The 72089-nt window shown below is 37.9% G+C and overlaps 1 protein-coding gene across 1 annotated transcript; it reads left to right on the top strand.

The window, feature by feature from the left end:
• Positions 1–12615: 12615 nt before the first annotated feature.
• Positions 12616–60016, top strand: tfap2d (transcription factor AP-2 delta (activating enhancer binding protein 2 delta)). Its single transcript, XM_052024972.1, has 8 exons — positions 12616–12654; positions 13051–13548; positions 16305–16365; positions 35274–35439; positions 42355–42473; positions 47513–47654; positions 58817–58930; positions 59797–60016. The coding sequence occupies exons 1-8, from the start codon at positions 12616–12618 to the stop codon at positions 60014–60016; spliced, it is 1359 nt and encodes a 452-aa protein (XP_051880932.1).
• Positions 60017–72089: the final 12073 nt, after the last annotated feature.

The following is a 72089-nucleotide window of genomic DNA, read 5'->3' as shown; positions in this document are numbered from 1 at the left end:
TATGGGGAAAGGTTTCAATGTACACCACATAATTTTATATAATTCAATCATGTCCCCTCTTAACCTTCTCCACTCTAGTGAAAGCAGACCTACTACCAGGCTCTACTACCAGTCCAGCCTCTACTCATAACTGAAGCACTCCATCTCAGGCAACATCCTGGTGAATCTTCTTTGTACACTGTCCAGCACTAACACATCTTTTCTAGGTGACCACAACTACATGCGGTATTCCCGCTGATGTCTGACTTATGTTTTATAAAGTTGGAGCATAACCTCCTTGCTTTTGTATTCAGTACCTCAACTGATGAAGGCCAGTATCCCATATGCCTTCTTAACCATGTTATCTACCTGCACTGCCACCTTCAAAGATCTTTGGATGTGTAAACTAAGTTCTCTCTGTTCTTCAATAGACCATAGGACCCCACTGTTCACGGTATATGTCCTAGCTTCGTTAATACTTCCACAATGCATCACCTCACATTTATCTGGGTTAAAATCCATCTGCCATTTCTCAGCCCATTTCACCTACACATCAATATCATAGAGCAAATAATTAGCATTCTCTTGCTTTTTGAACAGAGAAGACTGTTTTTATTAGTGAAATGCTTGAATATAACATGGTGTTATTTCAATGTATTATTTATATTATCTTTAACAGATCAATGCATTTAATCTAAAAAGACCATGGAGGTTCAAAAGTGGTATTGGAACTTCTTCATGATTTCTAAGCATTGTATTGTTTGTTGTGGACATGCCAAAAGTGTGTTGTGTTAACAGTACCTTTGAAAATGACACTGTTAGATATTTTGCTACAATATTAATTTATAACAAGCTGAACACAATGCCAGATCAGAGTGATGTACAGTAAAATGACATATTACTCAGTTAAATACATAAGTATAATTAGGGTCTTAATGTTGGAGATCTTAGCCTGGGAGAGGGCAATGACATTTGTCCCTTTACCGTTCCAGTGAATTTGGAGGATTTTGCAGAATTAGCATTGATGATGATATTTTTCAAATGTTGAAATTCACTCAGTTGGCTCTGTTGGGCAGGCCATGTATTTTACAGAGTAGCACACAAGAAGTGCTGGAGGAACTCAGAAGGTCAGGCAGCATCTGTGGAGGGAAATGGACAGTGGATGTTTTGGGTTGAGATGCTTCATCTGGACTGGTCAGATGAAGGGTCTCAACCCAAAATATCGACTGTCCATTTTCCTCCATAGATGCTGCCTGACCTGCTGAGTTCCTCCAGTACTTTTTGTGTGTTGCTTCAGATTCCAGTGTCTGCAGTCTCTTCTGTCTCCTTATTTTTCGTATGTCTGATGCCAGACTCCCAAAACAGACACTCTGCTCCAGGTTCTTCATGAGAAGAGATTACAAGGAAGTCAGAGGGAAAAAAAATTCAAGGATGTGCTCACAGTCTCCTTGATAAAATGCAACATCCCCACTGCCTCTTGGGAATCCCTGCTCAAAGTGGATAGGGAGCATTCGTGACGGTATTGAGAACCTCAAGTCTACACATTTGGAGCACACAAAAGCCCTACATAAATAGCAGAAGGAGTGCACCATCTCAAAATGTACCCACCCACTTGCCCTGTCAGGCACTTCCTGCCTGTCTGTGGAAAAGTCCACATTGGCCGCATCAGTCCCCTCAGATCCCATAAATCCAGAGTGAAATCAAGTCATCCTCCATCCTGAATGATTGCCTAAGAACAATAAGAATAAGAAGGAGACATTATCAAACTACCAAACTGAAAAAGAATAGCATGCTTTTAAGGTGATGCCATCAAATTTAATCAGATCCTACTTTGCTGGGAATGCCTATGGTTTGAAGTACAAGGAACACTTAGCCTCATGCACTGGAAACCTTTGGAATAATTGCAGTTCAGCTTGTCTCATTAAATCCGTCCTAATTTAGATCATCATTTCTTCCTTGATTTGAATCAACATAAGTAAACAGTAATGTACTGTCATTTCTGTGATCACCCTTCAGGAAGGCCAATGAACCAATTACCAACTCAGCGCTCCATCCGAATGTCTTAATGAAACATTTCCCTTTCTAACTCTTTGGATTACTGCCTCATCTTACACATATTATGGGCGTGTTTTGAATAATTCAGAAATTAATTTTACTGCCTGCTCACTTCTGTGCTCACTGTTCAAAAATAAATTACTGCAGCACAGAATCAATTTATAGCCTGATTTAATAAGAGCTCTGCTTGCCAGAACAAAAGCCACGATAACAGAAGAGACAAAAGAGTTCACAAAACTGAAAGAAACAGAATGGAAAAAGGCAAAATTTAGTATAAATTCTGGTGACTGGGAGAGATACCAAGAATCTACAAAAGGAAACAAAAGTTGGCAAAGCAAATAGTAAGAACATTAAAACTATAACAGAAAAACATAAAAAGAAGCACTTTATTTTACATTTTATTTATCTTAGAAAAAGATGGATGAGGCAATGCAGATCCCACAACAACGAATGATGCCAATAATTGGAAAATAGAAAAATATGTTGAATGTCAGTGTTTATAGCAAGAGAATAGCATCTCTGATATCCCAGGAAAACTAATATCAAACAGGGAAGGGGACTAAAAACTGCAAGCAAAATAACAGTAATTAAGAGGAATTAAAGGTGATAAGCCTCCAGGCCCAGATAATTTCCAATCCAAGGTTTTAAAGGAAAAGTTTTTAAAAACTTTCTTGGAACAGAAACTACTCACTTAAATTGGAATATTTTGCTTATAATTATTTCATATAAAAGATGAGAGGGATGAGAAAGTAGTCCAGTCAGCCTAATATCTGTTGTTGGAAAATTGCTGGAATCAGTAGTTCATCATAGAGTAACTTAACACTTTGAACATCTTCAGTTGATCAGAGTGAATTAGCAAGGATTTTTAAAGAGTAGCTCACACTTGACAGACCTGATTGAATTTATTGAAGAGGTTTTGAAATTGGACAGGAAAATATCCATGCATTATATTTATATGCAGAAGGTATTCGATAACCTTTATCATGAGAGAGGGTTAATTACATTGAAATCCATGAAATGTATTAATTTATTGATCTGGTTAGGAAAGTAGCTGAGCACCAAGCGTAGAGTTAACTGTTGGGATATCACTCTTCATTGTCCCATTAAATACTCCTATGGCAGGGACTGCAAATGGAGTCATATATAAAACAGATATAAACAAAATTAAATAAAAACTGTAAATACTGGGAATCTGAAATAATAACAGAAAATGGTGGAAAAAATATAGCAGTCCAGGCAGTATCTCTTTCCATGGATGCTACCTGACCTTTTCCAGAATTTTCCGATATAAAATAAAATAGTTACGTAACAGATTGAAAGGCACTGAGTAGACAATAGATAGATTGATAGATGATAAGAAGATGTGGACAGCTTCTTATTGGGAAGAAATCTTATAGCTTCAAACCATACCGTCAGGCTTGATTCTTAGGTTAAACTAATGCTTTTAAATATCTATCATGAAAAAAACAAAAAGAATGTGTGGACCATGTCCTCAATTATAGTGGTGAAAAACATTGACATAACAGAGAGTAAGTAGGTTAAAATGAAGTTAAAATGAATTAATGTTTCAGTAAAGGATCATATATACCGTGAATAGTTGATTTTAAAACAATGCTATTTCTTACCAAGTAGACCTAGTGGAAGGCTGACAGTTATTGAATTTGACAAAATGGAAACTAACGTTGGCAGGTCTAGACCAGTTTGAAAGGAAAGTATGTTTGGACCACTACCTAATAAAAGTGGTTTGCATTAAATAGGTTAATCTGAATAGAGCATCACCAGAAGCACTTTTATTCAGCGGTGTAGCCGTGGTATTATTGGACCTACAATCCCAAAATTAATTAACGCCTTGAGTGTAAATTCAAATCCCACCATGGCAGCTTGCGAATGTGAAAATACTTTTTAAAAAAGTACTGATAGTACATAGAATGCTGAAACTCTTCGATTACTTAAGAACGCAATTGTACCACTGATATGGGGAAAGATACTCACCGTTTTCACCTGGTCGCCTATTGCTATATGTACATGCATTTATTTTCTTCCGTTTTTTTAATGCGTGAATGACTTTTTTTTTCCCTTTTGCAAACCAGCGTGACTCTGTCCAGTGGTTTGGTCATTCTGATATATATATATGAACTCACGGAATCTACATTTCAGATCTATCTATGCCCTTAGTGTCCTAAACGGATTAAATCCACGTTACATCTCTTCGAATCAGTTTTCCTGTCAATTTCTCAAATTAAAATAATATTACTTTAAAACATGAGCAAGCATTTTCAACCGAAGAAATATCATAGCAGCTTGAAAAGATGCTCTCAATCATGCCCACGCATACTTGCCTTAAAGCAATGCGGCTATACACAATTAATGTTCCATGGTGATGGTGAATAAATAATGCACCAGAACCTGCTCGTGGTAACAATGTCCCTGGCGTAAATTACTTACTATTAATTTAACTTGCCCTCATAAAGGCGAATGTTAATTCAACAAAGACGATGCCAAAATCAGAAGGTACGCATTGTCCGAACCGTTCCTTCTTTTGAACAACAGTACAATATTATCATAACTAACAAGGCTAAAATTAAGAAGCATTTTTAAGCAACCTATTCTTCTCATATTCGCAGGTACGTTGAATGAACATCATTATCTCGATTATAACCCAATAGTTGATTTTTAGTTGACCATCGTGATAAATTATCCATATCCAGAGCTTACAGTAAGACCTGGAGTATCACTGAAATACCATTGGCTGTAATATAACATCAAAACTATGAAAAGTGCTTCCAAAGAACTCGTCCCCGTGTTATAAAACTGAAGCAAATTTCTGTGCTAAATTTGCAGCAGTCTTTGGTAAGAGGCGATGGGTGGATCTGTGATTCCGGGCATGAGAAGAAAAAGCAACGTCTAAGATTTAACCACGTCTGTGATTTTTTTGTCATCTTCGTTATTTCATTTCATGCAGTCTAGATTTCGTGATATTAAGCAACAGGAAGAACATGATTTATTTTTGGTCCTGTTGCAACTTTGTCGCAGGACGAATATCAGTCCCACAATACCTCGCTGCTTATATTCACATAAAAGCCGTACTAGCTTTAACTCAAATTAATATTCACAAAGATACAACCCCTTTACAACTGAGCTGTCAAAAATAAGGTCCTGTAACATGTGGAGATCCTACCAGTTTGTTCTTATCCGAGCGAATTTATTGGCAAAAAGCAGTAAGAACAAGTTGATTATATAACATTTGCAATATCAATCTCTGGAGATTTTAGTGGTAAGAAAAGTTTATTGTTTATGTGAAAAGTCTTGCAGTTTACCGGCTCTGACCTTGCACACATTGGGATGCCACACGACGTGTTAGGGCGGCTCATGTCAATTGTACGCACAAAGCTCACAAAAGAGGCATCATAACTAACCTGGGATCATACAGACTGTTCAAAACATTTTCTAATGCTTTAAAAGCCTTTCATGTGAACAAAAGTCACCATTGCGAAGATTCTCAATGATCGGAGGCTATTCATAGCACAACTTTTCTATTTATTTCTTAAAATGCGTTCGGTAATCCGGAGACCCGAGAGTGGCACCAGTGAGAACGCTGTTTTAACTGTATACATCCGAAAAAAACTTTAATATGAAGGATGTTGTTACAGGGTTAAAACTCTCTGGTTCGGCATTCCGCAGTCCGGCAGCTCCCGTGGTCCGGAATGTTTTTGAATCTGCAGTACACCTCTTTACTAATTAACTAGTTCTAAAATCTAAAATTAACTAAGATTTTACTAATCTGTAGCTAATTAATCTACCAGTGTAACTTTTGCGATCTCAGCCGTCAGTGTTTCCGATTTACGGAAACTTCGGGTTACAGACAGTTCTCGGAACCTCCGGCTTCCATTCCACACAACTGTCCCACCACACTTAACAAGAACTGTTCTCTTGCTCAGGGGAAGATCTTCGGGGGTGGGGGGCTGCAATTTCTGTGGTTCGGTGTTTTCTGTGGTCCTGCACCAGTCATGTCCCCGGGGTGTCAGGCTAGAGAGTTTCAAACCGTATTTAATTTCTTGTTTGGAGTATTTGAAAAGGATCTTGCGTTTAATAGTATCTTTCATCGCCACAAAATGTTTCAAGGAGCCACGGAGCTCTTTTGAATGGAAAATATCCGGCATGGTAATCACTGCTGAAATTGTGAAAGCTAAACGATCGGTTAATCGGTTTAATGAAGTTCGACGGATGATTCGTATGGCAACAAACAATCTGCTGGAGAAACTCAATGGGTCAAGCACCATCTGTAGGAGGAAAGGGATTGTCGATGTTTCGGGTCCAAACCATGCATCAGAACCCTCACAAATGTCCTGATCTCCTGAGGTCCTCAGTCCTGATGCAGATTGTCGACCCGAAACGTCGACGATTCCTTTCCTCCCACAGATGCTGCTCGACCCGCTGAGTTCCTCCAGCAGTTTGTTTGTTGCTCCGGGTTCCGGCATCTGCAGTCCCTTGTGTCTCGAATGATTTGTATTAACCTGAGCACGTGGGTAACTTTCTGAGGTTGTCTTTCGAATTGTTCCCCAAAAGACTGCAGAGCTGTAATTTTAAGGCCTCGCCCTAATGTACCCAGGATATAGTAAGGCTACCTCAGTTAAGCAGAAAAAGTGCTTATTGTTAGAAAGCTTTTTGTGTGTGTGTTAGACATCTATGTAAGTGGTCAGATTCTACGTTTCAAAATTCTGTTATTCTGTTAGTGTATTGAAGCTTGACGAGGAATATTAGTGACCAGCCAAACCATGACAGCACCAAAGTAATGGTGCGGGTTTAATGTGAAGACGGTTTTTTTTAATGTGGAGTATGGAATTAGTTCAACAGATTGAGGTGTACTTTATGTATGTCCTGCGACTAAATGATCGCAATAACAAATGAATTGGCTGCAGGTGTGAACCGAAGCGGCAGTTATATTGCCATGGAGCAATAAACTTGGTACCACTGTAAGGGAAAAAAAACACTTCAACGAATCCTTTAAAGCTATTGGGGATTTTTAAAAATTGTAATAGCATAATTAAATCTCAGACCAAGTCATATCCTATCGGCTATTCCTCAGATATCTAGAGTAGCTTCATTATTGCTATAATTTCTGAAGTTAGTGAGTGATCCAGATATAAAGCTCGAACTACAGTGACGTATGCACATACTCAGTTTATGCAACAGTTTATCTTCAACACTACACTTAAGATTTACACCACGGGGGGCGGGGGGAGGTGGGGGGAGGATTCTGATCCGTCCCCTGCTTTTCCTGTCTGAAAAAAGCTCATTCGGGCACTATTAATTCTGAGACTTAATTAACATACTGCTAACTTTTATTCTAAAGCAAGATGTGGAGTTGATACTACACTCCCGAGGACAGTGATAAAAGCCCAGGAGAAAATTTTAATTCCTCATCTGAGCTCTAGAGCAGGGACTGCAAATTCGAATATAGGAATCCAACGAGCAGAATCTATTTTTCTTATAAAATGTACATTTTCATTTATATTTGTGCACATTGAGGAATAAGTTGATGGATAAAATCGAACTTTTTAAAACAAAACTAATTGCGTGATTTCTTTCAGCACATTTGACTCCTGGCGTTTCACGCCTGTTCTTTATATTAATATTTTATTTATTCTCATTCTTGTTTTAGCATGGTTTATTGCATAGAGAGAGAGAGTTTTCTAATGTATGTCGTACACTGTGGTGTAATGTGTAGTTAAAACGTGCTATATATTTCTTCAGCTTGCAAAGGCTTTTTGTAAGAAAAATAATGAAAGTTACACTTACTTATTACATAATATTTGCTTTGCGTGCATAACGATTAGTTTCTCTGAATTCTAAATGCTGAATGTCTGCGAAATATTGTCTACCATTAAACAAAATTCCCATAGTTGTAGCCCTGGTAACTGTCATTTGCGTTAACTTCAGCTTTATATGGCGTGAGGATTTTCTTGTGAATAATTTTGCAATGCGGCGATCAACAAATGGCACATAGTATATATAATTATCCGAGGTTATAATTTTACACAACATTCATCTTCCGCGCTAATTTTAATCCCCATACATACACAAAAGCTACATAACTAAGTCTATTCACACATTAATTGCTACACGTCTGGAGTCATTCATTTTACACAAAGAACTGTATATTTCAGTTTATCTATTAGTGCAAGTGGTGGGGGAATGGGCAGCAATAGCAGATGGAACATAACATTTGACTAGCACTGTGCATATGGCATAACTGATATGTCTGATTTGTTGTGCAGTTTCCTTCCGTTTAAATACGCAATGTGCGCGCCAAATTTAAAACGTCTCGGACACAGCAGATTGTAATGCTTGCGGAAGGATGTGCCCATCTCTTCCCATAATTTGCTGTTTGTTTACATGACAATTATTAACACATGAAATTAACACTTCAGCTTGAAACATCTTTCTTCTCGATCTGCTGGCAGCCTTTAGCACGGTCGATCACACGATCCTCTTCAACGCTTCACTACCGCGGCACAGCTTGCCCGGTTCCCTTGTTTTTCTAGTCAAAGGCATGGAGTTTACTGCATTGACATCGTCTTGCGTCAGGTCTTTTACTTTTGATGCCCTCCAAGGATCATTGCTTGAATCCATTTCATGTCTCATTCACATGCTAATACGTCATCCAGAAACACAGTATTACTCTTCGCTTCTACACATTATTCGAAACTCTTGCTTCAAAACAACCCCACTCAGATCTCCATTCTCTCTCATTGTCAGATGGCTTGTCCTCTAATTACATATGTGGAAAGCCAATGCCAGTTTCAGGAGTTCCCACAAACGCCATTCACTTGCCACCATCTCCATCCCTCTTTTTTGGCAACTATCCAAAGTGAATCCAGACTGATCACAATCCCGGTGCTATAATTGACTACAATATGAACTCTGCTCATTAACTCTGCCGGCACCATGATCATCTCCACCACATAACCCATCTCATACCCCACCTCCCCAACCCCTACCCCGCCTCTGCTCATCTGCCACTGAAATCTACACCTATCCCTTTGTTTCCCTTGGGCATGATTGTTCTAATATAACTAGCCAGTCTTCCTCGATGCACTCTTCATAAGCATCTTCATCCAAAAATTGGCTGCTCATGTCCTAACCCGGTGAGTTCCATTCACCCACACATAGATCTTCATTAGACTCGACTCTTCTAACTCTTACTTTCAAATCAATTCACGGTCGCACCTTTCTCTTTCTCTGCAGTATCCTCCAGTCCAAGAGCCTTCCTAGATATTCTTGCTCCTTCAAGTCTTGACTCCTTCCCATCCCTTTCTTTTATTCTGAATTGGTGGTCATTCCTTCAGCAATGTGGCCAGAACTCTGAATTCCTGCTTAAGTGTCTCCACTATCCAAATCTTTTTTCCCCTTCTCACACTTTCCTTCAAGCTTACCTCTTTGACCTGGCGTTTGGTCATCTGGTCTAAAACCCTCTTATGCGGTTTAGTGCCATACTTCGTTTGATAACACTCGTGTGAAATGCCTTTGGATATTATTCTGCATTATAGATGGCATGTAGCTAATTTTTATCATTACCGTTGAATCAGATGAAGGAGTAATTAAGAACTCTAAAAATAAATTTGCAAATAAGCTCACTGGGGAAAAATACATCCAATACACTATGGTAGCCTCTGATTTATCTCAACCGTTCTCGAAGACGTCATCAGACTTGAGTGTTATACCTGTATTAAACGCCAATTTGATGAAGTTGTTTTAAACCTTTAATAAAGTAGGATGCATCACTCCGCAACGGCTAAGAATGACCAATGTACTTCAGCATTCATTTTAATCGACACAGAAATATAACCCCTGGCTAATTTTCAACAAAAATTAGAATGCTACCGTGACAAAGACTTAAAATTTTTTAAAAAAACACTCAAATCTACCACGAGTTGGTATATTTGAGTTTATTACAAACTTAGACCTTTGGCACGGTAGAGAAACTTCATCTTTAAAACTTATAAAAACCTAGAAGATAAACATACTAAAACATTTCTTATTTCAGAATCCCATTGAAATTTTAGTGTCATTTCTTTGCAGAGTCAACTCACCCAAGGTAATGAGTTTTTTTAAAACAATTATTTTCAAAAATTATGAATTTGCTTCTAAGAAACAGTGGGAATCTTACTGAAGCTGAAATAGGTCTACATTAACATACATCATTAAACGCTATTTTTGGATAATTAATTTAAACAAATGTCGGTAAAATTGATTGCATCAGTAAGACCCCTCGTCTGCTTCCAGGGCAAGATGACTGTGGCATACTGGGCAGATATTGTGAGGCGGATAGAGAAGCAAAAGAGCCGTAAGGAGTATATAAAGTGTGGACAATAAGATTGTTTCATTGTAACGTTGGTATACGTCAATAAATTATAACGAAGAAGTTCAGTGACGCAGAATGCAAGGAGATAGTCTGAAATTGAAAACTGTTGAATTCTATGTGTAGTAGTTAGAATGCACCCTGGTAAAAGTAAAAGAATGTTCACCAAGCAATGAAGTACATACCGCAGGCTCATTATGATATAATAAACTACTCCGTTCAATTTCAAAGTCATTTTGTTGTTTGCTTCTTGTCTAAGTGGAGATCTTTAAAAACATATTCAACAGAGCTAATGAAATGCTGAAGGAGAAGAAACTGACCTTTTTCCGTGCCTGGTAGTCACACTTGGACATCACACAAAAGAGGCAAATAGTAGTCGTGTGCCTTTGTCGATTTATACAAAGGGAAGGGGGCCTGGGTGACAGCTCTGGTTAGTATGCATGAGCAAAGGCCAATAGTATGACAGACTTCCACACCAAAAACTTGTTTTTTTAGATATAATTCCATGGAGTTTTATGTTAGATGGCCTGCTGCTCGTAGAAAAAAAGACACCGTCCTTTTTGTGAAGCTTGCCCGGGCTCAATTTAACAACTATAAGAAAAGAGGATACAGATTGCCCAGCTGAACCCATCTCAGCTTTAAAGCAAAGTGTTTATTATTTCCAGTTAATGTGTATCAAAGAAAATAAGACAGTACAAAATAATTTGTATGTATACCTCTAGTGAAATACATAAAAGATTCAAATCTGGTACGTGGTTGGTCAGTAGAATTTTAGAAGAAAATACGTGATTTTGGAATGTAATGACCTGTCTAAATAAATGATGCAACTTTTAAGTTCGTGAATATCTTGAGCATAAGGGGCAAATTTCAATCATCAGTGCATCAAAACATTCAAATATGAAGAATGTAAAATGCATCTCCCTCGTGCGGTAGTTACTGAAACAGGAGGAAGAATGGGTTGTTTAATAACCGCGCCATCATTGGTGGGAGTCTGTTCAATTACACTGTTCATACACAGTAATAAGAAAGGACATGTTTTCATTTGACTGTAATATAATATGATATATTCAAATCAAAGAAGACCCTGCAAGTTGGCCAGAACCTTCTTAATTGTGCTTAATACAGCTCTTAATAACGCACTGTTGTTCTAATCACCACTAGTAATAAATTATTGGTATCATTCTGAGTATCAAAATACAGCTAACAGTGGAAAATATCCTTACATCTATGTGATATCTTAAAGATTTGTTTAAAAGTACAGATAAATATGCTCTGAAATAATCCATGTTAGTCGGAATAAGAAAAAGATTGACAAACCGACTATAAGTTATTAGCAATAATATATTTCTCTTTAACTTTCATGTTGGAAAATCAATTAAAGTCTTCAAAGTTAACTATATGCAATAATTCGGTGTCTTGTTCTTGTATAAATGTTTCCTTTAATGCCAGCGTTTATTGCATGTTTTAAAACTAATAAATAGGGTGGACTATTTTTCTTTGACTGGACAAATCCTACCAAATTGTTTTTTTTTTAATAATTAAAAAAATATCAAGAACATTATATACAAAAATTATAGGCAGCCTGGATAATCTGTTACGTTTCTCACTATCTTTAATAAAACTGGGCATTTTTCCTAAAATCATTATTTCAAAAAATATTTCAAGCCATCGAATAGCGTAATAAAGATTTTAATATTACCTTTGTTTTATCTTGCCTGTAATCTCTACTTACTTTAAGCAGGTATGCCATAGATTGGGCAAATATATCACTCCTTCCCTGAAGTCCTCGAAAATTGTAATAAAGGCTTACAAGATTAGACATCATAAATCCAACGTTACCGGAGAGAAAACAGGAAAAGCACGAAAAACTCCCCAATACAATTAACAACTTAGAACAACCTCGGCTGTGATGAGGAGAAGATACAATATTTATTCCGCGTCTCCTGGGATGGAGCGCTTCTGTCTATTGTCTTCCCAGTTCAATGCTGATGCTTAATTTTCAAAACTTATATATTACCAAGGGACCTACGCCATCAGTTAAGAAAAAAAAACCCCGACAAGTACAAAATGTGATACAGGGAGCTGCTTTTGTGCAGAAGAAACGTTATTTCGCCCGGAATAGACGGATTCTTTAGGGTGTAGAGAGAGAATATAATTTGGGGGGAAATTCGAGTGTTTTTTTTTACTTGTTCTCATTAGAACCTCTTTTTGGATCGAAAATGTCAGCAACGTTCCCGGGTCTCGTCCATGATCCCGAGGTAATTTTATTACGGTGCCGATTGCTCTAATATTTCTAAAGCTGCTGTAGTCAATTAAAAGTTACTTTTCGTGGCTTTAAGAACGAAAATTATTCGTTATGACATCTGTCGCGCGAATGGCATTCATCGGATTGCAACAGTTGCCACAATGAAAAAAAAATGTTATCGCTATAAAGATTGAAAGTTAAGTAGCCGGATTTAGATAAACCGCCGTGTTATTGTTTGAAGGGATTTGTGTATTTTCAGTGGGTGATGAGTAGATTTAAGACGGTTGCGGTTGTATTTTCTCGAAGGCTTTAGTGTTTGAGCGATGGGGTGGATTGATTGTACTTTTGTACCTGCGAGGTATAAGAAATGACAAACCAGATTTGTTTTCTATTCTTTTCTTTTTTTCAGATACGTCATGATGGATCAAACAGTTATCGCCTGATGCAGCTGGGATGTCTGGAATCAGTAGCAAATTCTACAGTCGCCTATTCATCCACATCTCCTTTAACCTACTCGGCGAATGGAACCGATTTTACCTCACCTTATTTCTCCACAAACCACCAGTACACCCCTCTTCACCATCAGTCCTTCCATTATGAGTTCCAGCACAGCCACCCGGCAGTCAACCCAGATGCCTATTCTTTGAATAGCCTCCACCATACCCAACAATATTACCAACAGATCCACCATGGAGAACCGGCAGACTTTATCAACCTGCACAATGCTCGGACTCTCAAGTCCTCTTGCCTGGATGAGCAGAGGCGAGAGCTGGGCTGTTTGGAAGCCTACCGCCGTCATGACCTGTCTCTAATGAGCCATGGGTCCCAATATGGCATCCACCCAGACCAGAGACTTCTGCCAGGTCCAAATCTAGGGCTACCGCCTCCAGGTTCTGATGACATCCAGGTAAAACTATTATTAATAATAATACCGAGATTTCAAATCCCAACATAAACCGCGGTATCATCTTACACCCGTACATAAATGTAAGATTTCAGTTTTCAAATTTGAACAATTTTAAAATATTTTTTCTACCCTACTTCCAATAAAATAGAGAAACGAGTTAGCCGGTGATCTTTGTCAGGTCACAGTCGTATGGAAAATAGCACGAACAAAAATTGCGGCATTCAAACCGTAGTAACTCCCTACAGCAAGACCAGACTTAGTACAATGCAGGGGAATATATCATGGTTTTTGATACATTCCCTGCATAGCTATCTGAAATCTTACAAAAAACATGTTGTGACTTTGCTAAGATCGCATAGAAGCAACGGTTCCTCTGACACTGACGGCTACGCCGTTATTTGCCGCCAATCCACTTAAAATTGTGAGCAGCGTCAACTGCACAGAAATAAATAAGAATCGAAATGTGACGAATATTATTACGTAATGCTTATTATCTGCTAATTGTTCTCATTTTTAGTATCAGCTGCTCCTTAAAAGCACAAGATTCAATGGGGCATTTCTACATCCATGTTATATACTATAATAGCTTATTTTATATTTTACCTACAAAACAGTAATATAGTTTTTCTACATGCATTCACTAATGTTCCTCCACCTCCTCGGAGGAACTTTTTGAATGCATCAGTATAACTGGCAATGAAGTAATTTTAAGGCAAGAAAATCAGATGTTATTGTTTAAAGAGGTCGGAGAAGATTCAAAATTAAACGATTGCCAGTGTAATCTGAAAATCAATGTAAAATGCGGGAACGAGTTAAAGACAAATAGAAATTTCACAAAAAATAAATCGACATTTTAAAAATCTTTGCGATTTTTAACGTCAGTTAATTGATCAATTTGAATATATTAAACCGCACATACAAGTAATCAATGATAATGTTCCCTTTTTAATTTCTGCTGCTAATTAGCAACATTTAGCAATCATACTCACGTTAACCTCAGCTTTTTTTCCTGCGTCCTGTTTGTAAGATTGCCGCTCCGACAACTCAAGTGAAAATCGGAGTTTGACAAACGCTGTCTGATAGCTCGCTCACACGCTGCACTGGGGTATGCAATCTCTTCTAAAGGACACTCCGTTTTTTTAAAAAATATATATACTTATCTCTTTGATCAAGAATGAAATTAAGAAGATTAGAATACGGAAAACGTGACTTTCTCCCTTTGTTTGCCAAAGCAAGGGCAATAAATTAAATAACAGTATCAGATCGAGAACGGAGTTGTAGCCTTATTAGAAAGAACTTCGCAAATTCGGTTTTGAAAAATCTTAATTTAATGCAATACATTCTGCTTAACTAAACTCCTTTATGTTGCTGCTGAGCACGTCTGGTGCTGATTTTTATAGTTGTACATTTTTGGTCTTTTTCCTTCACACAAAGCGTGGTGTTTCTTTTAAAACGGATTAGGGAATTTGCAAGCGAGAAACAATAAGAAAATGCAACGCGCGGGAGCACCGTAGTTTATCCAATTTTCGACTTTATGTCACCCTTCTATTTACTTATGCGAAATTATCTGACCAGACTAGTTATCAACAAGCCCCCTGCCCCCCATTACCTTTCTTTTCATAAGGTACGTGTAAAAAAACCCCGAATGAAATATGCACTTTAAACGATGTCTATTACTAGGCTAAATTTTGGTTTCTGTAAAATCAACTTAAACACTTAATTACGTCCCTATATGTAAATATCAAAAAAGTGTCATTTTTTAAAAAAAATAATTCTCTTCCTAGTCAATTTCCTCTGGACTCAAATACACTGGAGTCTGCTTAAACAACTGAACAGATGCAAACGGTCTTTAGGCAGTAGATACATCTTTGAGCTCCCTAAAAAGATTTGCTATGCCAAACAAAAGAAACTGTCACACCTTTTCCCCGTCACGAGTTTAATTTATGCTTGATCTAGGAGTTTTTATATTGATTTTATAATCACTTTAACCCCAGAACATAAGAGAAAGGGCTGTGAGTTTCTAAAGGTTTACAAGAGCGCGTCAATAGGGCGAAAAAAGAGAGAAAAAAGGAGCAAGGCAAATTCGAGCGGTCTTTAGTATGCGACACCTCTCTCCGAATTCTTTTCAAACTTCTCCATGGATTAGACAGGCCAGAGAGCTTTATTTTTTTATCCAGTAAATGGAAATCCGTGCGTAAAGACAATAAATGTTTACCATTAATATATAAATAGTAATGGGGAAAGTAATTTCAGTGTAAAAGAGAACACTGAAAACGGCGCATGGGTTTATAAATCTGCTCGTGATCTGTTTCCTGACGTCCTTAAACTAAGTGTGTGTTTGCTTAGAAGAGTATTCAATAAATTCAATGATTCGACTGCGTGTGCCTTATTAGAAAGCCAGCTTGGGAAGAAATAGATGTTAAAAAGTAAATCAAATATATTTGCCAGTACCTTTTTATAAATGTTTGTTTAATGATGAATCTATCCCATAAAATGGAATGTACAAAGCACATTAGGTATTTTTATATTCACGATCACTCCAAATAAACATGAACAAGAAATTAAATCGAAAACATAATTTTATTGTGAATGTTGAAAATACAAGATAACGGGTAAGTTTACCGTCGTTTTCTTCGGACGAAATGTGTGGATGTTTAAAGAAAATAAATTGCCTGTATCCCTGATACAAAAACAACAGAATGCATTTTATTTTTAATTTCAGTTTTCTTACCTTGCATTTGTGTTCTGATTTGTAGAACTCAGTGGAAGCACAATGTGGATTAGTTTTAAATGGTCAAGGCGGGGTAATACGGAGGGGTAAGTCTGATTGTTTTATTTGGATGCGTGGCACAAAAGCAAAGTCATAAAATCTGTTTTCGAAGGAATATAGACCGTCGTTACTTTTATCAATTGTTGAGAGTATTGAGCACTCACTGTTAGTTTCCGGATACTGTAATCGGGAAGAAAGGGAGCATCAAACTATTCTTCAGGTCCCAGAAAATAGGGTAGGATCTTTATAAACCATAGCGTGTTCACGGATTGGTCAAACCTAGGAAATGAAATATGAGCCAATAACGTTACAAAGCTAAACTATGATCAGGTATAATTTGAATCGCAACTGGAAAATAGTATTCAATTGAGAAGGGACTTCGTTTCTGCCTGGGCAGGCATATGCTTTGCTTTCAAATTAACTCGGTTGATGTTGAATGCTGTGTAACAGTTGGGAATAAGCATATGGCACCAATACATTTCTTCAACGAAATTTTGAAATTGTGAAAAGAAAAACACAAGCATTTATTTAAAGCAAAAATACAAACACGCGTGTTAGCGACGAGTAACCCATTTAAAATACAGCGACGCTCACACAAATATTAATATTTGGATTTTAAGAATAACATGTACGAATCGGCTGATTCTCTGGCCTTTTAAAGCATCGTCAATGCATGCAGTCCCGCAGACTTAAAATTAAATTTCTGCAGAATAAAATAGAGATACTATTAACACAAGTCAGAATAATGACCGAATGATCTTTCCTATCGCTGCGTAGTTCATATGAAAGAACCAACCCTCCCATTGTCAACTATTCAACAGTTCAAAGTTCTACATTTCCGACGTTTCAGTAGTGTAGATGCTGGTGGTTGGGGGGGTGGCGATGGAGGGGGTGGAGTTTAGTTAAAATAAGTCAAACCATATTAATAAGTATAATATTTGCTTTGCGTTTGGTTTATTGAGTTAAGCAAGAATAGTTGATCATTCGAGAATTGCGATTTATCTAATTTATCATTATTCTGCTGTTTAAATAAAATTTTCTGTGGAGCATAGAAACACTTTTTCTAAAGTTACATATTATCCCATGCTACTCTTTGACAGGGACAAAAGAATATTTGCTTTATGTTAGTTCCAAAAAAGCTAGAATAAATCTTTGCAAACACCATGCATTTATAAAGACGACTGCAGTACTTGGAAATGTTAAGAAAACTGTTTTCAGTTTAAGAGAATAATGTTCCCCGTGTAAAATGCAATTTTATTTCGGATTGAACAATTCGAGGGAAAAAAATAATTTCATAGTAATGAAAGGTTATAAATCGGCAGAGATGAATTTGTAGCTCTTATAAAGGTACCATGGTTTCTTATTTTCAAAATAGCATTTGGCCTATGGAGGTGTTTAAGTAACTTGAAAAATACGTTCCGATATATTAGTCAGTTTAATATAAGAAAAACTGTGATCGTAAGAATATTTTAAATAATTACAATGGACCCTGATTATTATTGTTATAATATTAATATTAATAATAATGGCGAGTGTTTTTGGCGTTTCAACACATTCATAATTCAATGATACAAATATGTCGACCATTATGTTTGTTACGTTTTCTTGTGTTTAAAGAGTGCAGAATAGTGTCTAGCCTGTCCGTCACATATTTATATTAAATGTTGCTGCGATAAAAAAAAATGAGCACATTATCCATCTTCTCTTGTCCCCGTGGATTATTTGAAAGTGTAGAGTTAACTTCCGGGAAGTAATGTCGGCTGGTCAACCATGGTGCTGAAGACAGCTCCTTTCACTTTAATTCTCAGTAACTTGATGCACCTTAAAACTCAAGTATATTCCATGGCGAGAATGTGTATTTTTGGCCATTGTCATTTTTTTGATTGAAAGCTCTGGGATATCTTAGTTCTAGAGTAAAGACAATATATCACTCGTGTGGTCTTTTGTTGCTGCATCTTTCTAACAACAAAATGTGAATTTAACTAGCCGAGCTTTTCTAAACGGGCCTTTGTTGACTGTTGAGCGGGTTAGATTTGCGCCTATCTTGTTTGCAGCATTCAACATTATATTTAGAATGGATGTTAAGGTATCACGGGGTTCTATTATTTCAATATGTCCCTGAGCTCTGTTACAATGTCACGCAAAAAGCCCCGAGTCAACTTTAACAAAAAAGCAGAAAATAATGGAAACACCCAGAAAGTCAGGCAGCATCTGTGGAAACAGAAACAGATTAATGTTTCAGATCCAACCCCATTGTTGAATGGTCTTGGACCTGAAAGGCTAACTCTGTTTCTTTTTCCACCTATACTGTCTTACCCACTGGGTGTTTACTGCATTTGCTATTTTTATTTCAAATTTCCAAAATTTTGCTTTTTGTAAATTTTCATTGACTGCTTGTCAACTTTAAACTTGCTTCATCCTTAATATGGAAGTAGGCTTGCTTGGTTAGGCTACCAAAAAGAAAGTTGTCCTTCCCTAAAGGACAGTTGGACTGGGCAATGAGCATTCCAAATTCCTTAAAGCTGTTCCAAGAGGGAGGGAAGATGCTGATGATCTTTCACACCAGTGTCAAGAAACCTTCACTCTCTTTGGAGTTATCCTTTTGAGATTGGAAAGTAAGATTTTGTCTGAAGCACTCATATACATGGTACTCCAGTGCATAGCAGGTGTTCAGTCTACTGAAGACATATCCTGGAAAAACTTTTTGAAAAAGTTATGCAGGTGTCTTGTTGATATTGTTGTTCCCAAGATTTTCCTATGGGTCATGATGGCAGATATAGCTGGAATGCAGGAAGTCCACCTGTAATCAAAAATAAGGAGACTATGTGGAATACAAGTCATATTATATAAGGTCTGTAAAAATTCCACATTCAGGAGATATCTAGTTACTTTGCTTTCATCAATGTTTGAAGGGGATTTGAACTGCTTCTCCCTAGAAAGCACTGATATTTATGGAAATGCACAGCAATTTTTTTTTCTCTGGGAAATGCACTTCTGCTCCAGGAGCCAGACAAGTGAGCAGGAGAGTTACTCTATTTCTCTCTAAAGTTGGATGTAGGACTAATGTTTACTGTCACCTTTCTAATTTCTTTTGAATGAGACCTTAATCTGAGGCTACAACTGTTCGCTTGGTGGGATGTTGAAGTTTCCATGGCATCATTAAATAGAAAGAATATGGATTGTTTCATGAAGTCCTTGAACTAGCAATATAAAATGAATTATTGTCTGTACTTTATTGTTTATTTGTGGGAGCTTACTCCTTGAAAATTGGCTGCCTTGTTCCCTACATTACGTTTCAAAGATACATCATTAGCTGTAAATCCCAAGGCCTTGAAAGGTGCTACTTAAACGTACTTTCTCATTTTCATCAATCATACATTTGATGGCATAATAAAGCATAGTGTTGTTGTGTTTATATAGGGGTACTTAGTAAAGAATAGCCATGCTTTCCAGGAACTATTTCTGAAAAACAAATGTAAAGAATGTTACCCCAAATTACTAACTTAAAGACTGAAATAATCAGCAGGATGAGTTTGTCATCAGTGGTAAATTATGCAGCTGTGTAGCACTTGAGGGAATCTCGAAAGCATTGATTGGAAAATACAAGACATTTGTTCCCATTGTTGACTTACAGTACATGTTAAAGAGGCTTGTACAGGATACCAACCTTAGCTTGGACACTACGTGCAGTGCAGAGAAGCAGTGAGGGTTAGTCTATTTTTTTTCATTTCTTATAAATGATAGCAAAGTCCCAAAGCTGGGTAGGTGTGCTATATAAGAGACCTGTCTAGATGATTCTCCTTCATGTTTCAAAGTTGCTGGCTGTACAATATTCCCATGCCTAATGTTTTATACCAAACCAGGATGTGGATTTACAGCAAAAAAGGAGAATTAATCATGTAATAATATGGTCTAGTCTAAACTAGAGTAATGTACCAGCATTTCCATGCAATGCACTTAACTGAACTTATATTATTTCAGTTTAAATTATAAAAGGAATGTAGAAAATTTTGAAAATACTCTACAATTCATAGACCATCTGTGGAGAGATAAAAAGAGTTAACATTTCTGGTCAATGGTTTTCTGAAAGGCCATTGACTGAAACATTAACTCTGTTTTTCTCTCCACAAACGCTACCTGACCTGCTGAGTTTCCCCAGCATTTTACGCTTTTATTTCAGGTTTTCAGCATCTACAGTATTTTGCTTTACTATTAGTTTAAATTCAATGTGGCATTTCTCTACAGGACATGAATGCATTGTTCTTATAACAATAATATGTAGAAAATCACTATCAACCAATGAGGAATCCAAAAAGTGGGCTTCTCAGTAATTTTAAAATGTTTTGCAATAATGCTCCCTTTCTGTCGATATAAGCTATTCAGCTCACAATAAAATAATGAATTGTGTCTCATATTCCTATTGTATCTAAAATAATAGGGAAATATATTATTCAGATTATTATGTGTGATGAAATGAGACTGTTTCCTCAAGATACCATTTTCATTTTACATATTCACTTTTGGACACCTTCTCCATTTAATAGGTATGGACCAAACATATTTTGTTTCAAAAAGAATAATTTTTCTTTCCTGCACTTATTCCTTAGGTTGGTTTTAACTAAGGACTAGTCAAATTGATATTTTTTTCAGGCTTGTTGTATTTGAGTTGCTATTTTCCTGTAGTGTAATTTTGAAAATAAACTTTTACACAAATCTATATCTTAAAACTGAAGACTTGGTATTATTATGGTACAAGGCGGATGTTGAAATCCCTCTGCTATCACTTTCAGTTAATGGTGTGCAGTGTTTAGCCCGAAGCTCCACTCTCCCAACCATCAGAACCAATAATCTTTACATTGCATAGTGCCCCAGTATCGATAGCTTCTCTTGCCTGGGGCATCTGCTTTGATATGTTAATATTTTTGAGTACCAAATTCAGTAGAGATCATATTAATGTTGTTCATACGGACTAGTGCTTCACTTAGATGAATATTCAGATCTCCTGCTTTCAAAAGAAAACCATCTCCTATTTACTGAAGTCGCATCCATTCTGATCACCCTTGGTATTAACAATTCATCTCAACTTTCTAAGATCCAAACTGATCAGGCTTAAGTTTGGATCTTTAATTAAGAAAGGTGAGATTGTCTTAAATTTCAGAAATTTCAGATATGGAACTGGACAGCATAATGAACATATTGCTATTGTAAATCCGTGAACGGTGTTAGGTAGTCTGTACACCAATTTTTTTTTGCTGTAAGGGGAACAAAGTGACATTTGCCCCATGTCTCTTCTTTTTTGAAATCTTGATGGCAAACTCCTAAAAAAAAAGCTCTTGATTCGCCTTGTGATCATTCACGCTTGCTGCCCCAGGCAAATTCAGAAGCTTAAACACTACTATAGCCCCTGGGCCATGCAAAAAGGACCAGACTGCCGGCAAAAGCACTTTTCGATTGCTCTTGGCAACGTAAAATACAAACTACTTTGAATCAAAACATTTTTGGAATTAATATGGGTTGAACCCTGCTTGCTGCACCACACTTTAAGGAAGGCTGGTTTGTAAAATCATTCCAAGCAATGGATTTTATGCCTAGTCATGGAATAATGCCAGATCAAATCTCTTTTCAAAATCGTTCAGTTTATAATCCAGCAACACTTGTTAAACACAAAACATTTTATTTTCCTTTCTTGCTCAGTTTTTCTGGCTCCTTTCAAGAAGAGCTTCACATATGGTTGGACTTAAAATGTATACTTTCACATTTAACAACAAATGTTTGCCTAATCTTTCCAAACAGCAATTTACAAAATATAATTTCATCTTAGAAAAAAAAGGAATGTAATTTTCAGAAAACAATTTGATCACTTGTATTCAAAAACCAATTCACATTAATAAGTATGAATTACCCTCATCTTCAAGTTTCACATGGTGTTGGTCCCCTTTCTATTTTTGAGTACCAAATTCATATCATATTAATGTTGTGCACATCAAGAAATTATTCCGTGTGCTCAACAGTCTAAGCATTTAATATGTAGGAGAAAGATGGCTACAATTTCATAATTCGATTCTGGGATTCTTTAGGATAGTGATAGCTACTGTATGTTCCGAAGCACAAATTTGAGCAACCAAACAAAAAATTGCTTCCATTGAATACAACGTAATAGGAAACAGTCTATTCTGGTAATTAGTGAGGATGAAACTGAAACCATCTGCAAATATGCAAATTTGGACTCCACTATACCACCTCCACTAGGCAGATATTAGTCTCTGCTAAATATTGTAATGCATTTGGGTATCCAGGCCCTTAATAATAACATTCAAAATATTTGTTCATTTAAATGTTAATTACTGTGAGAGAATTTTGTTTGCATTGTTCATTGATCATATTTATGAAAAATGTTTTAAATGAATGCATAGGATTCAATTTTAGCCATAGCTATGACTTTAAGAAGCAAAATAAATCTACATTTTAATTCAAAATGAAACAAAACATCACTGATTTGAGTCTTCATAATAAATTAAATGGATTCTAAATTTACAAAGGCAGCAAACCATATGTGGTAAATGATAGGGGTGATACTTTCCGATCAGCTAAAGTGATTCCACAGCAAACCTCTTAGAAGAAAAAGAGCCATCTTTATTTTTAAATGTAGCGGTCTATTAAATGTTGTCACTTGTTAAATAAACTGATAGATATTCGCATAAGTCAAACTTGACTCAAGTTATGCATGTGTGCCTAAACGCTTGCATACAGGTATGTAGATTATCGGGAATGTGACCATTGCATTTAATTTCTAAAGAAAGTAATCACACAATGGAAAAATACATGGGAGCAAAAATTTTCTGGTAACCACAGAATATTCATAAATGCTTTCGGAAAGGTTGTATTCGCTATGTTGCTTAATACAGTGACTAGAGAAATTCATCGCCAAACTGGTTGGATCATCTAATTTTAATAAGCATCAGAATTTAAATTGCAGCCTAGAATTATTTAATAGAAATTAAAAATCATTTCATTTCTCCATACTTTAAAGTTGAAGATGAAAAAGAATAAATTAAACATATAAAATAAAGTATTTGCTGCCATATTAATTTTGAATTTTAGATTTTTTTTAATTTGCATGGGAATGGTTTCCTAATGAGTATAATTCTATCATTTGCAAGTGACAAATTCCCTCCCCAATTAACTGGGCTGCTTCAACATCATATAAACATGAATCTCTTAAGTAATTCTTACTAATATAACCACGACTGTCTACTATGCTTCCTGCATGATAGTCAAGTATTTATAGATATTATAAATTAATTTATAACATCTATGAATACCTAACTATAGCACCTTTTTCATTTACATCATCTCTGAAAACATAAAGGAATATTTGTCAGTGACAATGTTTCCTTGGCCACTGTCTATTAACCACATCAAAATCATACTGCAGAGGTACTCTGATAGCCAGATCAATGAATCATAAAAATAGACTTCCAGATGATGCTATAATTTTGATAGAAGTAAAAGATATGGTAATTGTTCTTTTACGTTTATAATGTCACCAACAAATATTAATCATAGGAATTTTTTCCTTCGCTATTAATACAATCATTTTTAAAAATCATTTTTGAGGATTGTCTTGCATGTAACATTGCCAGGGTCCACCAAAGAACCTAAGTGAGGCCTTACTGTAGTCATTTCCACATTTTATTTTTTTTATTGTGACTTTTAAGTAGATGGATAGCTGTTATTGTTTAAAAGATGGAAATGTTTCCTGTATATTTTCATTCAAACTCACACTGTTGTAGAGAAAAAAATTACAAAGGATGTAACTTTCATAAATCATAATAACACTCCAACCCATATAATTTGTCAAATGTTTAACAACTGGAGTTTCAGTTCTCAGAAAAATATATTTCTATCAAACATTGATTTCATGTTTTGGAACTGAAGGATGCAAAACATAGCTCCAAAATACCATACCTTTAGGGTGTCATTTGTTAGCACATCATCTTTATTTAAGATCTAAACTTTGAGTTCATTTCCAGCCAAATTCAAGAGACATTAAAGCCTCCTCCATTATTTTTTAGGTCTGGTCTAAAATTAATTTTGGCATTCTCAATACAGTTATTAGTTACTGTCAAACTACAGCACAAATATGACTGTCTTATTCGGAGAGGTCACAGGATAGGTAAGACTATGAAATAAAAAAAAACAAATTAGTGTGGTGGGACACACTCTTGTGTAAATGAGACAAAGGCAAGCTGCTGCAGCAAACTACAGAGAGATTTTCTTGGCATTTACCCAATGTTTTCTGCTCTATATCCTGAGCCGTTCCTATTGCTTTATATGGAAGAGTGTTTGGTTTTCTATTGTTATTACACATCACTATGAAGTGTGCAATAGATCACCAAAAATGGGGAAAGTGTTTTCGCAGAGGAGGGAAATACACGGTCATGTCAAATGCACGGTCTTTTCTGTATTTTTCTCTATGATCAATTTTGTTTGTATTATCATGGAGAATGTTGCATGAACATTAGAGACTCCATGTTTAACACCTCCAGCATGTTCAGAAGAGGGCTCAATTAGGCAAAGGAGAATCTGTTTAAAACTAAAAACACGGGAATATGTTCTTAAGTTTCACTACTTGCCTTTTTCACAGAGGTTTCACAGTATCTGAGTGTTCTGCTGTGGAGAGATGGGATGTTGTGATGTAATCCAGTTTCTGAGTGTTTAATTGGAAACCTGATTTCAAAGTTAACATTTGCCATGCAGATTTCTAAGAGTTGAACAATCCAGTAATTAAAGTGCTTTTGGCTCCACAAATACTCCACGTGATCAAGACAAACAGGCGTATTCCCCTAATTACCTCAAGGAATCCTCCGGCATTCCCTTTGTCAACTACAGCCTCTTTCTCCCCCACCTCCTATGCTGTAATCACTAACTTTCCCCTCAAGGGGCCTAATGTCTCACTTTCCATGTTATGATCATAATTGACACCATTTCCCCCGCAAACCAGCTCTTTCCAAACCCTTTCCCATATCATCAAAACACTAACTGTTAACTTTCCCCAGTGGGGACTGTCTTCAACTGTAGCCTCTTCCACAGCCTGTGGTCAGGATGTCAATTTGGCCAAGTAGCAAAAAAAAGTGATAATGAAGTCTTGCCATTAAGTTCTGCAGAACTTTGACCATGCTGCAGTTCTTTAGCTTTTTTGGTCAACATATACTTTTCTGGCACATAAATACAAATACAAAATATTTCCTTACAGAGGAACATCCCAAGCTAATTTAATAGATTTTCTCTTTGCCGATTATCTGTCCTTAAGTTCATGGAACACATGTCAAAAACAGACTAAGGGGGAAAGGGAAATGCCTTCATTATAGTCCTAAGTGGATTCAGTGGTCATCTTCCTTTCTTCAATAGTCTTTGGAAGCCTGATAATGTTAAAAATATAATTTACTGACTATTTGTAAATAGGTTGCTAACTGAAGAGATAGCATACTTTTTTTTTGCTTGGTGATGTTTCAATAAACTAAACAGCTGTCACAGGTGTGCTTTCACTTAAGAAGATACAGTACCTTTGGGCTGGACAAACTTGGGTTGTTTTCTCTGGAGATGTGGAGGCTGAGAGGAGACCTGAGAGAGGTTTATAAAATTATGAGGGTCATAGAGTAGACAACCAGTATCTTTTTCCCAGGATCGAAATATCTAATACTAGGGGGCAGGCATTTAAGGTGAGAGGGGAAAGTTCAAAGGAGATGGTGGGGCAAGTTTTTTTATACACAGAGGTGGTGGGTGCCTGGAATGTGCTGACAGGAGTGGTGGTAGGGGCAGATATAATAGAGGCATTTAAGAGGCTCTTGGATAGGCACATGAATATGCAGAGAATGGAGATATATGAACCATGTGCAGACAGAAGGGATTAGTTTAATTAAGTGTCATTTGCTTAATTAGTTTGGCACAACATCGTGGGCTGAAGGGCCTGTTTCTGTGCTGTACTGTTTTATGTTCTTCTCAGAGAAATATTGTGATTCATCTTATTTATGGGATGTGAGTGTCACTGGCAAGGCCTACACTTATTGCCCATTACCAATTCCTCTTGAGGAGGCAGCAGTGTACCACATCATTAAATTGCTGCAGCTTTTTGTGGTTGAAGTATTTTAAGAGATGATTAGGAGTTATAGAATTTAGACTTAACATGGTCAGGGAACATCAATACATTTCCAAATCTGGATGGCAAGTGACTTTTTATGACTTGGAGGAGAACAACACCTTAGCCTTTTTTTAAATTTCAAAAATAAACTTTATCCACAATAAAAAATATATACAAAAGAATAAACACTGTGCAAAAAACTTTTTACATTCTTAGTGTCATATGGTTAATACAGTCAATAGCGTTAGCACTTTTTTAAAACCAGAGCACCTTTGCCACCCATATGACCCTCTGGGGTGATAGGCCACTTCAATGTTTGAGGGACTTCCCCACGTGACTCAGCCCCTCCATGTGCGGTATTGGAAGGAGCATAAACTGTGGTCCTTCCCCACACACCATGCCCTTTTAGGTGATAGAAGTGACAAGTTCAAAAGGTGCTGTGAAAATAGCCTAGGCAAGTAACTGCTGTGCATTTTGTCAATATTGCACATTAAAGCCATGGTGAGCTCTGGCAGAGGGAGCGAATTTTCAGGTGGCAGCTAGGGAGCCTGTTGTTTCCTTATGTTGCAAACTGAATTCTTAAAATATGTTTTCACATTATTTCACTTGCAGGACTTGTGCATAAAGTTTTGCATGTTCGATTCAGCAGATAAACAATAGAGCAAATACACTAGATGATGCCAGCCAAAAGATCCCCCTGAAGGCATTCACTTCCACACACTGATATCAGTGTCAATTGTCAATGTTTCGAATAGTTGCAAGTTGGAATTTCTAATACATATAAAGGTAGACCAGTCCTGCTGATAGGAATATTACAAAGTACACAGACTCTGAGTGGGATTTCTTATGTAATAACCAATGGTTCTCTTGAATAGGCCTGAAATGTTAACCACACCTTCCTTTCTCCACTGTTGCTGCCTAAGTTATTGACAGTTTGTGGCATTTTTAAAGTTTCCTGAATCTGGACTATCTTAATTTTTGTGTCAAAGTACTGCACATCAAAACAAAACTGCAAACTTTGGGAACCTGAAATTAAAACCGAGAAAGCTGGAAACACTCAGCAGGTCAGACATCATCAGTGCAAAGAAAAGCAAGAGTACCTATCTCAGGCTGAAGGATCTTCAACATTGTCTGTTTCTCTTCCCATAGATGTTGCCTGATCTGCTGAGTGTTTCCAGGATTTTCTACTTTTTGTGTGAAATTTGATATTTGTGTCCTTGGTTTATGTCGCCTAGATGGTTACTTAAAGTATTGACATCCCAAAAACACTGTGGAAAGCCTGACAAAATGAAGCATTGAGATCTACAAGAGTATTTGGCTTAGATTCCACACAGGAAAGGATCAACCTGAAAATCCTGTAGATCCACGATAAATTTTCAGAGTGGAAAAGAAATTGACTGAAAGGTGGGAAACAGCAGGTGCTTGTTAAATAACTTATGCTGGATTAGGAGAACAATTGAATAGGGGCAGATATTGTCAATACTCTTTCTAATTTACAACATTAACATGGATTCAAAAACCTAAATTTGTCAAACTTGCATCAAAGTAAGGGACAGTGAGTAAAGATTATATTGGACAAAATTTGACCCGGCCAGAACAATTGTACTCAAAGCTGAATTCAATCGAATGCAAAATCCTGTACAAAAGAAGAAAGAAATTATGTATGAATGGTATTGAGGTAACTAAAAATCCAGCAACCTGGATTCCATGAGGGATCTGAACAAAATTGCCTTGAAAATTGGTTCAATAAGCAGTGATTTTTCATTCAAACATCAAGTTAGCCACCAATGGACCATTCTAGCATTAGGAAAATGAACCTATGTGCTCTTTGTGTTAGTTTGTTTAGAGTCAGATGTGCACCTATGGATGTCACTTTTTACACCACATCCAGTTCCACGCATAGAAATGTAAGTGGCAGCTTTAAGATGCAACCTACCATAATCACTGAGCAATTCTCAAAGTCCCTCTGAATCTCCTACTCCTTAAATTAAACTTTTTCCATCTGGTTATAAAAACCTCTGCTAAGGGGAAATGTTTCCCACTATCTACCTCGTATATGTCCCTCATTAATTTTGTATATCCCAGTCAGGTCCCCCCTTAGCCTTCAACACTCCAAATAAAACATATCCAGTCTATCCTCATAACTGAAATGCTCCACCCTCGGCAATGGTCCTGGTGAATCTCCTCTGCATCATCTTCAGTGCAATCACATGCCTCCTTCAGTGTAATGACCAGAACTGCAGAAAGTAGAACATAGAAGAGTACAGCACAGGAACAAGTCCTTCAGCCCATCATGATGTGCTGAACTAATTAAACTAGCAATTAAATGCCTAATTGAACTAATCCCTTTTGCCTACACAATGTCCATATCCCTTCATTCTCTGCACATTCATGTGCCTGTCTAACAGCCTCTTAAACACCACCTCTATTATATTTGCCTCCACTACCACCCCTGGCGGCTCATTCGAGGCACTCACCACTCTCCGTGTAAAGAACTTGCCCCACACATCTCCTTTGAATTTACCCCTCTCACCTTAAATGCATGCCGTCTAGAATTAGACATTTCTACCTTGGGAAAAAGATACCGGCTGTCTACTCCATCAATGCCTTTCTTAATCTTATAACCTTCCATCAGGTCTCCTCTCAGCTTCCGCTGCTTCAAAGAAAATAACCCAAGTTTTTCCAACCCCTCCTTATAGCACATTCTGGTAAACTTCTTCTACAAACTCTCAAAACCACCCACCCCACATCCTTCCTATAATGGGGTAACCAGAATTAAATGCAATACTTCAGATGTGGCCTAACCAGAGTTTTGTAAGGCTGCAACATAACTTCCTGACTCTTGAATTCAATTGCTTGATGAGTAAGGGCAAGCATACCATAATCCTCCTTTATCACCCTATCAACCTGTGCAGCCACTTTCATGGAGCTATGGATTTGGACCCCAAGATCACTCTGTACATCGGAACTGTTAAGGGTCCTGCCATTAACAGTGTACCGTCCCCTTACATTTGATCTCCCAAAGTACAACACCTGGCTAGATTAGTAGTCCAGTTGTGGTCTAACTAATGTTTTGTATAGTTTTATCATAACCCTCCTGCTCTTTTATTCTGGACCTGTCTAATCAAGTAACCTGCATGCCTTCTTAACCACCTTTTCTACCTGTGCTACTGCCCTCAGGGATCGCTTGACATGTATCCCAAGGTCTCCCTGCTCCTCAATACTTCCTAGGGTCCCAGCATTCTCTGTCCATATCCTAGCCTTATTAGAGCTCCCAAAATACATCAACTCACATTTTTCAGGATTGAATTCCATCTGCCATTTTTCGGTCCATTTCAAAACATTACCTTCGATATCTGTCATGATATCTCAATTGACCGATCCTATAACCTAACTTGCCAGTTCATTTCAGCCAGCTCTGAGTTCATGCCCTCATAGTTACCCCTACTTAAGCTTAGCGCAATGCTCTTACAGTGCAAGTGACCTGGGTTCAATTCCCGCTGCTGTCTGTAAGAAGTTTGTACGTTTTCCCCATGTCTGCATGGGTTTCCTCCAGGTGCTCTAGTTTCCTCCCACATTCCAAAGACATACAGGTTAGGAGCTGTGGGCATGCTATGTTGGCACTGGAAGAGTGGTGACACTTGCGGGCTGTACCCAGCACATTCTCAGTAATGCAAAAAGACACATTTTACTGTGTGTTTTGATGTACATGTGACTAATAAATAAATAATTTATCTTGTATCTTAGTCTTAGACTAATTCTTCTCTTCGCACCAAATTCGTGAGAAATTCAATATATTATGATCACTATTAACCAGGGGCACCGTCATCATTTCACTAATTAATTAATGAGGGATGGAGCAGGCTCAAGGAGCTGAATGGCCTACCCCTGCTCCTATTTCTTCAAGATCAGATTTATTACCACTTTCATATGACGTGAAATTTGGTGTTTTGTGGCAGCAGTACAGTGCAAAGACATAAAAATATATAAATCATAGAAATAAATATAGTGCAAAATAAAAGGAATAATGCGGTAATGTTCATGGACTGTTCAGAAATCTGATGGTGGAGGGGAAGAAGCTGTTCCTGAATTGTTGAGTGTGGGTCTTCAGTCCCCTGTACCTCCTCCCTGTTGGTAGGAATGAGAAGAGGACATGAGGGCATGTCCCAGATGGTAAGGGTCCTTAATGATGGATGCCACCTTCTTGAGGCACTCCCTCATGAAGATGTCCTCAGTGGTAGGGAGGGTTGGCTGAGTCTATAACCCCGTGCAACCTCTTGCGATTCTGTTGGAGCCTCCATACTAGGCTGTGATGCAACTAGTCAGAATGGTCTCTACCATACATCTATAGAAATTCACAAGAGTCTTTGGTGACATACCAAATCTCCTTAAACTCCTAATGAAGTAGAGCCACTGGCATGCCTTCTTCGTGATTGCATAAATGTGTTGGGCCCAGGATTGATCCTCCGAGATATTGATGCCCAAGAACTTGAAGCTGCTCACTCTTTCCACTGCTGGTCCCTCAATGAGGACTGGTTCTCCCAATTCCCCCTTCCTGAAGTCCACAATCTTATGAATTCATGAGTGAATTCCTGTCATATTTCTTCATTCACTATCCAAATGCAATTATATAGTGGAAATACATCAAGGCTTCATAAGCTGATGTTGACAACAATAATTTCTAGCTTTATATCTTAATAAAATGGCTACAGACATTAATGTTTCCTGTAATAAGTTATGATTTCACTATAATTTTTATAAATTGATATGTTAGCCTAAGAAAGGCCAGCATTACTGAAATATAGTTGCTAGTTTCTCAATAAACATTATTAGCATTCATACATTATGTTCCTAGTTTTATAAGTCATAGTTCCAATAATCTTAAACATAATACAGATTACTTTCAAGCCAATGCACAAGGAAGTTCTAATTAAAACATTTGCATAACAAGAAATTTGTTATAGAAAAAATCTGGTCACACAGATGCAGCAAAAAACCTTGCTCTCAAGGAGCATAAACCAGTGATTTTTATTTTGTGAATGCCAACATACTGGCAAGACAAGGATATATTGCGATCCCATAATCCCCTTGAAAAAGTGTTGGTGCGCTGCCTTCTTGAACTAGAACAGTTGACAAAAAGCAGGACAGATCCAATTTAGATGGTTATCACTGCAGCAGCCTACATGAGCCAAATTAGATTTGTCCTGCAGGACTATAGTGATTCAAGTAAGCAGGTTAGCACCACTTCATAAATGGCAATAAATCCTTGCCTTGTGTCATCTACAAATATTTTCCTATGGCCTGCAGTCCGAGATGGAAGGTGTAGCCGTCAATCATTGAATCATGCAGCACACAATCAGGGCCTTTGGCCCACCATGTCCATGGCTACCATCATAGACCCATCCACAGTAATCCAACAACAGTTAGCCCACGGCCTTCTACGCCTTGATAAATCATGTGCTTTTCTAGTTGCGTGTTAAATGTTGTGAAAGTCCCTGCCTCCACCACCCCTTCAGAAAGTGTGTTCCAGATTCAAACAAACCACGGTGAAAAAAATTCTCAGATCTCTAGTAAACTTCCTACTGCTTACGTTAAAGCTATGCCCTCTAATTTTGCTTTTTTTAAATTTTTTAAAATTTTTTTTCTTTTTTGGAGGTGGGGGGAGGAGAAAACGGGCAGTCAATTAGGGGAAGGAAAATCAGGGTAAATTCGCCATTCGGCAGGAGATGCCACCCTCTAATTTCATGCAGCTCTGCTAACAGGAAATGTTTCCAGCTATCTATTCTAATAATTTTGTATATCTCAACCGGGTCCCCTCGGCTCCAAGGAAAACAAACTCAGCTTATCTAGCCTCTCCTCATAATAGAAACATTCTATCCCACATAACATCCTGGTGAATCTCCTCTGCAGCCTCTCCAATACAATCACATCCTTCCTAAAGTGTGGCAAACAGAACTGCATGCAATACTCCACCATGGTCTAACCAACATTTTATAAAATTGTACCATAATCTCCCTTGTATTCTATGCCCTGGCTAATAAATGAAAACATCCCAAGTGCCTTCTTCATTACCCTGTCTACCTGTGCTATCACATTCAGGTTTGAACTTGCACACCAGGGTCCCCCTATTCCTCAATACGCTGTAGAATCCTATCATTCATTGTGTGTTTTCTAGCCTTATTCGTCCTCCCAAAATGCATTACCTCACATTTACTAAGATTAAATTCTATCTGTCATTTCTCTGTCGACCTTACCAACTCACCAGTATTACCCTGTAACCTAAGACAGCCCTTCTCAATATTAATAAAACTACCAATTTTCATGTCATCTGCAAATTTATGAATCATAATTCCTAAGTTCACATCCAAATTGTTAATATATATCACAGACATTTAGTAGTCAGATTCCTTGTATTACCATTAATCCAATTTAGCCTTGCATTCCTCCCCTATGCCTGATCAAGCCTAAATATTCTCTGCCAATGGGACTAACTTACTTTTCCTTCCATATTTAACTGCACTTCCTCAACTAAATATTTACTCTGTTCCCTTCCTTCTGTGATATTTAGTTTAAACCCTCCCCAAAAGCCCGAGCAAAGCTGCTTGCAAGTATGTTAGACCCATTCCTGTTCAGATGCAATGACTGCAAGATCCCACTTTCCCCAGAAGCAGTCCCTGTGATTCAGAAATCTAAAGCCCTCCTTTTTACACCATCTGTTAAGCCACACATTAATCTCATCTGTTCTTCAATTCCTACAATGGTGTTGGATGGGAAGTAATGTTTATACCCAGTGATGATGAAGAACAGTGATATCACAAGATCACAAGACAAGGGAGCAGAAGTAGGCCATTTGGCCCATCGAGTCTGCTCCAAAGAAAAGAGAAAAAAAAGAAAAAGAATGAGAAATGGTGGGGGGGGGGGTGGGCAATGAGAAGGAACAAAAAAAACTATTCTAACCCCAATTTCTGGCCTTATCCCCAATTTCTGGCCTTATCCCCATATCCCTTGATACCTTGACTAATTAGATATCTATCTATCTCCTCCTTAAACACCTCCAGTGATCTAGCCTCCACTGCTGTACGTGGCAAGGAATTCCATAAATTCACTACCCTTTGGCTAACGAAATTTCTCCTCATCTCTGTTTTAAATCTGTACCCTCTAATCCTAAGATTGTGCCCTCTGGTCCTGGACTCACCCACCAAGGGAAACAGTTTGGCCACATCTACTCTGTCCAGTCCTTTCAACATTTTAAATGATTCTATGAGGTCCCCTCTCATTCTTCTGTACTCCAGTGAGTACAGTCCAAGAGCCGACAAACGCTCATCATATGTAAGCCCTTTCATTCCCGGAATCATCCTCGTAAATCTAGTAAATCTCCTCTGAACCCTATATTTCTAAGTTAATCATTTATGACTTGCAAGTAAATCTACAGACGGTGAAATTCCCACCAGCCTGTTGCCCCTGTCCTTGTTGATCGAAAAGGTCATGGATTTGGGAAGTGCTGTCACAGTACCCTTGACAAGTAATAGCAATGCATTTTATCAGTGGACATACTTCAGCCACAATTTGTCATAGAAGGAGAGAGTGAAAATTTAACGTGCCAATCAAGCAGTCTTTTCCACCATGAGGTGGGAAGCATTATGACTAACCGTTATACTGTATACACCCAACACCAGCAAATATTCAGTATGCCTGGACTCATGACCTTGCCTAACCCCTGACTGCTCAAATAGTTTGTTGCACCCATATCCCCTAAAGATATCATCAAATAAGCATGGATTGGAAATAAAATCTCAAACTATCCTGGTCTTTTACTGGGAAGCACAGTGGTGCACTAATAGAGTTGGTCTCACAGCTCAGGTTCAATCCTGACCTCTGCTTGAGGTGTTTGCACATCTCCCTGTGACTGCATGAGTTTCCTCTGCATGCTCCAGTTTTCTCCTACATCCTGAAGATGTGCAGACTGTTAGGTTAATTGGCCACCCTGTATTGCCCCTAGAGTAGGTGAACAGTAGAATCTGTGGAAACTTGATGGGAATGTGGGGAAAATAGATTACAGGGAAAATTAACAGTGGAATGGGATAGCTTTGTGAGCTGGCATAGACTTGCTGGACGAGTGACTTTTCTTAAGAAAATATCAAAAATTATTGTACATTTGGAAGAGGCCAGGTATTAAAGTACTTTGAAAAATTTGGGAGATTATTCAGAAATGAGGATGTTACCTCAAAATGATCAGCAAATGATTACTGAATGAGGAATGAAGTTTTGACATCTTGTTCTATCAGGCTGAGTACTATAATACTTCATAAATGTCCATTGGAAGACTCTAGTTACGTTATAGCTTATATTACTTTTGAGCACTAAAGGGAGAGAGATAATGGTGAAATAGAAGTTTTATTCCAGAGTCATCAATGCAACATCACCATGAAATGTTACCACAGGAATTAGGTTGAGGGTCTGAAGTTGCCAAACAAATTTGGTGCAACTTTAAACAGACTGCACGTTGTTATGCTGGTGAAACACAGCTTTCTAGCTAGCCTAGAAAGGCTATTGTTTGAGACACCTACTTTCTTCTGGAATCCATTAATCTATTGTGTTCTTTGAAAGTCACCAATTATAAAGTAATTACAATTTTCTATCAGTTATAGTATCACCATCAAGGGCATGTTAAACAAAAGCGTTGCCAAATTTGCTTTTTTTTCAGATTACATACATTGTAAAGTAAAACTTACCTTTGTGCACATCCTTTAACTGTGAGTTTCGTAAACTATCCAAACTTAATTCATATTTCATAATCAATTGATTTATTTTCAGGTAGCACCTGTGTTGTAAATCCAACGGACCTGTTTTGTTCTGTTCCTGGACGTCTGTCACTACTCAGCTCTACTTCCAAGTATAAAGTGACCATTGCAGAAGTGAAAAGGCGGCTGTCACCACCAGAATGTCTCAATGCTTCTCTCTTAGGAGGGATCTTACGGAGGTAAATCTTAATACCAAATATATCAAATTCATTAGAAGGCAAATCATACAATGCACATGCACTGAATGGTCTTTTAAAGCCAAATGGCTTTCTTTCATCCAAAGCTTCAATCAATTATGATAATCATTAAACAATTACTGTAAATGCTCAACTAAAACCTCTCTTTAAAGTAAATCAGCTTGTACCTGTTGATATCAATGTTTTCTCTATCCGATGGATATGAAGGACTTAGGTGAAATAGCTTAGACAACCTCAACTCATTCATTTCCTTGGGGTGATGATTCACAACACAAATCTTCTTTAAATATGGTGCTGCTATTAATTGGCACACTTTTAGAGGTGATACAGAAATGCTGGGATTAGAAATTAAAATCCACCTTGTTACTGAAGAAGGTTGATACCACAGAGACATTTGCAACTCTGCTCTTGCTGGAATGAGGAAGTTTAGGTGGAAATGAGTAAGCTTATTGTCCCAGCATCAACAGACCTCACATTTATCAATATAAATATGAAGAGAAACATTGAATTGCGACATAAGCAATGGAAAGCCAATGAGATATAACATATTGCTTTTTGTTACATTCTAATAGAACTATTGCAATATTTCATTCCCATTCATCTTGGGTTTGATACACAAGGCAGAATGAAAAGCCCAGATACATTCAGTATCTATAGTTTCTCTGTTAAGCAGGGGATGCAGGACAGTGAATTTTATTCCTGTAATTATGAGATTTAACAAGTGTTAAAGCTAGTAATTACTGCACTATCTATGTGAAGTCCCTGTGGGAATTCTTGGGTGTTTCTTCAGCTTCTGCTTATCATCTAGAAGAGCTCGTGAAGAGATATTTTCCAGTTTTATTTAGTCTGGTTCCAAGGTCTTGGTGTCCATGTGCTCACTCTATGTACTTGTACTGATATATACTGTTAACTCTAGAATCAGACAAGGAGATTGATGAGGATAGCTTTTTCCATCGTTACTGCTTGAGTGCAAAACAAAATTAGACATGAGAAATGGGTGAATTCATCATGCTTCACAACCTCCTCATGCAGTTACAGCATACAATCTTCCCCTCCTATTTTTGTACTTCATCCAGATGGTGTTTTATTCAAGGTGTGAAGGTGACAATTTATCCTGTGGATTTAGGTCTTGAAAATGCAAAACTAGCAGGATCCAGCTCACAGGTGCCAAACACTGTTAAACTGTTTGACAAACAGACAATGGCTAGAACTTATTGGGAGCAACTGCTTGAAAAATATTAATAAAATGCTATACAATATGGATAAAATATATAGAAGCTGTCAAAGTGTGATATGTAGAAACAAGCTGGTATGACAAGTTCATTGCCTTACTCATCCCATTAAACAAGTGGGTTATAAATAGAAATCAATTTCACTGTAGAAACAACTATCTTAGTTTTCATTTAAGTGGCCATCCTATTCCCTCCCTTATTTTTGGCAGGAACTGCAGCTTCAACATGATTTCCCCTTGTTGTGAGACAATTTCAATCGGTTACTTCAATCTATTGGAGACAGTAGTCGGTTCCCACAACTAACTAAGCAATCTGCCTTAGTGAAACAGCTGCCCCAGCTTCTTCCCTTAAAATGGTGCATTAGAGTGCACTTACAAATGTATAACACTTGAACACATTCTGACTGATATCGATGTAGTCTGCATTGAGATTAGACTGTACTTAGAAGACATAATTCAGTAAATCATTTAAGAGGAAACATATATAGATAATAATTTATGAGAAATGTGTGAATCATAAATTCATAATCAGTGTGTTAATAAAATACACAATTCCTAGATGCTATTAATTTGAAAGAAAATCTGGTTCCAGATATTCTGCATAAAGCCAAAATGGACTTGATAAGACATAGAATCATAGAGTCATAGTCATAGAGATATATAACACAGTAACAGCCCCTTCAGCCCACCATGACAATGCCAATCATTAAGTACCTATCTATACTAATTTCCCAGCACTTGTTCTGTAGCCTTGTTCAATTAGCTATTCAAGTAGTCATCTAGATATTTATTAAACTTTGTGAGAGTACACAATGGCAGTATGTTTCAGATTCCAACCACTCTCTGGTGAAAAAGATAAGATATTTATTTATTAGTCACATGTACAGTGAAACACACAGTGAAATGCATCATTTTGCGTTACTGAGAATGTGCTGGGGGCAGCCTGCAAGTGTCGCCGCTCTTCCGGCGCCAACGTAGCATGCCCACAGCTCCTAACTTGTACGTAGTTGGAATGTGGGAGGAAACCAGAGCACCCAGAGGAAACCCACCAGACGTACAGGGAGAACGTACAAACTCCTTACAGACAGTGGCGGGAATTGAACCCGTGTCGCTGGCGCTGTAATAGAGTTACGCTATTCCTCAGATCCCCTCTAAACCTCTGACCCTTACCCTAAACATATGTCATCTGGTTTTTGATACCTCTGCTGGTTGGAATAAGTTCCTGCTACGCCCCTCATCATTTTGTATATGTTTTATATCAGCTCGCCCCTCAACCTTCCCTGCTCCAAAGAAAACACATCCAGCCTCTCCAGTCTTTCCTCATAGCTGAAATGCTGCATCCCATGCAACGTTCTGGTGAAACTGCACTCTTTCCAGTGCAATCACATCCTTCCCAAAGTGTGGTAACCAGAAATATACCCAGTACTCCAACTGTGCCCTTATCAATGTTTTATAAATGTATCTTATATTCTGTGCCTTGACTAATGAAGGCAAGTATCCTATATGTTTTCTTAACAATCTTACCTACCTTTGCTGCCTCCTTCAGGGATTCTTATACTTGAACAGCAAGGTCACTCTGTGACTGTATTTCCAAGGGCCCTACCATTCATCATTTATGTCCCAGTCTTGTTAGACTCTAAAAATGCAGCACCTCACACTTAGCAGAATTAAGTTCTGTCTGCCATTCCTCTGCCTGTCTTACCAACTGATCAATATCAATCCTCTAGCCTGACTATCCTCCTCCTTGTTGTCTGCCCATTCTGTGTTGTAACAATTCAGTGATTCTGTCGTTCTCGAAAAGATATGGCAGAATCCTAGTTTTGCTAGCAGTATTATACTTGACTCCTAGTTTAGAGTGATACGAGAAGGAAAAACTGTTCACCTTAAATGGGCATTTTCTCTGTTGTGTTTGCTGTGCTCACTTATCTTATGAAATCCATGGTATTTACATTGAAGTATAGTAACAGCACATTTGTGCTGATTTAAGTTTCTCTTTGGATGTAATGGACTCATCTTACCATTGTTTTTGTTCTCATATCTATGTGTGAGAATGCCGCTAAATTGAACTGATTCTAGGAAAAAAGTATAGCTGAAAGCTTGGTAAAAAATCAAAGTCATTGCATCTGAAAATCTATCCCTATAAGGAACAAGTCAACTCTAGCCCGTTTATTCATTTTAGAAAGAAATGATTAAAAAAATTAACTTGTACTTGCCAGTAACAACTTATTTTTTGACTTCGTGGGAATCAAGTAGCTTTCAACTTTGAAAATTACAATCCGAACTGACTCTTCAGACTTTAGATCTTGGATTTATTTCTGGGTCTCTGCCATGCACAACTTAGAGAGCATGAGTTACTATGGACCATTTTAATTCTAAACTTGGTAACCAATTAAAAGCACTGGAAACCTAAAATACTGCAGACCATATTCTTAAAGCTAAGTATTTTTGGAAATTTTTCTTGATTCATAGTAGAATTAATTGCACCTCCAGTTTCTAGAGTTAAATGGGCAAGGTGAAGAGGACAAAAATTGAAAAAAGTCATATGCTAATAATCTATAATTGAGGACTGTTTTATATAGCTTTCATTCTTTCACTAAATCTGGGAATTATAGTAAAGACCAGTATTTATTGCTCATTCCTAATGGTCCCTGTAGCCAACTTCCCAGAGTCATAAAGTCACAGGGCACAGAAACAGGCCCTTCAGCTCACCATATACATACCGACCATCAGATACCCATCTCCATTGGTAGAAACATGGGACAATGGTCTTAGCAAAAGCCAAGGACTTTATGGGAGGGATCTTGAGGAAGGGGAGAGAAGCTTGTGGAGCACCTTGTTCATCCTGGCCCAAGACGGGTGATTACAGGAAATTGAAACATTTTTCTTAATAAAAAAGCTACTTGCTGAGCATCTTCTGTTCTATTCTATTCCAGGTATTTTGGCTTGGGAAGCAACAAGGACTTCCTCATGCAGACCTGGGGTTAATGCTGCAGCCCAATACCAATTGATGTTAGTAGGACCTGATCACAGTTAATTAAGAGTACCTAAAAGAACATTTTAGTCACGCCTTCTAGGCACCTGCAATTTAAGATTACAGTCACCATGAATGATGTAAGATCCAAGTGGCTAATGATGTAATTCCATTTTATCTATCCCCAGCTGCTTAGCACATTTCCCATTATATTTGTTCTACATAAAGCAATGTTTTTTTGATCCTCCATTTCCACTTTTTAAATTTAAATTTTTAAATTTTATTTATGGCATGGTAACAGGCCCTTCCGGCCCAACGAGTCCGCGCTGCCCATTTTAAACCCATATTAACCTACCCGTACATCTTTGGAATGTGGGAGAAAACCAGAGCACCCAGAGGAAACCCACGCAGACACGGGAGAATGTACAAACTTCTACAGACAGCGACGGGAATCGAACCCCGATCGCTGGCACTGTAATAGCGTCGCGTTAACCGCTACGCTACCGCGCTGCCCAGTCTTTATTACAATCATCTGGGCAGCTAGGCAAATCCAGTTGCCATTCACTATTAACCCCTAGCCATTGCACAGAATAATGCCTCTTAAAATTATTTCTGTGCTAAGCTTGGAACTGAAATTATTTATAGTTTGTAACAAATGCATCAACAAACTTCAAAGTAATATTTCCAAATAACATAATTCATCTAGGTACTTATAGATCTGTGAGTTGAATCTCAGTCTTGGACAAGGTCCGACAATCCATAATTTGAGGTAAAATTAGAAATAAATAAGGTAATTAAAAACATCCATCAAGGATTTATCGAAGGCATCACGTTCAATGAATTTAGCAGAGCTTTGTGACAAGATGTCCAGTTGGATAGATTCCAACCTGCTTCAGATGTAGTACGTATGGATTTTCACAAGATGAATCAATAATATGTATCTCAAACATCTTGTTTGAAACTTCAGGTGCAACGTACAAGAATTTGGCCAGAAAGCTAGTTGATAAACAGGAAACAAACGGTATTAGTAAAGGAGTATTGTATAAATTAAAGATGAGTTAGAAATGGTGTACCACTGATGGTCCATTTATATAAGCTTTCAGGATTTATAAATAATTTGGACTTTAATAGGCAATTGGAGAATTGCTAAAGGTTTGATACTAAGAGACCAGGCAATAAGATGAACGATCAGAAAGATACAATACTATTTAGATAAAAGTGAGGTAGCACATTCTGGAGAAAATAAATAAAGGATTGTATCCTTGATTAGAAAGGCATTCAAAGCCATGGATGAACAAAGAGACAACAATTTTTTTATATAAAACTCAAAGGTTTCTGAAATCATTGCTGCAGGGAGTAAAAGCCCTGAAAAAGACTAATAGAATTCAGAACTTTATAAAGAGAGATGAGTGTAAAGTGAGAATGGGGTACCGAAGCAGATCACAGCTGTGTACACCATTTCTCTAGCAATTCCACCAAACTTCCACTAACGTTGCACTATCCCAAGTGATTATCAAGACAATGAGTAATAAGCTCAGAATTACAACCATTCTGTTTTCCCATTAGAAGGGAAATATGTCTTCAGATTTGTAATTCTATAGTTCTATTGAAGTCAATAGACATGAATTTTAGAAGCGCAGCGCATTATGCAGACACAACTACACGTCATATTTGGTTTTAACAATCCAAATACATCCTAGCTGCAAACTCTGAAGAACCAGAATCCCCAAATCCCTGACCCAACAGCATTCTGCAGCAACAACATGATATTTTTCCATTTCCTGCATCAGCAACTGTCCACATTATTGCCAGCTATATATCAACTAATATTCTCAAAGCAAAACATTTCCATTTGAGTAGGATGATACATTAGTACAGGACTAAGGGTAATGGTGACCTTCAAAATATTTAACCAAGAGTATGTCCAATTTTCATGCTTCCATTTATACAGTAGAGAAGTGTTCATACATTTAGATGACCAATATTTATTTTTTTGCAAATGCCAACAAAGGTGGCTTCACTGGCCCTTTTATTCATTAGATTTGTAGACTTTGTTGTGTGTATATTGCCTGCCATGCTTGGTTGCTTTCGGAGTGTTTCGAGGGCACGGACAGTGCTTTCCAATTAAGGGCAGATATATGCTGCAAATCATTGCTCAGTAGAAAGGGGAACGAAACAGGCTTTTTTCTCCCACAGGAAAACGTCCATCCTGTTAGACTGTGCTAAATGTGAAGCCGTGTCCTAGAGGTGAAACTACAGCTTCCCTCAAGGGTCAAACAGCTACAATGTTAGTATTTTTAAAAAAAGTAAGCTTTATCCTAAGCTAGAAGTACTGTTTTCACATGGCTTAAACTTGAAACTGAGCATGTCATTTACTTTGGTACCTCAAGGCAGACATCTCTTGAAATAATGCAGTCATTTTAACTTGTACCTGTGATAAAAACATTAAAGAAAATGAATCTATTGTCTGTAAGGTGAAGTGCATTAAAGGTAGTCAATCTACTACCCCTGTTTTCCATCAGTGTCAAGTAATAAAATCAGCTCTAAGCCTCCTACTGTTTCAACCTAGATGAACATAGTAAAGTACATCTTGACAGAGTTCAAGGATTAGTATAAATGTGTTGGTGCTCTTCACTCAGTGGGTCTGGTTTTCATTGTGAACAACTCTAACACCAACTGATGTTAATATCTACAGAGCTAAGTCTAAGAATGGGGGACGGTGCTTACGAGAGAAGTTGGACAGATTGGGACTAAACCTACCAGCTGGCAGAAGGAAAGCAGCCAACGTCACCCTGTTAACTTCTCTGGTTGAAGGTAAGAGCAACATTCAGGGAAGAATGATGCTAGTAAAGTTATTCATGCCTACTTACATTTTGAAGATTTTACTGTGGCAGACATTTGGTCCTATTGGAATGGGAAAAAGCTGGTAAAAAAGCTTCATTGGAATTCAGGAAGTGCTCTAATGTAACAAATTACAAAATCTTAAAATAAACTGTTCATTTGTGCCAACACAAATAAAAGTTTTGCTAACATTCTTTGAACATCATTTGATTCATCTCCTATATAGGAGGTGGACAAATTCATACTATCTATTGAGAGAAAGCCAATCAAGTGGTGCAACAGACTAATTAGATCAAGGGAAGAAATAATTAACCCCTTTTTAACTGATTATGGCTTCCTGATCCCTTGTATTCACTTATTCTCCAACCTGCACATTTTACTCAGTCTGCACAGCCTCCTTCCCTGGCCTGTCCTAAATGCTTCAGTACAGTTTGCATTAGGCCAAATCACATCCAACTTGCAGACATTTTTGAGCATCTTATTTCCTACCAATCTCTCTAATAACTATGTACAAGAGAAGCAGGTGTAAACTCATTAACTATTTGGCTCATGGATAATAGGCCATTTGCGGAAGATAAATTGGGCAAACAAATCAATTAAACTCTTAGAGTTTTGGAATTTTTAAAGTTATATTAAAGTCAGCGTTAAGCAAGCACAAATGTCCTAAAAGATTAGTAGAGTCATAGGGCTATACAGCAGGGAAATAGGGCCGAAGGTGCAGACCAAGTTGCCTATCTGAGCTAGTCCCATTTGCCTGCATTTGGCCCATATCCCTCTAGGCCTTTCCTATCCATGTTGAAATGTTTTAATTGTACCTGCCTCTACCCCTTCCTCTGGCAGCTCATTCCATTAATTAGAAATGTTAGCCATAGCCTCCAAAAGTACCATATAGCAATGAGTTTTTGGTTTTGGGTGTTAGAGTACTAGAGACTAGCTTAGACAAACCATAAACTCTTTTTCAATTTGACATTTCTGAAATCCTCATTAAATTCTAAGGCAGTCTGAAATGTATGTTAAAAGTTGGTCAAGATATTCTATCATACTGAGTCCACTGAACATTTCCAAACAATCATGAGCAACCTTCTTCTTTGCACCAGGGGTAGTTGTTTTGTGATGTAATTGAATTAAGGTGAACAAAAGGGATTTTCATCCTAATTTCAGGGTACCATTTCCCAAAAATAACTTTCTGTCTCTAATTGTAAAAAGAGCAAACTGCTGAACATTATCATATTGATCCACTCTGAAGTTCTCCAATTTTGTCTGGTCTGAGAAGCCAAGCTAAGGAAAGTCTGACAAATAACTAGAATGAAGTTTCTTGGGATTAGCAGCCTCAGTAGGTTTTTGGGGACAGAATGGTATAGTTATTGTGCATTCTCACTTCATCTTAGGCATGAAATCCTATTCCTAATAAATTTCTGCTGGGTTTAAATGAATCATATAAATGAGTTTTCCAGCTTCTTCGGAAAATATTAGTCCTTGGCAAAAAGAAAATCTGCCCCATTGATTTAGCTGTCTTCTGGGTATAGTTGTCATTGGACTAGCATCCAGAGGGTACACCTGGAGACATGAGTTCAAGTCCTACCATGGAATTTGGGGGGGAGGGGGGGTTAAGCTTAATCAATTAAATACATTTGGAATAAGAAGCTGATATCAGTAATAGTAATCATGAAATGACTGTATTCTAGCAAGGCCACAGAAATCAAGTCAGTTTGCTCTAATTCTTGACTGATTTTAACCTAACTCTGTTTTTGTTCCTACTTTCCTCAATTTTCCATTCTTCCTCATTCAGTTTTTCTCTTAATTTTATCATCTTAATTTTTCTTTTATTTTATTTATTACTGTACCCTATTCTTCTTCAGTTTAGCTAAAGATTCATTTCTGTTTGTTTGCTTTCTGTTTATGGATCCAGTGTCTGGTTTAAATCACCACAGGAATAATTAAGAAATCGACTCCAAAGGATTATCCTAAACCAGTTGAGGGACTTGACGTTGCAGTTTGACTTGGTCTCAACCTTGGGCACCAATGATTAAACCAATCTACTGAAAGTCGACTGACATTCAGACATTGATGTTAGGCTGAGTACATTGCAGGATAATGAATCAATCGTGGAGGCAATTGTATATTACCAAACTGAATGATCTTCTTGAACTTTGAGGTTATTTCTAGCATTTCAGTTTCTGGATCACTAACAAGGAGGCACATTTGTTGACTTCGATACTCTTTTGGATCATTGTATTATACTGTAGTCAGGTAAAGTTCAGTGAAGCAAAACTCTGTCAGTGTGCACTTCCATCTCTCTCCAGAGCTTTGTAATCAGCCTAATACTGACTGTAATAAATTAATTCTCTTTTTATGGGGCAAACCTAAGGATAAATTGACTTATTGGAAATGAAAATGATGGAAAATAGTCATCACCAATTCTTAGGGGTCAAAATCCAACATATCTTTGATGAAAGATGAAGCTCAGGGCACATTCCTTGCTTGCATTAGAAAGATTACTATTTATAATGGCTATAAAGTACGTATAGCTGAATTATACAGAAGAGGCAGGCACCAAGTTCAATACCTGATCTATGTTGACTTAGAAATCTTTCAGCTGGCATGGTGATTTGTTGCTATATTTGCACAGTGCTCCAGACTTTATGTTCCTGACTGCTACCCAAGTGCCACTCCTGAAAAACATATGTGTGGCTGATGGATGAGAAGAAAATTGGGTTTGGCTTTGATTTTCCCTCAGCCATACTCCTTCATCTGGCAAAGTTCATCCACATAGATTGAATAAGGGTCTGAAAAATGACCGTAGAATCACAGAAGGTCACAGGGATCACAATCAAGGCATCGTACCCCTTCAAGACTGTCAACGATTTATGAACACCATTTTCTCATAGCATTACTTCAATAAAGAGCAGGCAGGTACTCCCCGATATCCCACTACCAACATCACAAAAATAGATTTTCTGGGTCTTATCTCATTGCAGTTTGTGGGAGCATGCTGAACACAAAATGGCTATCACATTTTCAACATTACCACAGTGACTACATTCAAAAGTACTTCATTAGAGGTAAAACACATTGGGACTTGCTGAAATTGTGGAAGGTGTTATCATTATGCTAACTGCACATTGTTATCAGTTTTTATAAAGCATTTAACAACTTCTTTTATATGCTTTCACTGGTGTTTCAGCATAACCGGGAATGTACTGACTGCTGCCAATGTCCTTTGCTTGGTTTTTACTTCAGAGGCAGCTTGGTTCAGTGGTAGCATTTCACCTTGTACGTCTGAAAGTCATGGCTTTGATCCCTATTCCTACAATGAGTATACAATTCAGATTGAGAGTTTAATGCAGTGCTGGATGGGAGGCGAAGAGTGGGAGATGTCAATATTCGGACAAAACATTAACTCAGGCCCTTTTGTGAATGCAAAAGATTCCAAGTCAGTATATGAAGAAGAGAAAGGGAGTCTGCCTAATATCCTTGTCAACATCTCGTAACCAACAGCACTTGAAATAGATTATCTGTTCAGTTGCCTAATTTTTTTTTTGAGTGGAATGTTACAGTGTTCAAATTTTCAAGTATTTGAGCACAAATGGCAACCATATTTCAAAAGTAAAGCATTGGCTGCAAAGCCTTCAGCATTTTAACTATTAATTCTCATATTTCTCATGTTATAGAAGGAGACCATTTAGCCCATTGAGTCAATGCTGGCTCTTAGAGCAATCATGTTAATCTAATTTCTCCATATTTCCCTATAACCTTTCTTACATGCTCATTAACTCCCTCCTGATCCTCCAATTACACATCTACACTTGGAGTAATTTATAGTGGTCAATTAACCTAAAAACCCACACATCTTTGTTTCTTCAAAGAAGAAACAAGAGTACCCAGGGGAAACCCATGTGGTCACAGGAACAATGGGTAAACTCCACACAGACAGCACTGGTTGTTAGGATTGAACACGGCAATACCTACTGTGCCACTATACTGTCCTCTATCCCCTGTGAAGTGAAAGGTTCTCTAAGACGGTGTGTTCAGTTTTACTCCTCTTATGATAACTTTGATGTCGATTGGTAGTGGTTTATCAACCAACACTGTAGAATTACACCCTGACAAAAAGCATGAGAACTTTATGATGTTTGTTGTACACTTCTTGCTGCAGCCAATGTGAAACTGAAATGTTGTGAAATAACATTGTGGCCTTGCTGCACTTGTCTAAACTAAAGTAACCTCATCTGTGAATGTTTCATAATCACTTTACCCTCAGTTAAAAAGACCTACAGTTTAACTTATTTGATAAAAATCAGTAAAATTAATCCTGTTTTTGTATATGAATTGTAACATTCTTTGTTACCTCCTTAGTGTTGATGTCGTTTACATATGTTTTTCAAGGAAGTTCCTCTGTGATGATGTATTTCTTTTACTAGATTTTTATTGCTTCAGAATCTACACACTGCTGCCCACTCCTGAAGAACCAACTAGTTTACCCTGCAGATTTCTCTGTGAGACCTGTCAGTTCAGCTCCACAAGCAGGAAATAGTGAACTGCATTTCTGCAAAGGTGTGGAGTTTTAAGAGATTCCTCGCACCACCCTCCCATCAAAGATGTGGTACACTGTCATCACAAACTGGGGCCCATAGCAGCTTGATTGAAACCAGGTGATCATGCAAGGCTTTGAGCATCACTTGTTGCTGCTGTATGAAGTCAGTGCTGTGAATTGCCAGGTATGGCAACAGAGCATAGAGACAACTTGTCAGTTCAAAGGACAGCTACCAGTCTGGTCATTGCACAATGGAATGTGTGTTCATGCACAACCATGTGACAACCATACTGTGGTTCACATGGAAGTATAATACTAAGTGTTTACATCAAATGCTCGTTGGAGACCTAGTTATTTATTGCTAGAGTCCCTCTAACAGTGCCTAATTCCGCACCTTCAACCATCCTGTGTAATGTGGCTCCAGCTTTCTCCAAATATTCATTTTTCGGAGTTAAAAGTAATTTCTTCTTTCACTAAGGTGAGGCCCTCCACTTGGCCCGGGATTTTGGCTATACGTGTGAGACAGAGTTTCCAGCCAAAGCAGTGGGGGAGCAACTTGCCCGACAGCATCTTGAGCCCAAAGAACAGACACCAAGGAAAAAGATGATTCTAGCAACGAAGTATGTCGCTTCCTTTACTCTTTTACATCAGTGAATGTGTTTCATTTCTTTTTCATTCACAATTTTTAACTTTTCTTTGAAACTGCTAACTCTTGGTTCCATTTATATCTGCATTTCTTCATTGGCTGAGAAATGGCTTGATCACCTTAAAAACAGCATTGTGGGTCACCATAACACTGTCTTTTGAAAGTACCACGAAGACCGTGTTCTTCAGTTGTGGGGTCCACAGAAAAACATGGTCGGTTTTCCCAATGCAATGCCAAGCTACATCAGTTTCCATGTGGCATTCCCTATTGATCCAATGCAAGTTCTTGCATTTGCCAGCATTTAAATTCACAGCTGAAATCTCCAAAGCCAACTCTTAAAAGGGGCATACCACAATACCAGCAGCACTCCTTGAGCTAAAGAGGAGTGTTCATGTTTAGAGGCTGTAGCGTTGGGTGGTGTGTCTTTGGAATTTAGAAAAAAAAGATGACCTTATTGAAATATATAAGATCCTTAGGGAGCATGACAAGGTAGACATTGAGATGTTTCTACTGGTAGGAGGCTCACAGATGAAGGGATACTTAGCCTGTGACCAAGAGGGCAGTTATTCAAAATTAAGGTCTACAGGAATTTCTTCTCAGAGATGGTGTTGACTCTCTGGAAGACTGTGCTCCAGAGAGTTGTGGAGGTTAGATCACTGGAGCTAGTTAAAGAGGTGGTAGATAAATCTTTGAAAAGATCAGGAAATGGGGAACTGGCATAGAAGAGGAGGTGAGGCCTGGGCACATCAGCCATGATTATACTAAATAGCAGGGTAGGCTTGAGAGGCCAAGTGATCTACTCTTGCTCTTATTTTCTTGTGTTCTTTGTCAGTGAATGCCCCCGGGGTGCTTTACCTGAGGTCAACAAACTCAACATATTAAATCTGGGCCTTTACATCACTGAATCACAACAGACAGAGCATTTGTTCACTAAGGTAACACCTTAGTAATTATTTCCAAAAGAAATATATTGATATGTCAGCACCTCAAATTTATATCAATTTAAGGATCTAGTAGCTATTTATGATTTGGGGTGGAGTTCTGCTTTGAACACAAATTGCATCCAGAGTTTGCCATTTTAAAAAAGTTATTTTCTCCACACGTTTCTACTCAAACATTTGCACATTCGCGAAATCAAAATTTCAAAACATTGAAAAATCAAAACATTGAAAAATCAAAAATTCAAAAATCAAAACATTGTTTCGGATTTGTTTTAAAGTAAAGGTAACTTGAAAAATACTGATTTAAAAAAACACCTGAAAATGGGTTAATAGAAAAAAATAGGCCTTTACCAGCTACGTCCTTTGCATTGGAATCCAAAAACCCCAGATGCTGAAAATCTCAAATAAAAACAAAAATTGATGGAAGTACTTATCATGTCAAGCAACACCTGTGGAAAGACAAACAGGGTTAAAATTTCAGGTTAAGGACCCTTTCTATGAACTAGAAGGTGAGAAAGTAGTTACTTTTTGCATAACTGAGTTCTTCTTTCTCTGTATTGGACAACCTGATTCCTCATGCTCCATTCTCTACCCACTGACATTAATTCTAACATCTATTGACCTGATCTTGTCATCTCTGACTAATTTTCACCATTCTTATAATCTGTGAATAATATGGATTTGAATTAATATCTATTTAAAAAATATATGAAACATTCTTTTTAGTCTGATAGGGTATAGAAAACAGTTCCATAATAACTGTGCATATTATTTTAAAAGTGCATATTATTTTCCTCATACCCTAAAGAAGTTTAATATTTATTCACATATGAATATCATTGGTGGAAGCTCCCACAGTGTTTAATTTACCCTAAAGCATGACCATTTTTGCATGCAGGGCTTACTTACACTGAATCTTTTTAAAGCTAGCATAAAAATTGTAGACTCTCTGGTTATGTTGAAGGCTTATGTTTAAAAAACTCCTGCCTTGAAACTGGATTTCATGCTTTATTGGTGTTGTAAACATGTGTTGCACAGTGCATAGTGAATCCCCTTCAAAATTTTGTGAAAATAGGCAAAAATATGCTTGATATAATTCAGCAGCATTTTGCACAGACAATTGCACAGACAAGCAGGTGCGCTGTCATTCCCATTCAGCTGCTTGAAAAGCTCCCAACTTGTTGTGCCATTGCTGCACTGATCATTGGGAAGAACATCAGACCTTAAAGAAACTTTCTTTCCCCATGGCAGAGACAAAACAGCTGCATAAAATGGGAAATCATCGGGTTCAATTTCAAGTTTACTGTTGTCATAGACTTACATACACAGGATATAAATGCCATGAAAATTAGCTTTTTGCAGCAGCAGCACATTATAAGACGAGGACAGACATGAGTTAACATAAACCTAAATTAACATAAATTTTACATAATTTACATCAACGGAGGGTAACACAGAGATCTCCACATACTAGAATGCCTGAGTCCTAAACTACAAGTGGCCACTTGTCACAGTAATGCATGCCATTGTGCAAAACCCTTCTCTGATTGAGTCTCATGCTGTTGAGTGGCCCCATATCTCTATAAGGTATGGGAAGATCAAAGAGGCAGAGGTTGCAGTGTGCAGCTCTAATGTGGTTTGTAGTAAAAAGCTGCAAGCAGTGAGGGGAACATCTAGAGCACTGAAAACTGAGGATGGCAGATGTTGTCTGCAAGATATCAATGTGCAGACCCTTTAACTGATGTTTCATTGCTGGTTTCAACACAATGTGCTCCTGTATTTTTTAAGCATACATTGATGTCATAGGTTGAACCCAAAAGCTCCAATTCATCCCAGCAGTGGAGGGAACATAGTGTGTGATTTGTGATGCCAAGAAAATGTCAAAAGTCTTGGGACTGCACAAAAGTGCTCATGCCAATTTTCCGATAAGTGCAATTCACCCAGAAATGATTGCTAGCACAATCTAATCTAAGTTAAATCTTTTTATTGCATGATTTGTACAATAAGACCTTTTGCTAACAGATCCAATTTCAACAATTGTGATCTTTTACATCAGTTACTAAGAGAATTGCATTGCAAAAGGTCCAGCACAGTTGGGCTGAAAATAAATGAAATCTTATGATGATGCAGCCTTATAATTCCTTTCATCAAATCACTGAATGTTTTTACAGACTTTGTTGAAGGATTAATCAAACTGGTGTAATTCCCTACAGGAATTGCCATATGGAGAAGTCACCAACCACCTCATGCCTTTGAGCCAGATATCGAATGATTAAGATTTCCGAACGACAGGATAGCAGATATTGGAGTTTTACTGTCGTTAAATTTTGTTTGGTATTTGGAATAATTTACTTTGTGGTAACATCTATTTTTGCAAAGTGATAACGCAGATGGAAGGGAAATGAGGACTGTTGTGGTGAAAACGGCATTAGGTTTGTGTCCATTAGGATCACAATTGAATTTGTTGATCATGGAAAACCTGTCCAAAAAGCAATTGTCTATCTGGCTTCCTTCCTTGCTCTTGTGGGAAGCAGCGGAAGAAACTGCTTACACGCTGATAGAGATTTTTGTATCTTTGTCAGCCACAGCTATGGTACCAGAAGACGAGGGGGTCTCTAATGTTGGGACTTCATTTAAGAAGGGCTGCAAAGACAAGCCAGGAAACTATAAGCTGGTGAGCCTAACTTCAGTGGTGGGAAATAGGGGATTTTGAGTGACAGGATCCATATGCATTTGGAAGGCAAGGACTGATCTGGGATAGTCAGCATAGCTTTGTGCATGGGAAATCATGTCTCTCAAATTTGACTATGATTTTGAAGAGGTGATCAAGAGGAGTTATGAGGGCAAGATATTAGATATTGTCTACATGGACTTTAGCAAGACCTTTGCTAAGGTCCCACATGGTAGGCTGGTCCAGAAGGTTACATCACTTGGGATTCAGGGTGAGCCAGCCAATTGAATACAAAATTGGCTTCGTGGAAGGAATCCGAGGGTGGTATGGAGGGTTGTTCCAAATTGGAAGCCTGTGACCAGTGGGGTGCTGCAGGGATCTGTGTTGGCTCCACTCGTTTGTCATATATTTTAATGATTTGGAAGAGAACGTAGGTGGCATGATTAATCAGTCTGCGGATCATGCCAAAATTGGTGGTGAGCGGACAATGGAGAAGGTTGTCCAAGGTTGCAACAAGACTTAGGTCATCTGGGAAAGTGGGCAAGGAATGGAAGTTGGAATTTAACTCAGACAAGTGTAAAGTGATGCATATTGGAAACCAGGGAAAGGCATACACAGTGAATGGCAGAGCCCTGGGGAGTGTTGTAGAACAGAGAGACCTAGGAGTACAAGAGCATGTTTCCTTATGTTAGGCAGGGTGGTGAAGAAAGTACATGGCAAGCTTGCCTTCATCAGTCAGAACATTGAGTACAAGAGTTGGGACATCATTGTTACAGCTGTACAAGAAGTTGGTGAGACCACAGAATACTGTATGCAGTTCTCATTGCCATACGATAGGAAGGACGTGATTAAACGAGAGATGGTGCAGCAAAGATTCACAAGTCTGTTGCCATGACTGGAGGGCTTGAATTATAAGAAGAGATTGGATAGGCTGGGACTATTTTCCCTGGAGCAAAGGAGGCTGAGAGATGACCTTATAGAGGTTTATAAAATCATGAGGGGTAGATAAGTGGATGGTGACAGTCTTTTTCCAAGTGTAGGGGAGTCTAGAACTAGAGAGGAGGGGTTTAAGGTGAGAGGGGAAAGAATTAGATGGGACATGGGAGTCAACCTTTTCACAATGAGGGCAGTGGGTACGTGGAACAAGCTGCCGGAGGATTTGATAGAGTTGGGTCCAATTACATGTGCTTGAATATGAAAGGTTTGGAGGGATATGGGCCATACACAGGCAAATGAACTAGCTCAGGTAGGCACCTTGGTCACTATGGTCAAGTTGGGCTGAAGGGCCAGCTTCCATGCTGTGTAACTATATGACTCCTCCTCATACCCTTTCTCTTTATCTTCTCACTCCATAGTTGGTTACTCTTCAGCTGTTGATAAGAACTTGACCCTTTATGATAGTGTGGTTATCCAGTATTCACCATACCACAGTGTACCTTGAGACCTGTTCCAGGGAGTACCCTGGAGCTCCTCCATGCTGGATCAGATAACGGAATCTTTGTTTTAAGCCCTCTGATGATCAGCTCAAACATATTCCATGAGTTGAAGGTATGCTGCATTTATTTTCAAGGATTGTGTACTGCAGTCAAGAGATATGTGGTCAAGAGAAAACACTTGGTGCCCTTTAGCCACACTTGTTTCTTGTGGAGACTTCAATATTGATAGCACAGCTGACGGACTCAGCATAAATGAGTCATGATTGCTGCCTGTAAACTGACTATTGGCTTGCATGACATGTCATGTATGGTCACACACTGGCTGGACATTTGTGGAATAAAATCCCTTCTGGTTGTTGTGTTGAGTGTCCAGCAAGTTGCTGCTGCAGCACTAAACATTCTTCTTCATTTCCAGCGGCTTGTTCCATTGACTTTAAATGCATTTCTACATGGATTTTAGCAAGGCTTTCAACAGGGTCCCACATGTCAGGCTTGTCAAAAAAGTTCAAGCCCATGGAATTCAAGTGAGAGTGCAAATTGAATCCAAATTTGGTTCAGTGGCAAGAAGCAAAGGATAATAGTTGATGGGTGTTTTTGTAACTGAAAGGCTGTCAAAAGTGGGATTGTACAGGGCTCAATACATGGCCCTTTGTTTTTTGTAATACATATTAATGACTTTGATATAGGGGATGTGAAAGAGAACAATTCAATGCAAAAGTTGGCTATGTGATTGATAGTGAGAAGGAAAGCTTTAGACTGCAAGAAAATATGATCTGGTTAGTTGGGCAGGAAAAATGTCTAATGGATTTAATTCAAAGGAATGTGAGGTAACATATTTGGGAAGGTGCAAGGAAAAGTACATTAAATATTGTGTGGTCAGGGAACAGTGGTAGCAAGAAATGTTAATGTGGTTAAAAAGACACACATTATGCTTTCCTTTTATAGCCTAGGCATAGAATATAGGAGCATAGAGCTTATGCCAGAACCATACACACCAGTTGGGACACAGCTCGAATACTGCATTGATTCTAGTCACTAGATTGGAAGAAAGATATGATAGTAGTGGAGGTGGTGCAGGGGAGACTGACAAGGATATTAACAGAAGTTACATGTGAGGGAAGATTGGATAAGGAACATTTTAGAACAGAGGACTCTGAATGGAGACTTAATTGAGCTGTATAATATTGTGTGGGGTCCAGATAGAGGAGGTATGAAGGATCTATTTAAAAAAGCAGGGGCCATAGGTTTAAAGTAATTGGTAGAAGAATTAGAGGGGAGATGGATGAAGGATAAGCGTTTTCACCAAGAGGCTGGTTGGCATCTGAAAGGGTGTTAGAGCAGAAGCCATCATCACATGTAAACAGTACTTGGATATGTACTTGAAGAGGCATGATCTGTAAGGCTACACGTCAACTGATGGAAGGTGAGATGGCATTGGGTAATTCTTTTTCAACAAGTTTGGACATAATGGGTCAAACCATTCCTTTTTCTTGTTTGTTTTCTATGATTTTGTGAGTCAATATGCATGCTACTGAATAAGTATTACTATGAGAAGATCAGTGCCACTCAGTGACTCTATAGTGCAAATTTAAAGGTGCCCTACAATTTATGGGCGATTAATGGTTGGCTCAGATGCGGTGGGCCAAAAGGCCTGGTTCTGTGCTGCATCTGTCTATGACCCTATGTCTCCATGACTTTAATTTCCAGACATTGTCTAAATATGACTTAAATTATTATTCTTGATACCATTGTTGGAGCTTTGGATGAGCATTTCCACCAAGTAATTGTCATTCATGCACATGTTAGCATTATTACATAATTAACACCAATGCCTATATATGGGACTGAGGCATCATTGACAGTGGTGGCGTGACTACTTTGGAGCTTCTTTAAAAATTGACAGCTTCACCTGTATATCACCTTAAAGCCGGGGAAAAAATATACAGCCACTATCTTTAGAAAAACAGGTCATCTTAGATATGGCCTTCATGTTTCAACATTCAGCTCCACGGATCTCCACAGCTTTCAGCTTAACATAGGGTCATGACTCCAGCTAGATATTCTATCCCAATAGCATGTCTTTTTTTATGTAGTACTATGCAAATATCTGTCACTGAAAACAATTGGCGCTTTCTGTGCATAGCTCACTTGGGTAAATTGCAGCATGGTCCGTGCCTGTGAATTGCTAATATACAGAGGCCAGTAGGCATTTGCAGTGATATCAAGCAACATGCAATTCATATTGACTAGCGAGAGATGGGACTTTAAAGTTTAAGTTATGACTTCCCTAGAAATGAGATTCACTATTTGCAGCTGCCTGATACTGCACATCATGTAACAAACAGGTTGAAACTGGAATGGATCCTCCATACAAATCAATTTTAACAAATATTTTAGGTGCAGAAGAAACTCTAGGCCTCTCTCTCACTCTTACTATTGCATACAAGCATTATGATATCATGTGTTTGAGTTTCTGGTTTTGTCAATTCCAGGCAATATTGTGCATCTTTCATAACAACAGAAATAGGAGCAGGAATAGGCCATTTGCTCCTCAAATCTGTTCTGTCATTCATCAAGATCATGGTCAATCTTGTACCTCAACACCATTTTCTTGCACTATCCCCAGTTCCCTTGATTTAAGGGAATCTATGTCCCTTATGTATATTTAAGGGTCTAATATACAGAAATCTATCATAGAGTCATAGAGTCATACAGCATGGAAACAAGCCCTTACGTCGATCAACTCTGACCACCAAGCACCTATTTACACTAATCTCACACTTATCCCATTTTACACTTCTCATCATCCCACCAACTCCCCCAGATTCTATGACTCAGCTATACATTAGGGATTATTAAAATAGTCGATTAACCTAATAAACTGCGCTGGGAGGAAAATGTGGTCACAGAGGTAATATGCAAGGTCCACACAGACAGTACTTGAGATCAGGATTGAACCTGGTTTGTTGGAACAGTGAGGCAGCAAATCTATTAACTGTGCTGTCCAGATCTCTATAGATCTCTGTTTAGAATGAACTCAATGACTAAGTTTCCACAGCCCCTTAAGATAGGGAATTCCAGATTTACCACACCCTGCTTTAAGAAATTTATTCTCATTTTAGAGTTTAATGATCTGTCTCCTAATCTGAGACTGCAATCCCTGGTTTCAACTCCTCGGCCAGGGGAAACATCCTCCTCACATCCAGCCTTTGTAAATTCCAATGAGATTTCTTCTCATTCTTCCAGCGACTATAGAATGCACACCTAATCTATTGAAACTCTCTTTATACAGCAAACCCACCATTCAGAACACATTACAGGTGTGATCTCATCATTGCCCTATATAATAGCAATTAGAGATCGGTACTGCTGTACTTAAATCCTCTTATAATTAAAGTCAATGTGCCATTTGCCTTCTTAATCACCTGCTGCATGTTGGCTGTCAGCAACCTGAGTCTAAGGGCACCCAGATCCCTTTAAACATCAACTTTATCCAATCTATCACATTTTAAAAATACTCTGCTTTTTTGTTTCTGTTTTGCTTTAACATCAGTGCTGAACAAGCCTTCATATAAAACCTTTTGCATTAAAAGTAAAGATTTATGAAAGTAAAGAAAAAAACTTTCAATGTATAAATACTTTCTATTAATAAACCCTGTGCAGCAGTATGATTGTTAATGCAGAATCTTAAACCTACCTGAAGAAATTATCTACTTACCTAATAGTACCCCAAAAATGAATACAAAAAAAGCATGTTCTATCTAAGGAGGAAATCAACAGTATGCATTGCTGGGTGCAGCACAGTGATGAGTAAATATACTGAGTGTCAGAGAAACTCCAAAAATTGAACTTGTACCTGACACTTTCATTCTGATCAGAATCAGGTTTATTATCAGTGACAAACGTCATGAAATTTGTTGTTTTGTGGCAGCAATACAGTGCAAGACATAAAAATTACTATAAGTTACCAAAAAATAAATAATAAATATTTCTGCAGTTGCATCATAAGCGAAGGCATAGCTTGTATACACTGTTCACAATAAATTCTACAGCTGCTTAGTAAACCAAGACATACCTTGTGTGCACCCTTCACAATAACAATTCAGGAATTGGATGTAGATTGCTCCCTGGCAGTTTTTGAGCATCAGCTCCCATAATCCTGTGAAATGCTTTCTCAGTGCCAAGTCCCCAGTGCCTTGATCTGCTGCTCTGAGGTAGTCCCATGATGCAGGTATAACTACTCAAATTGCCTGACTTCTTCAAGTACAACAGTAGCATCTTTACATTAAAGTGAAATGAAACAGTTTCATGCTGTGAATGTGTCAATCATTCTAATCCAGTTTTCCCAAGAATGTTAGCAACCTTACTGAAAATAACAAAACATGGAGCTGCAGGAGTATATAAAATTTAATTAAAGCAGCAAATATATAAATATTGGTTTTGTTCTGTTGTGCTATGTACTAATTGAATCAGATTTATTGAATTAGTAGTTGTGGGTCAATTGGATTGAAAGTTGATAATTTTCCTTCAAAAAATGATCATTAGTTATGGGGAAGCAATATGCAGTATTCCCCCAAAATTATTCTTGCCTACTTTTGAAGCTGTCAGAATCTGTTCCTTTAAGACCAAATGGTTAGATCAGTCAACACCAGAATACATGCATGGAATGCTTGTGACATCTCTTTATCCCTGTGCCCTGAAATTGCAAAGAGGATTATCAACTCATAAAAGGTGTTGAAAATCAAGAGACTGAATGCAACAAAAATTGATGTTCCAAATATGCAAGTGAAGGCCCTTTTTAAAGTAATGGCAATGAACAGTTTGCTGTTAATGTGCAATAAGTTTGCCAAATTCACTTTAAGTCAGTGATTTGGTTGGAAGGAAATCTAATTCAATGTACCCCATCTTATATGCCTTTAACAATTTAAGTTCTAAATGTCATTGTCAAATGGTGATAGAGAATTCCTTGGCATGCAATGATATCATTTTGAGGACTGCCCTAAGAAAGATTGTAATTAATAATGGGATGCATGGTTTAAGGCAGTCTCTGAAGCGACCTGACCAGAGAAAATCATACCAGAGGATTGAAATCTAAATTTACCTGGTTTTAGCATTGGAGTGGCTTAACACTCAACTTAATACTCAAAGACACAGAGAATGTTTCTGTAACTAATATTACTGGAGCAATCTACAAGCAGGAATGAGCCTATTCATAGTCTCCCTGTTGGTGATATGATTGAGCTTTTCTGAAAAATGTGAATGAAACATAATTGAACAACTATGTTGAATGTTAAATGAGGAAGGAGCTACTTTGAACTATTGCACTCTGCAAAGGCTTTATGTCCGCTTTGCCCATGTTATATTGTTGCAGTGATCAAGAATCATGTACATTAAATAGAATGAAATTTTCTCCATGACATAGTCGAGTCCCATAAGGAAAGAATAGAGTTCCCCATCATAGGCTTCACACCATCCACATCTATCCCGACCAAGGAAGGTACTCCTGACTACCCCTTCCTGAGACTTACTGGAAAATCTTCAAAGAGGCCAGCAGCCTCCTGCAGACCAAACTTCCACCCCTACATGCAGGCCAGCTTCTTGCAAGAACATGGAGTCGGCGGACAGGAGTTAAAAATGCCCAGGGTTCATGTTACCAACCTATGCCTGTTTGTTCCACACTCCACTCCTTTCCCTCCTCTAAGTCCTGCTTCCAGTGGTATTTTCTTCTTGAGGCACTGTCATAAATTGAAAATCAATTGACCATCCTTATTCTTCAAGGTCTATTTGTGACTGTAGGTCCATTAAGGTGGATAACTCTTAATTATCTGTTCAGTTCAGGGGTAGTTAGGGATGGACAATAAATGCTGACATTGCCATCAACATCCATATCCTGTGAGTGAATAATAAAAATAAGTTGCTTTTAAATCAGTTTGTTGTGCCAATTCAGTCTGTTGAGTTTTCCTGAGCTTTTCTGCATAAGGTCATAGCTCAACAGAAATAAAAAGTTTGGAAATTTCAAATGGAAAAATGAGCAGAAGACACATTCACCACAATGCTTTCACAAATTATCCTATTTCTTATTTTATAGACAAATCTGTAAGGAATTTCAAGACCTCTTAAGCCAGGACAGATCACCTCTGGGATCTTCGAGACCAACTCCAATTCTAGACCTCGACATTCAGAGACACTTAACACATTTTAGGTACCTGTTTCTCTTGTCATATTTATGAATAAACAACCATTCCTTAAATTAAGCAAATCTCCAGTAAAAGCACAGTATGAAAATGGTGACTCAAATGGTTCACCAATCTGAGCTATTTATGTGTGACTGCAAAGTTCATTGCAGTTTTAACTATTTGTTACCCATTGAGTTATACCAAACTTTTATGTAAATATTTCATGAGAATAAGTTTGACATCAAGCTAGGTATCAGATTTAGGCATGACAAAGGCACATGTTGCACAGTCAAACCTGCAGCCTCCTTGTTACTAATAGCTGGGGACCTGTGCCAGAATTGAGAGAGCCGTCCCAAGACAAGTAAAACCTGGCAGAAGGAAACCTTTCAGCCAAAATCCCAGATCTCACACCACCTTGTCCCATTCTCAAAGGTAACCCCAATTTTCTTCTATTCATGAGGGTCCCAGCTGCCTCAAGTAAACGCCTTGAACTTCTTAAGAAATAGCGTGATTAAGTAACAGGTAGGAATGCATGTCAATGCACAAGAAAATACACTAGTAAGAATTTAAACATTGCCCAGGAACCCAATGGAACAGCAGATTAATGGTACACTGTATGACTATTGGCTTGTTGCTCCTATGATATTTGTAGTGATTGGACCAATGATTCTTTCTAACTCCATCTTCTCGTCACTAATATATTGATGAGGGTTGGTGGTTATTTGTTTCATTTTAACATTATCTATGGTAAACTGTGATACTTGAAGTTCTGTCGAAAAGTGGTTCATAATGATGAGCTTCCAAAAATAGTTTAATTGTAATAATGAACTTGCACTGTGAATGTAAGCTCAGATACAAATGTTGACACTTAATGTTTTAAATTCTGATACAGCCTGATCACACATGGATTTGGTACTCCTGCTATCTGTGCTGCCCTTAGTAGCTTCCAAACTGTCCTCAGTGAAATGCTCAACTATCTGGATAAGCACACAGTTACTAAAAATGGAGGTTCACCAGAGAATGGCCAGGGCAATGGCAACACAGAAAAAGCATCGCTGCGGAAGAGCTTGGAACCATCTCAAAAAGATGGCAAAATTGAGAAAACAGAATGAACTCAGTGAATGAACTTTGAAGTCACCAGAGCTTTCCTGCTGCTGAAGTCCACTTTTTCAACAGGGTGTCTGTTTCTCTTGTAGGAAGACTAAAAGGAGGAAACAAAAGCTCAATGCAGGAGTCACTATTTTTACAATACTGAAATATTTTGTGCACAGTTGTGCTGTTTATATAGTGTTTATAGTGATACACAATACAATTTAATCACTGGATCCAAAAGTGCAGTATCCTCTTTCAGTTAACAATCTACGCAATGTGCCATGAAACCAGCTCGATATTCACCTCATGTAATTTAATCCGACCTCCAGATTCTTAGGAATGTGGTGGCTCCAGTAGCCCCTGGAACAAGAAATTGTTTTGATTGCAAAACGATTCACTTTTCCAATTTTGCAGGCATGGCTTCAACCAGAACCAAGTCTATTCAAGTTCTGACATGGTTTCCAACAAAGCTGCAGTGAGCAAAAGCTGAAACGGCTGCAGAATTTTGAACCTATCATATTTCCACTGGTGTGCCATAACACGACAGTAAAACAAAGGCTGCTAAACCTTCAAATTATTTTCCTGACTTCAAATATTATAACTAGAAGCTGAATCATTTGGTATAATATCTTCACTTTGCAGTCAAACATCGATCATAAAAGAAATTATCATATCATATAGCTGGCAATATGACCTCTGCGCATTTTCAATTCGAGCCTAATTTAATCACTTATTATGATATCTGATTTTTTTTGGCAAAATGAAATTAGCTATCTGTACACCTAATAGTGTTATATATTTAAAAGTAACATTATTGAGGTTGATATCCCAGCATATCTGTATCTCAGTGAGATATATAGCTCCTTATCATTCCGTAATAATGACTGATTCTTAGAAAAATGTTATTTAATATTCTAAAAGAATTAAAACACACTAAAATTCAGAAAAAATTATTAACATATTTATCTCACATGTTAGATAACAGATAATGGCATTCCAAAAAGAACAAAAGAAAAGGAAAATGCTCAGCTGCATCTGAGGAAAACGAAGGCTCCTATTTTATATCCAACATTTCATTAAAGCTCACAAGTGTACCTTAAACATATGCTTATTACGCTCCATCCAATAAATGATCAGCTTGCTGTGTGCATTTTTAGAATTTAAGGTTATTTTATTTCAGAGATCCTATATGTGCATTCCTTTTATATCCCTATTATTTAAAGTGCCTGGCCAGGCTGTATGACCAGCAGACTATCTTACATGCATGAAACGCCTCGATAATTTGCTTTACAATTTTATGTTTTTAAGGGATATGGAGGAAAGTTAAGTTTATATACCAGCATTCAGTGGCCTGAACTAATGATCTGGAGGCACAAGTTCGAATACCCCCATGGCAGCCAGGAAGCTGAAATTCTGTTAACTGCATGAATCTCGATTTTATTTTAAAATAGCAATGGTGAACATGGATTAACACAAAACAGTATGTCCTTAAGGAGCATTGGTTCATTGATGTTCCCTAGGGCAAAGAATCTGGAATCCTTCCTCTATCTGGCCTATTCATGATTCCAGACCAACAACAACATGGCTGACATATAACTGCTTTCTGAAATGGCCCAATAAGCCACTAAGCTCAGCAGTATTTAGGAAAGGACAATAAATGCTGGCCTTGCCATCATCCGGTGAATGAATAAAAATAAAAATAATTGAATTTTCCCCAAAGACTTGAGTGTCAGGATTCACGTGGACTTAAAATAATGCAGTTTTCTTATTCTAGCATTAGTTTTGGTTCATATCTATTACACACATTCAGTGAAAATATTTTTCCATCACTGTCCTCCTTAATCTTGCTGCACTGTTAGAGTCATATCACATGGAATCAGGCCCTTCAGCCTATCATGTCTACCAGCAATCATCAAGCACCCATCTACAATAATCTTGTCTTCCCTCTTGCATTCCCATCAACTTCCCTTCTCCCAATTTTCCTGCCATCCATCTGCACTAGGGACAATTTGCAGTAGCTAATTAACCAACCAACCAGCACATCTTTGGCACATGGGAAGAAACCTGGGGGAAACCTCTGTGGTCAGAGGGAGAACTTACAAGCACCACACAGGGTCAGGTTTGATCCCAGCTCTCTGGAGCTGTGAGGCAGCAGCAGTGATCCCTCTGTCACTGTGTTGCTCACTATTCCCCTGCATTATTTTTCCTCAACAGGATTTACTTTGTATGGTTTCTTTCTTATCTTTCTAAATATAGCCATCGTAACTGTAAAAATGTTTTTTTCCCTTTCTGCTCCCATAACACCTCTCTGGTGTTCATCCAATCATCTGTCCTTAGAAGCCTAATCACCCTAATTTAAATGTTGACCCTCATGATGTAATTCACAATTGTAAACTTCCATTTGAATATTGAGAATAATCACACTTATTGCCCCATCACTTCCCTTGGCTCCACAATGTAGTCTGTGTTGTCTGACTTTGGGACATGGATGAAACAATCTATGAACAATTGTGGAGTTAATGATGGATAGGGAACAGATTGTGTGATGAGTTGGAAGTTAATTTCAGCATTTTCATGCCATGGTATAGAGTCTGTCCTTTTGAAAAATGACTTATCTTCCCACCCTACCTGCTCAGGTCGAAGGAAATTATACAAATATTTTATTTCCCGTTTCACCCAAACCAATATTCTATTGCCACAGGTTATCCTTCTCCAAGTCCTTCTACCCCTAGAGTACTCCCTGCCTCCATTTCTATTTCAGCCTTTCTACCTGTAGGATGTTAATCTATACTTTCTTCAAGCCAAGACTTAATTTTTCCCATTTTCTCCCTTCCAGTTTCATATCTTCTGCTGCCCATGATTTGAATCTTCTCTAAAACTCAACTGTTCTTATGCTGTCCTGCACCAAATCTTTCACTCATTACCTCCATCTCTCCAACGACTGACATTATTTCAATAGTTAAAGCCCAGACTTAATACCCTCATTTCTTTCTTTCTAGAAATTCCCAGATAGAATTGTTCTTCTCTCAATTCATTCTTAATACTTTCATTATAGAGACCCAGCCATTAAATCAAACTTCCAGACAGATCTTCTGAATCTTTAATTAGGATAAAGTATCCATACTTTTATCTCCTTCCATTTTTCCCTCTTTACCCCTCCCACCTCAGCTTCACTCCTGTTCCTGCACTCTATCAAAGGATATAGAACTTTGTCTGCCTTAGATAGGCTATACAAATAAATTATTTTGGTTCGTTAAATCCAACTCAGATTTTATCTGTTCAACAAGCACTTGAATTCAATATCCTTTAAGTACAGCATGAGCTCTATTATTAGTTATTGATTATTTTCCAAACAATTATCTGACAAGTGAAAATAGTGATTTACTCAAAGCTAATCTGTTGAAATTTAACATGCAGCCATTCAGCTATGGATGTTTTCTCTCTGTAAGTACAGTTGAAGGTTATGCCAGTTTATTATGTTTGAATATGTTAGTTACATTCACAGTTATTAGACCCTGATAGTTTCATGGAAAATAAGAGACAGATTATTTTTGGGAGATGAGAAGTGAAAGTTAAGAAAAGTAACTTGAAAAATCAGGTGTCATAATTGAACCGTGTATGGCAAAGTACTCTCAATGGAATTAACTTTTTGTGCTGAATTATTAACTTATTTTCAGTGAAGGTGACCAGCAGGTGAGACTGAGTAAGAGAGCCAGAGGAGTGAAGGTAGCTTTGGTTCATCGGAAGAAAATCACAATTGGTGCCAGAACACTTACATTATCACAAACACTCTGCTTCTTATCATTAAACACAAAATTTATTCATCAACAATTGCATATAAAAATACAATGAAAAGGATCCTGCCACTTTAAAATTCTCAAAATGATGAACCATGTTGTTATTTACACTTAGCTGAAACACTGTTTTGTTGCATGCTGCGTCAGGAGTAAACTTTAACAGAGAAAATATATTGATATTTTTTAATCCTCTTGGGCTACTCAGTAATATTTATTTCATTTTACTTCACTTTCAAAGGTTTGAGAGTCTGAATGGCCAATTCTGAGTTAGGCCTTGGAGAATAGGTATTATCAATGACATTAGTGGACAGAAAGACCTTTTAGGAAACAATTCTGAGAAACATGCTTTCCTCAAAATTTATGACTCCTACCCAAAGAAGTGTTTTCAGTGGAACATCTTGCTTCCTGGAAATGAGTTCTGAACATCGCCAGTGTCTAGTGCCACTTAGTTATTTATATATTCCAACTAAATCAATTTTCAAAACTGTGGAGTGAAAACTGATTGACCTCATTAACTTGGAATGATTATCCCTCTCATCAGCCAAGCTTGTAAGCTTGATATTGCCCAGTGGTGCCCACTCTATCATATTTATTTATCTTTTCTCCTAACCACCATTTAATTTTTACACTTTTTCACTTTTGTGTTTATGCTATATTTTCAAAACATGAAACTTTCACAGCAAAGGACATTAAACATTTGCCCAGGCAGGACAGCAAGAGAATCCAAAGACTGTAGATTTACACGTTAGAATAATTTGATCCCATTAAGTAAAAGGCCTTTGACTTTATCCAATAAGCTCAGAGAACAGAGAGGGGATGTTCCCTCTCTCACTCTGGCACCAAGCTGACCTTCATTTAGCTAACCATGCAATTGAGTTGGTGATGTTCATGAAGACAGTCACAGCCTAGTCTGCATCTCTTTTCCATCTGAAGGCTTGGGACAATGGAACTAGGGAAAAATAGAGAAGATTTAAGAAAAATTGTTAATAAAAGATTTCAAGAACGCAGAGAAAATATTCCCATACTTGATATAAGAAAATTAGAATAAAATTGTAATATTTCGTGTAGTTTAAGATGGCACTGCCATCCTTAATGAATTGCTAAACATCCAGAACATGGAGGGTTAAAATAGCTTGTGGTCTGATGAGTTGCCTATGAGATTTGGTGAATGCACAGTGGTAATCAGGGTTTTTGGCAGACTGAAAGCTTGGTTTTCTTAATGTAAATTAAAGAAACGTAGCAGCTTGCACAGTGCTGGCTGTTTTTTTTCTACTGTTGCATTCTATAATATGTATTGTACATGAACTGTTGTATTTGTAATCTAATATATGTGTGCACTTGTTCACAAATAAAAAAACAAAAGTTCTAAATGTTGTCTAACAAAAAGGTAAAAATTCATTGGATTCTATCTTCATATACAAAGCAAGAGTTCAATCTGGTACTTTTTCAACAGCCGAAACTTAAATTTATATAGCAGCTTCAACCATAGAAATGTTACAAAGAAGTTTCCAGAGACCCAGAAATTAACACAAGCCAATGAAAGAAATATTGGGATGAAAATGAATTTATATCTCACCAAAGCAAACCTAAAAAAAAGCATAGAAAAAATAAGAAGAATTGCCAGCGATCTATTTGCACATGACATGGTCCAGCTGTTAAATTCCTCAGGTTTATATTTTTGTGTGTCCTGAGTGGATACTCCGAAGAGCAGTGAGGACCCTTGAACATACCTAATGCAACTTGAAGTCCCTCCTTTCGAAATTAGATATCAAGGAGCAGGGTAAGTGTTCAGCCTGAATTCTTTGACAACTAAGCCCCTAAACCCAGTCCCACAGCCTGTAACTTTACAATTATTGTTTTAAGGAACTGTATTTGGAACCAAGGGTGCTCCCCAGAGTCCATTGCCACTCCAATTAGTTCCCTATGTAACTTGATCCATTTCACTCATGACACTTGCCTGAGACCTGAAGCCTGAGTGTTAATTGCTATGGGTGATTGAGGCTTCTTAGTTTGAGTGCACATTTCCTTATGGATTCAACTTAGGATCCCTGAATGAGTTCAGGATAATTTCTATCCTTTTAAGAGGATTGAATAAAACCTTCATGATAGCAATGGGTTTAACAAGAACCTTAAAGGGGGAGAGAGGGTTGGAAAGGCAAAGAGCTTTAAGAATGGAAATTTAGAGCTATTGATGGCCCAAATGCAAGTGTGAGAGAAGGGTGCCATGGATCCAAAAGAGGCTAGATTTAGAGAAGCTCAAAGTTGAAGGAGTCAAGAAAGCTATAGAGATATGTTTCCCATGAGGTAAAAAAAGACAGGGGACATCTTCACCAAGTTTAAGGACATGCAGCACGGCATTTGTGACTTTGAATAAGGCTGTTGTGCGGGTGGAAATTTGAGTTCTGAGATTTAAGTGTGGAGTACAAGAATTATGATGCATACGTCAGAAGCCAAACCAAATTTTGCTATCAAAGAGAGGAAAATAAGGTTGGAGATGGGCTTGTAGTTTGCAGGGAAATAGGAACGGGGGATTTTTAGGGGCTGGGGCAATGTGGGCAATTTGAAAGGAAAGGACATGGTACCTGAGGAGAGAAGACTATTTGTAATATAAGTGTCATGTTGCTTAAAAGAAGTCTGGTAGTCTGTGGTTTAATGGGAATGGAGTCAGAAGAATGGGGTCTAATTTCTTGGGTAAGATGAGCTCAGAGAGAACATTAAAGGAGATTGGTAACCAGTTACTCAACTTCAGGGCTCTCGTTGGAGTATCTCAGTGAAATATTTGTCTTGCTTGCAAAAGAAGGTATGGTATATCATATTCAGCTGGGTTAATGGCCTTGTTCTTCATAACAAAAAAAACTATGGCTTCCCTTATTTATTGTTGAAGTTGAGGGTGAAAACAGGGGAGAGGTGTTTAGAGAGATAATAGGTTGTGGAAATAAAGAGCCAAGCATTGCCATTGCTTTATGTGATGACACTGGAGTGGCAAATGGTTTTATCAGAGAATAGCAAGGACCAATAATGTTTGAGGGATTGAAGAAGTGGAAATGACCTGGGTGGGAGGAAGTAAGGACTTTGCTGGGCACAAAGACATCAGGCATGGTGTTTCATGTGTGAAAGAACTAAGAATACAAAGAAAAGCCTTGAATATTGGTTGTGATGTGACCCTAAATCTTTCATCTGCAGCACCATTCATGGTGTATCTTTCCAGTACAACCCTGCACTATGAATTACCTTCCTAAAGCCTTCTGCCTTATTACGTCACTAATGATCTTCAAAAATCACCTGAACATTTAGGACCCCAATGACATCTTCAAATTCCTCTAATTTTTCTGAGATTTCCCCGCCATCTCCTGTTCTAAATCCAAATAGAACTCATCAAATAATTTGAATATTCTTTTACATTAGATATATAATCTCAAACTGTTTTATGTATGTCGGTAAGAAATTAAAAATTCAATTCAGGTTTCAACCTTGAAATTTTGCATCATTAAATGAACAGCAAACCCTCAATGCTTTTATATAAAATTATTTTTCAGTATTTTGTTTAAGGCATTAATCTACTTGTTTCAATAATGTTAAAGATAGAAATGACCAACAATTATTAAGTATCTCTACCATTTGTAGGTCAATATCATACTGCATAATTTTTTTTTAAATTCCAAAAAATAGCTACAAAGCTCAACATATAAATTAAACAATGATATTACTTTTATTACTTTGGAGATGTAAATATAACTTACTACACCAGCAATTATTGCCCATCCCAAACCTTTTTTTGTGACAGTGGCAGTGAGCCATCTTCCTGAACCACTGCATTCATACTGATGAAGTTATTGCCACAGTGTGATTGGTTCTGAAGTGCAATCTTTCACTAATATACATGGAATAGTTCTAGTCCCATAGTTCCTACTGTATCCAGAGTTTTCAACCATTTTGTTGCAGAGGAGTGAATCAAATTGGTTGCAGTTTGGCTTCTGAAAGTGCTGGTCACCTCAGGAGGAAACTCCTACTTGGCACTTATGGCTAAATATCACCCTTCACTTGAGTACTCACATGTTGGGCCCTGCCATTGTTGAGGAGGAAATGTTCTTGGAAGACCATTATCCAACACCATTCACAACTGGATCTGACAGAACTTCAGCACTTTGATCTAATCCATTGGTCAAGGGTTTGCTTAGTACAGTATATTGCAGAGTACTTTTGCTATTTAACGTGTATGTAGACCAATGTAGCAGCTTCACCACTTTGGCACCACATTTTTAGGTATGCCTAGTGATGCTCCCAGCACGCCTTTCTGCAATACTCATTGAACTAACATTGACCTCCGAGCCTTGACAACAATGGCAAAGTGAGGGAAATGCCAGGCCAGTAGTTTCAGACTGGAATCATTTATATATCTGGTGCTACTGATGATGCACAGCACTTCACAAATGCCTGATTTTCAGCTACTTAGATCTGTAGCGAGTCTGTTCCATATAGCACAATGAATTACACACCTAATTCAATGCGCATAATTCATAGAACATAGAACACTACAGCACAGTACAAGCCATTTGGCCCACAATGTTGTGCCGACTGGAGGGTGTCCTCAGTGAGAAGATGGTGCAGTGCTGTCCTAAACAGATGAATTTTCAGTAGGTATATTAATGAGGACGAGGTCAGTTAAAGTTATCCCTCATGTTGACTTATTAACCATTAGCTGCAGAGCCAGTCTGGCAGCAACACCCTTCAAATCTCAGCCAGCACGATCTATGTTGGTGCTACCAATCCACTCTTGGTGATGGGTTTTGAAATCCCTCACTCAGATTATATTCTTTTCTTGTGTTTCTTCCAAGTGTTTTTCATCAGCTGAGGAGGAGGTGTAATCAGGATAAGGTTTCTTTGCCCTATGTCATGAAACTTCATTGGGTCCAGAGTCAATGCTGAGGACTCTGAGGACTATCCCCATCTGTGTCAGATTTGAATTCAGAATTACATTTATTATCACTGTATTAAATGATGTGAGATTTGTTGTTTTGTGGCAGAACTACAGTGCAAAAACATAAAATTACCATAAATTACAAAATAAATAAATAGTACACAAAAAAGGAATAATAAAGTTGTGTTCATGAGTTCATGGACTGTTCAGAAATCTGATGATGGAGGGGAAGAAGCTGTTCCTGAATTGTTGAGTGTGGGTCTTCAGGCTCCTGTATTTCCTCCCTGACAGTAGTAACATGAAGAGGGCATGTCCCGGATGGTGAGGGTCCTTAATGATGGATGCCACCTTCTTGAGGCACCACCTCTTGAAGATGTCCCCAGTGGTGGGGAGGGTTGTTCCCCTGATGGAGCTGACTGAGTCTACAACCCTCTGCAGCCTCTTGTGATGCTGTGCATTGGAGCCTCCATATCAAGCTGTGATGCAACCAATCAGAATGATCTCCACCATACATCTATAGAAATTTGCAAGAGTCTTTGGTGACATACCAAATCTCCTCAAACTCTTAATGAAGTAGAACTGCTGGCATGCCTTCTTCATGATTGCATCAATATATTGAGCCCAGGACAGATCCTCGGAGATGTTGACACCCGGGAACTTAAAGGGGCTCACCTTTTCCACTACTGGCCCATGAGGACTGGTGTGTGTTCTCCCGACTTCCCCTTCCTGAAGTCCACAATCAATTCCTTGGTCTTGCTGACATTAAGTGTGAGGTTGTTGTTGTGACACCACTCAACCAGCTGATCTATCTCACTCCTGTACGCCTCCTCGTTGCCATCTGAGATTTTCTCAATAGTGGTGTCATCTGTGAATTTATAAATGGCATTTGAGCTGTGCTTAGCCATACAGTCATGAGTATAGAGAGACCCTATGATCACAAGTAGTTGGTTGTTTTAATCATTATGCCATTATTTTGGATTCATTAAAAAGTTGTCCATTAAAAAGATAATCAGTACAAGTTAATCATATACAAAACCCAAAAGAATAATTTTATGATTCCGTCCACATCCCTTTCAAAATATCCCAAAGCATTATAATCCATTGAACAACATCTGAAGCATAGCCATCCCTGGAGAGTAAAAAATACAGAGCAAAGTCTCACTAACACCAATGTGCATTTGACCAAATTAACTGTTTTAGTGATGTTGATTGAGGGATAAATATTGACTGAGAGATCAATTTACTGATTCACCCAAAAGACGGTGCAGCAATCCAACTGTCTTGGGCTGTCAGCCTAGATTTTTGTGTTCATGTCTCTGGAGTTGCCCACACTTTCTAACTGTGAGAGGAGAATATTGCCAGCTGAGCCACAGCTGACACACAACAGGCTGAACCTGCTTGTCAATGAGTGCAAGTTTTGTGCCATCTCTTTATTGAAATGCCTCCATAGGCATAAATGTAACTTGAACCTCATCTGGGAAATGAATGCACTGTTGTGGAAATCTGACAGATTGTAAGCACACTATATGATGAAGGAATTTTCCTACTATTGCCTTCTAGTTACTGACATCAGAATCCTATTGAGAAATGGCAGCACACTGATCTAATGCTTTGCTACCAGTGCCACATCTTGCAGATATTGTAGGAACAAAAACATTTTTTTCTGGTTTTATTAACTTGGTGCCTTCTTTTAATCATTCCTGTTTTGGATGACAATTTAGGACCGATCATTTCTTCCAAGTGTGGTAAAGTGCCTATGTTTGTAGAACTTAGAAGTAGGATTTCGTAAAAATGAGAACCTACACTTTTGCAAGATTTTCAAGAAGTGAAGTTTATAATTTTCCTGCCGAAAGCTGTTATTTTTGAAACCTAGAATACAAACACAGATACTTATTTTATGTCACGAGTACTGTTCAGGAACCAAATTAGTTTATTGGTCATGGCCATCAAAAACATAAAGTGAAAGATTCAAAGTTCCAAAGTATCCACAGAAATTTCCAGTTTCCAATTAGATTTCATTAAATTACCAGCATTTTCAAATAGTATTTGCCTGCTCACATTTTTGTCTGATGAGAAAATACATAGTGAAAGTAAAATAAAACTTGAATGAATTTGATTGCACTTTGTGATTCTAGTGCTCCTCTTTCATTTGGTAAGATTTGAAATAAGACTTTTTCACAGGCACAGGTCTTCCTTGCACAGCCAGAAGCAACCATTCCCACCAGAAATATATACTGAAAATCAGGCACAAGCTGCTCAGGTATTTTTGGACAGAAAGCTATACATTATGCCCATAAACATTTGTGAAACACACATCCAACAGGTGAAATTTCCCACTAACACACCATATCAGAAAATTACCCTTTATGTCCAATATTTTTCCTCTTGGTATGAACCAAATCTTATATTTTCTTTGAAAAGTAGTACTAACTTGCTTTCCATATCACAACAAAGAAGATGTGGCAAACGATTTATGGCTGATGCAAATGCAATGCCATGACCTTCTGACAGGAAGTGTGTATTGCAATTCTGCGACATGATTATTTCAGTTCATTCTACATTGAGATGAAATGTGTACAGCCAACACCCAAGAGGTCACTAAGCTCTGGTTGCAACATGCATCACAAGGAGATGATTCTGGCTTTTTTTCATTATCACATTCTTGTCTACTCCATCTCTCAAATTCTGAAAGTAGCATCGCTAAATCCTAATCTTTTCCTTTCAGGCAATCTCCTACCCAGGTACTTATAGGTTCTGACACTTACATTAAGGAAATGGTGAACATGCTTTCAATTCGGATGGACAACAATATCAATGAACAGCACTAATGTTAATCTCAACTCACTAAAAATAAATGAATGCAATTCTGAGACTGCCATGTGTCTCATTGGTGCCCCACTGTGGCATAACAATGGGATGCACAGGTAGTTGGATTCTGATCCAAACAATGTAGTGCTATGGAGTGAAAGAATCTTACCATGTGGAACATTGTCATTAGATCCTTATAGATGATTCAAAGCAGTACCTGTGGGGTACATGCTTGACTTAAAAACAAAAAAAAGGAAACCAGGATAAAGTAAAATTTGATTACCTTACATATTTAACATAATATCTTAAAATAAAAACTACTGGAAACACAAGTAGGATCTTTGGATATCTTTAAGAGAGGGGTAGATAGATACTTGACTAACATGAGGATGAAAGATTACCATGCGTAGATGGAAATGCAGAGGTGACGTTACACTCAGATCAACCATGATCGTATAAAATGATGGAGAAGGCTTGAGGGGCTGTGGCATACTCCTGCTCCTAATTTGTATGTTAGTTTATAATATTTTTGAAAGATTTGAAATGTTTGTGCAGATCTTTGGCAGCTTA

Source organism: Pristis pectinata, chromosome 10 (assembly GCF_009764475.1).
Source record: "Pristis pectinata isolate sPriPec2 chromosome 10, sPriPec2.1.pri, whole genome shotgun sequence".
Taxonomy (NCBI): domain Eukaryota; kingdom Metazoa; phylum Chordata; class Chondrichthyes; order Rhinopristiformes; family Pristidae; genus Pristis; species Pristis pectinata.
The sequence above is the reverse complement of the archived record's forward strand: the minus strand, read 5'-3'. Positions and strand labels throughout refer to the sequence as shown.

What these genes read in the sequence shown, in the direction of transcription:
- tfap2d (XM_052024972.1), top strand. Translation starts at nt 12,616, where the DNA reads ATGTCAGCAACGTTCCCGGGTCTCGTCCATGATCCCGAG. An exon ending in AGGCGGGGTAATACGGAGGG is followed by an intron (nt 16,366 to 35,273) that starts GTAAGTCTGATT and finishes ATTTATTTTCAG; the next exon opens with GTAGCACCTGTGTTGTAAAT. An exon ending in GTTAACTTCTCTGGTTGAAG is followed by an intron (nt 42,474 to 47,512) that starts GTAAGAGCAACA and finishes TCTTTCACTAAG; the next exon opens with GTGAGGCCCTCCACTTGGCC.